Source organism: Saccostrea echinata, unplaced genomic scaffold (genome assembly GCF_033153115.1).
Source record: "Saccostrea echinata isolate AGI-Se365-2 ecotype Australia unplaced genomic scaffold, CSIRO_AGI_Sech_v1 ptg000004l, whole genome shotgun sequence".
Taxonomy (NCBI): Eukaryota; Metazoa; Mollusca; class Bivalvia; order Ostreida; family Ostreidae; genus Saccostrea; species Saccostrea echinata.
The window spans coordinates 5,350,089-5,408,520 of NW_026889753.1; the positions used below are offsets into that span (position 1 = coordinate 5,350,089).

Consider the following 58,432-nt stretch of genomic DNA (forward strand, 5'->3'; position numbering starts at 1 on the left):
ACATAGGTTTATTACTAATAATCTACAGGAATATGTCGAATGGATCTAACCTTAATAAATGTGTAATAATACTAATATATATTGGAAAACACGTCTCAGATCTTGATTATGAGTTTAAAAAATGTACATGCATAAAAATTACATGTATTGTGAATGCTTACAAATACGCCATAAAGCTTAAATTGTTTGTCTAAATGATTTAGAGTGATATTTCGTAATTGCTTAATCTTTGTTTCGTCTCAGCAATAACCTTTCGAGTCCTATCATTGGTACTTCAAATGCTAAGGAAACGAAGAAAGCTATTCCGTAGCTCGCCATCCAAAATCCCATAAAGAGGAAGATCTAGAAGTAAAAAAAAAGTACTAGCTAATGAATATATGACTCAAATATCTTTTATGGGGTCTCTGATGGTTTGAACATGTTTTATTGCATCGACTAAGTGATGTAACAGATTATAGTAGTTGCGACATGTAAGAGATGAATTTAATTTTTGAGAATTCATGAGGACATGAACTACGACGCTTCAGGACGGCATATTTCATGAAGCATGATAAATATGCAGGCGTGAAGCGTTGTAGTTCATGTACCTCATGAATTTAAAAAAATTAAATTCACATCTTATGTTTACATTATTTTTCTGATGACTTTCCACATACTTTTGTCATTCAACGATCATTTTTGAAAAAAAAGGTTTGCACTATTTTTTGACCTCAATCACATCACTATGGAAATATTCTTTCTCATCCCACGATAGTTCACAAGAACATGAACTTTTTCTAATTTGGAAAAAAAGGTTTGCACTATTTTTTGACCTCAATCACACCACAATGGAAATATTCTTTCTCATCCCACGATAGTTCACAAGAACATGAACTTTTTCTAATTTGGAAAGATTCTTAAGGAAAAATATTTGGAAATGTAAATATTTTAAACCTTCTACATTCCTGTCAACCGAAAGTAAGTTCGATCTATCCTACCTATATGCTGGATTCCTAAGCTTTATAAAAATCTTTACATGGAAACATACATTGCCGAGTCCAGCAATGATAGTCCCTATCTTTATTTCTCACAAAAATATTAACTGCTGTAAAGGAGAAACATAAGATGTAATGTGCTACAGCATATTCATAAAGTGGTGTAAATCAAATGAGGATTATCAGAAACTTCGAAGAACTCTTCGAAAATTTAAAATCACAATTTTTTTTCAAAAGTCACTAACATCAAAACGTATAACTTTCCTACACTTTTTTCCTACCATTCCTCACGATAAATTAAAAACTAGGTTTTTTGATATCATAGATAACTGATTCTTTAATAAAAATAGAACTCAGACATTTTCATATGGTTGGCCATCTTTAAAATTACTTGGTAAAAAAAATACTTTGATTCTACACAGAAGTACTCTGAGGTTGATGTTAAAAGGATGCTGAAGTTCCTCAATCATAAACAACATCTATGTAGTCTTTGGTCTTTCAACAATCTGTTGGAATTTCGATGGGCAATAATTGTGCGCCTTGTTAGCCGACCTGTTTTATATTCCTAAGAAGCAGAATTTAAAACTTCCACATGAGAAGAAGAAAACACTCCCTGTGGTCTTCAACTAGACATTCAGATATAACGACGACGTTTTATCATTATAAATTGTAACTCCCATTCATATGTCTACTAGATATATCTCAGTTGACTCAAAATAAAAGACACCACAGAGTCTGCGAAATTTGTTTCATATTCGCATGTTTTATTGACGGTAAGGGCTAACTAACAACTAAACTACTGTATACGACAAACGACATGACTTCAGCTTTTCCGTCGTCAACATTCCTTATTTAGGTAGTATTCTTCCACAATCATCTGCATATGGTGTTAGTGTCTCCCAAATTTAAAAAGCAAGCTCTGGGTATGATCAATTTTAAAACAGAAGCAGGAGAAATAAGCTGACGTTACACGGATTTCACAACCTCATTAAAAATCAGTATTTCGCAAATTTTATGGTCCTGATAATGACCTTGTTAGGAAATACAACTTAACATGGGGTTCTATTTTGACTGACATATTTCATACCAGTTGCTATGCCTTCGCTATTATACTATATTTGATACGGATTACTCCCTGTTCCGGATCAATACACAGGGCTCGCGGTGGGTGTGACCGGTCAAGATGGAAACAAGAAGATGCTTATTCCTTCTAGACACCTGATCCCACCTCTGACATTTTCAGAGGTCCGTGTTTTAATTTATGACCATTTTTTGTATTTTTTTTTTTGGATAGTTCGCCGTAGTCTTTATCTATTTCATTCAGGTACTTAACCAACAGATGTAACTATCATATCAAATAAATATGAAATTAAATAAAATCAATTTTTAATGCCTAGTCGCCTTTTTGTGAAACATGCTAGCAAAATCTAATTGTCAACAGCAGATAAGTAACAGAGGGACACATTTTTAGCAACATCAGTGACGTCGATAATGAAGAATGATCAATTGTCCGAACACAGAAAGTCGAGCTTCTCTAACATTAAATGGAACTTTAGATGAGTAAAGTATGGGCTTCATTTTTACCCTGCATTGGTATTACGCATTCCTGCAAGCACCTTCACCAACTCTTGCATTTATAGGTTTGGAGAAAATAATAATAATGTCAATTATTTTAAAGTCAAATGTGAATTGTTTTTCAAAAGTTTATAAAAAAAACTTTTTCATGAGCTCATTGATTTAAAATTGTAAACATAATTGTTTTGATGCAGTAAAATATGTCGACTTCAACAATGACTTATTTTGTGACTAATAAAAAAAATGATCAAAAGGTTTTGATGATTGTAAGGGAATAAAATATACCCTTCGATATTTTGGTCTTCAATAGTTATTTCGCTAAATCTGTCCTCAAAAGATAATGAACATAAAGCAAAGCTTAACACGAAACATCTTTTTGTTTGAATTTAGTAAAATGTAGCATTTAATGCTTCAATCTTTTCCATGTCAAGAAAAATGTATCATTATTTTCTTGTCCGATTAATTTGTGTTTGGGGTAAATATTGTGAAGGTCCTACCTGAAACATTTCTACCCCCCTCCCCCAAATTACTATGAAATATTGCATCATTTTCCGATTTTGGATTATATTTTAATTAATTAATTATTTAATTTATTCATTAATGTTCCGCCTACCTGATTAATATAAAGGGCTCACGGCGGGTGTGACAAACAGCAGATGCTTACTCCTCCTAGGCCTCTGATCCCACCTATGGAATTTGCGGGGTCCGTGTTTTATGCCCTGTTAACAAATTTTTATTATTTGTTGATTTTTTGAGATTGATCACTGTTCATTATCTTTACCCTTTTCATTCAGCATGTAGATGGTTGTTATGTCTTCTGGGGGATACGGATTTCTTATTACGTGCACATCGTATTAAGGCAATCACATCTTCTCGAACTTTTCCGGCAAGCTCGGAAAAACACCTCCAATGTAATTACATCATCGGATGTAAAAAAAAATATATAAAATGTATTGACGTATTGTCAATTAACAATGGCTATTTCCATTCTTATGTCGATACGATATATCCTTGTGAGCTTGAGATAAAAGATACCACAGAGTCTGACACATCTGTTTCATATTTGGATATTTTACTTGAAAAAGACGTTAATGGTAATCTAACAACCAAGCTTTATGATAAACGTGATGACTTTAACTTTTCAATCGTCAACTTCCTTTACTTATGCAGCAATATACCTTCATCACCTGCATACGGGTATATATCTCTCAGTTGATTCGATACGCAAGAGCATGCTCTACGTATGTACAATTTCTAAAACGAGGTATATTATTGACAAATAAGTTAATGAAACAAGAATATCAGCTGTCTCGTTTAAAGTCATCATTTCGTAAGTTCTATGGTCGATACAATGACCTTGTCAGCAAATACAATTTATCATTGAGTCAAATGCTGACTGACGTTTTTCATACAAATTGTTAGGCCATTATTTACACACTGAATTGTCTACGGATTTTTCCGTTTTTTTCCCGGTCATGCATGACAAGGAGCACACGGCGGGTGTGACCGGTCGGCAGGGGATGCTCACTCCTCCACGGCACCTGATCCCACCTCTGATGTTTGGAGGTCTGTGTTTGCTCTGCTCCTATTTTGTGTTGTTTGATGGACTTTTGAACCTGAATACTGTTCGTTATCTTAATACATTTCATGGAGTCGCTTCTTATTTATTAAGGTATTTGATGGACGGAGTTGGAAGTCCCTTCTGTAGTATATATTTTACGTAATATCTGTTTAAGCTCCATACCCTACAGATAAGTGACCTCTTTACATTTATTTTGAAGTTTAGGAGAAGGGGGATTGTCATGGATGTCTACCGTACGTAACACATTTGAGGTTGTTTTTCAACGATTGGTATTAAAGTACTGAATGCTATATTACTTCATTTTAAGTCTTTTTTTTTAAGTAAATTTTTTGATGTTGTACTTACTTCATATCTCAGAATTTTCATGTTTATGTTGTATTTTGCTTTTATATTTGTCTTTTGCACTTTAGTTTCGTTGTTTGTTGCACTCTGTCATTTTCTTTTTTTTATATTGTATAATGTGGATACATGCTAAGTAATTTGCTCCAGGGTACAATTTATCTTTTTCATTTCTTTCTTTTCTAGTTTACGTTAGAAATTAATATAATTAATTATGAACTACTTATCATTGTTAACTATTACATACTTTCATTAATTCTAAACATTTGTAACCTTGACCTTCCTGGAGAGGACTTATATAGGATATGCCTGATGTCCTATCCAATTATGTAATTTGACTTTATATAATAAAATATTGACTAAATTAATTAATGCTATAAGTTAAAAAAAAGATATTCAGTTAATCTAAATATTCATGCGCGTATAGGCTTAGCTTTCGAAGGAATCTTCTATATTAACAAGTTAGCCTTGCTTCTGACAAACTCTTTTCGAATAACATTTATGTAAAATTTAAGCTACAGTGCAAAAAAGTACTGTAAAAAGCATGTCTGAGCAAACTTACTTTCAAATACAGTGTTGTAATATAGGAAAATTGAGTCTTTATTTCACTTTTTCATACCAGTAAAGGCTAAATCCAGCTTTTTTATGCATTTGTTCACGATGTGGTTGATCTCAAAATACGTGGTTAAATAATTGAACCTTTCTCTCACCATATTTCATTGTTTTAATAATGTTTATAAATACTATATAATACTTACTAAATTCATGACTGAGTTGTAAATAAGATATCTTTGACTTAGATGGTAGACAATTATGATTATAGGACTGACAAGGTAAGCACAGTAGGTCAGGCGAGTCAGGGGGGACCACAGTCTAGCGGACAGGAATGTGTTGACAAAACCTACATACATTAAAAAATAGAGGATAAGCAAGAATTAAACAAAATAAAACCATTAATTGACATCGTATCACAGAACTTATGACTTTTTCGAATATAAACTCATTCAATTAAATGGTTTCCTTTCTACTCAATGATTTTTAAGTTCAATTAAATGGTTTCCTTTCTACTCAATGATTTTTAAGTTCAATTATCTTGTATATTTAAAAAGGGGTCATAGTTGAACATGTACTTTGAGAGAGAGAGAGAGAGAGAGAAAGAATTGTGGAATTTTTAACAACTTGAACACTTTTTTTTCATAACAAATTTGAATATATATTACCTCCATATCCTACATCGCAGATAAAAATGATCCAAGCTAAACCTAGACCCCACGTTGTTTTGCAGAAGGAGTTGTAGAGCGCACTAACAAATTTAGAGGGCTTATGTCCCTCGTAAAATTCATTCGTCCCAAATACCAGAGATGAAATACTACCAAGGGCTAAAATCCATCCCAGGACCACGCACAGCTATTAAAAATTTAAATGAATTAGGTGAAATAATCGAGGAATGCATCTAATGGAAACGTTTAAGCTGCTTTATTATTAATCCTTGTAAATTCTTGCAAAATTCATTAATAGAAGCACATTCAACTTAAACCTTTAATATAGTATGTCTGTCAGCAAGAAATTTGCTATTATTGTCATTGCTCACTTTTGGTATAGTTACGCGTCTCTCTGTTTTCCACATGATATATCCAGTTAGAATTCCGATGACGTATGCACTCACGCTGTTGTACGGTTTGTCGTACACTTGGTTAAGGAAGACATTGGTACTATTTAAGAAAATCAACAATTGGTATTTTTTTTCAAAATAAAGTATGATCAGACTATTTTTTACGGAAGCCCGTTGAGGCCAGTTCAGAGAAAGAAATATTTTTTATTGCGTTTAAACGCAATAATTATTGCGTTTAAACGCAAAACATTGCGTTTAATCGCAATAATTATTGCGTTTAAACGCAAAAGATTGCGATTAATCGCAATGTATATTGCGTTTAAACGCAAAACACTTTGCGTTTAAACGCAAAAGATTGCGATCAAACGCAATCTTTTGCGTTTAAACGCAATACTTTTGCGATTAAACGCAATACTTTTTGCGTTTAAACGCAATAATATTTTTGCGTTTAAACGCAATATTTTTTGCGTTTAAACGCAATAATTTTTGCGTTTAAACGCAATAATTTTTGCGATTAAACGCAATACTTTTGCGATTAAACGCAATACTTTTGCGATTAAACGCAATGGTATTGCGATTAAACGCAATAGTATTGCGATTAAATGCAATAATCTTTGCGTTTAAACGCAATAATCCTTCCTTATAAGGATTTGTTTTGCATTTAAACACAATGATACTGTAGTTTCAAAATCAAACATGAATTAGTCAAAGCTTATAATTACATGTGCTAGGACCCGACACTTCAACTTTAAGAAGATCCGATTTGTTCTGTGTCTTTTTGCAAAATTTTCCAGTTTTTGAAAATTGTAATAAAACAATGGCATCCTAACAACCTGAATGTCTTAAATGTATTAGAACTCAAAACTCTTAATGAAGTCTCTGTTCAATTGCTTACGTGTATCACAACTTATAGAAAAAGTTTCAGTGGTATTAATAGCATGTGTCAATTTGATACATGTAGTGCACATCGATCAATCTGTTTTCATTTGATTTTGATTTTGACCTCATATAAATCCATCACATATGTTCTTGTGTTTACTGTATGCAACCATAGGAAGGGTTATGAATGTACATTGAAGTCTAAATACTTCATCATGTTGTACGTAATTCCAACATTTCCTCAGTCCTTTCCAAAAATCCCTTTATACATGATTTAAACTTGTGACTGCAACGTATGGGGCAGTTTTTTTTAGCAGAACAACTGACCGAAACTTCATTAAAAATGTTGAGAATAAGCTTAAGACATGTCTCGTTCTTAGGATTCCTTTGTTTTTACAACCCGACATTTTTTTTCTCCTCTATAAATTCTTATTAGTAATTTACCTTTCAGAGAGTGTTTGCTCGGAGAAATCTGATTCTATAAAGACAACACACAATTTCCTAATAAGTAAAAAGAGAAAGAAATAAAAGATATAGGTATGCGTGGGTCCATTGTACTCTGCAAGGTTTGATACAAATGACTGCCTTTAAACACAAAGATTATTGCCTTTGAACGCAAAGATTATTGCGTTTAAACGCAAAGATTATTGCGTTTAAACGCAAAAATTATTGCGTTTAATCGCAAAAGTATTGCGTTTAAACGCAAAAATTATTGCGATTAAACGCAAAAGTATTGCGTTTAATCGCAAAAGTATTGCGTTTAATCGCAAAAGTATTGCGTTTAAACGCAAAATTTATTGCGATTAAACGCAAAAGTATTGCGTTTAATCGCAAAAGTATTGCGTTTAATCGCAAAAGTATTGCGTTTAATCGCAAAAGTATTGCGTTTAAACGCAAAATTTATTGCGATTAAACGCAAAAGTATTGCGTTTAAACGCAAAAATATCATTGCGATTAAACGCAAAAATTATTGCGTTTTATTGCAAAAGTATTGCGTTTAAACGCAAAATATTGCGTTTAATCGCAATCTTTTGCGATTAAACGCAAAGTGTTTTGCGTTTAAACGCAATATACATTGCGATTAAACGCAATCTTTTGCGTTTAAACGCAATGATTATTGCAATTAATCGCAATGTTTTGCGATTAAACGCAATAATTATTGCGTTTAAACGCAATAAAAAATATTTCTTTCTCCGAACTGGCCTCAACGGGCTTCCGTAATTTTTAACAAAAGATAAATGATAAAATTAATATCATGGTTACATAAATTTTTCTTATTTTAGATATAGAAAACAACTGAGACTTAATGGCCACCTGGGTATCATGTAATAATTTTGAAATCATTTCACTAAAACACAAATTATTCTTTACATATATGTAAGCTATAGTATATTGTACGTAATAGTGAAGAGAGTGTACATTTTTCTTCCTGTGATGGTTGCAACCTTTAATCCCCGATAAGCAAAGGAATATATTTTATTGATTAAATTAATATTTTATGAATTATTTCCATAAAGTTGGTACGTAAAATATTGTATTTTAGATGAGTAGGTTATATTGATGAAAGAATTTTACATACTAGTAGATACATGAACATAGAGAAAAACACACAAGATCAAGAAACTCATGTACACTGAAATAATAAAAATAATGTACACTTAATAAAAGCATTGTTGTACATGATGTATGCATAGGGAACAAGAGGCCCAAGGGCCTTAATGGTCACCAGAGTATAATACAACACTGTTCCAAAAAACAAACAAACAAACAAAAAAATTGATGAAAATACCCTTGCTTATTGTAACGTGCTGGACACAAGTGATCTCCTTGGGATCATACTAGTACTTGGTTTTTCCAAGTCTTACAGGGATGATAATGAATACAAATTATACAAATACAATGGACACTTGCCTATTGTGTAAGGTATTCAATATATACAGATATATTTTTGTCACTTGCCTAGTGCTACAATTCAGTACACACAGACTTAGGTATACAACGTGGTTATGTCACTAATTACAATAAGTCATCCTGGCTCTCTGTGATTCTTTGTTCACTTTGATAAAGTATAAAACAACTTTATTCAGTCTCTTGCCAACCATGACTCTACCAGTCACAACAACTCATCTACTGTCGAACAGATCACAACAGTGTAAACATACTGGGTACAATTACAGCTTGTGCTAAATATATAAATAATCTTTATGTCAATCTTTTATATTGCTTTCCAGACAAAAATCTGACTTTGAGCCTGCTTTGCTCATTTAAACCGAATATTCATTTTTATTTTGTTTATATATATATATATATATATATATATATATATATATATATATATATATATATATATATATATATATATATATATATATATATATATATATATATATATATATATATATATATATATATATATATATATATATATTAGGGATGTCAAAATATTTATTTTCCTTAGTCGATTATTCAGTTGCATTATTCGAACGATAGTCGAATATTCGGAACATTTTCTGAAAATAAAAGTCTATTTCAAACTTCACTGGTGCATGACGTATTTGTAACTCAAAAAACCTTTTACATAAATCTATTTAAAACGTAACATAAAAATTAATGCAACGTAACGTGTGGATAGCCATGATTATATGAAATAAATTAAGACACCTAATTCTCCAAAATGTACATGTATAATTTCCCCGTCAATCGAATTCATAAATCGATCTATACAGTCGATTTTTGTTATGGTAAGTATTATTTAAAAATTACCAGCCGATATATCTTTTTAAATTTTTTTATTTATTTATTTCAGCTTATTATAAAATAAATAAAAATCAGGTTCTCGTGATATTATTAAACAGATACTACTTATTCAATTGATTGCCCCGGCTATCAAAATGTCCTTAAAATGTAAGCGGATTGTTTTAATAATTATCGAAGTGTCAAAACATGTCACGGCTATGTTGTGTTCCTTGGATTTGAGCAATCCGAAAACAAAAAAAATATAATTGGTACAGGGTATAAGGTCAAGCCCAATTAATAATTTTCCAAACAAAGTCCAGTAATTTGATGGGTAATTTATTACAAAAACAACACAGGCAGTAACTGACATATACTTCCCGCGGTAGTGAAGCACTAACAATTACTTTACTTTCTATAAGCACATGGAAAGTCAATCGTTTTTTTGTTGAGGAAAATTAAAGATGAGAATTCCATCTCGTTAAATCACTCTTTTATTGCATTTATTTAATAATAATAATATTCGAATGTCGTTTCATTATTCGATCGTCGGTCCATTCGACTGATAGTCGAATAGTCGACTATTCGTTGACATCCCTTATATATATATATATATATATATATATATATATATATATATATATATATATATATATATATATATATATATATATATATATATATATATATATATATATATATATATATATATATATATATATATATATATATATAACATTCCTTCTTGTATTCTCATTCAATCAAATAACCTGTTAATTAAATTAAATACAAGGATTTCTTGATAACAACATCTAGCAAAGGGGAGTAACTTTCATTTGCTTCACTTATTACACTTGTGTACTCTGTTTTCCTCCTAGATACACAGGAGCAAAGAAAAGGCACATTTATTTATAATGATATTTAATACATGTACATTGTTGTTATAGCATTTAGTTTGCTTGCTTAGTACTAAAGGACAGAGGAGAAGATTTTCAATACATTAATGCATTTTGCTAAGGAATCAATAGAGCCCCATCCAAGCAGAACAACCCCTGATCCAGGGGCCATGTCATTCACAATTTTGGAAGAGGTACCTTTTCTCATCATAACTATGCATTTAGTTTGCTTGCTTGATACCAAGGGGCAAAGGAGAAGATTTTCAAGGCATTAATTTATTTTCAGTATATAATAAATGAGATCCCCTTCCCCCCACGGAACCCGTGACCCAGGGGTCATGAAGTTCACAGACGCACTCTTCCTTATTATAACTATGTACGTAGTTCATCGACTAAATGCCAAGGAGCAAAGGAGAAGATTTTCAAAGCATTAATTTATATTCAGTATTTAATAAATAAGCCTCCCCCCCCCCCCCTCATGGAACCCCTGACACAGGAACCATGAAATTCATAATTTTGAGTGAGGCACTCTTCCTTATCATAACTACACTGTGTATGTACGTAGTTCATCGGCTAAATGCTCAGGAGCAGAGGAGAAGATTGTCAAAGGATTAATTTATATTCAGTATATAATAAATAAGCCCCCCCCCCCCCACGGAACCCCTGACCCAGGGGCCATGAAATTCACAATTTTCCTCATCATAACTATGTGCTTAGTTCATTGGCTTAATACGCAGGGGCAGAGGAGTATATTTTCAAAGAATTAATGCATTTTCACAATAAAATCCTTAGAGTCCTATCACCAGAACAGGCACTTTTCCTCGTCATAACTATGTATTTGGATTATCCAACATCGGCTTAATACTCGGGAGCAGAGGAGAAGATTTTCAAAGAATTAATGCATTTTCACTATATAATCATTAGAGCTCCGCCCTAACACCAGAACCCCTGACCCAGGGGCCATGAATTTCATAATTTTGGTAGAATTCAATGCTTATTACATTTATGCTAACAGTTTGACTGCTTGATGTCCAGGAGAAAAGAAGATTTTTAAAGATTGCTTTTGATTAAAGATCGTTTTGATGGTTTTAGCCGCACCCCTCAGACCCCATGGGAGCAGGGATCATGATTTTCATAATTTTTCTTCCCCTTCACCCATAGATGCTATTTGCCAAAATTGGTTGAAATTGGTTCAGTGGTTCCAGAGAAGAAGCTAAAAATGTTCAAAAGTTTACGACCGATTGACGACGTACGACGAACTACGACAGACGAAAACAGATAGCAATAGGTCGCATGAGTGATTCAGGTAACCTAATAAAAGCCATTTGATCATGGCATGGAAAAAAAATCAAACTTGATCAAAACATGACAGTTGCATGAACACTAAAACAATATAAAGTGTAAGAGTTCTACATACTTGTACATGAAATATGGCGATAACAGTATTAAAGCTCAAAGTCCATTTAGACAATACAAATCGGGAGCAGAGCAAACACGGACCTCCAAAACATCAGAGGTGGGATCAGGTGCAATGGAGGAGTGAGCATCCCCTGCCGACCCGTCACACCCGCCGTGTGCTTCTTGACAAGATCGGGAAAACGGAAAAAAAATTCGTAGACAATTAAGTGTGTAAATAATGGCCTAACAATTAATATGAAAAACGTCAAACAGCATTTGACTTAATGATAGGTTGTATTTGCTGACAATGCCATTCTATCGACCATAAAACTTGCGAAATGATGACTTCAGACGAGTCTGTTGATATCCTTGTTTCATCAACTTGTTTGACAAGAGCTTGCCTCGTTTTAGAAATTGTTCATACGTAGTGCATGCTCTTGCGTATCGAATCAACTGCAGGTGATAAGGGTATATTGCTACATAAGTAAGGGAAGTTGACGATTGAAAAAATTGAAGTCATCGCTTTTATCATAACGCTTTGTTGTTAATTTACCATTAAGGTCTTTTTCTCGTAAAATATCCAAATATGAAACAGATGTGTCAGACTGTGGGGTATCTTTTATTTCAAGTTCACTGTGATATATCGAGTCGACATAAGAATGGAAGTAACTATTGTTAATTGATAATGCGTCGTCGATATATCTAAATGTCGAGTTAAAGGCCACAGCAAGTGTTTCTTCTCATGTAGAAGTTTTTGAAAAAAAAAATACTTCTTCATATGAATACAAAAATAGGTATTGATCAAGGCTTGTAGACAGTATGTAAACAAGTGAAAACAAAAAAATATTAAGGTATATGGATTGTCCTTTCTCAAACATTTAAATTTGGTATCAAAGAATTTAATGTTAAAACTCTAATCAGCATGTTTTTTTTAGATTTAAATTTACAATTATTTTTCTTATGAAATACTAGTCTCTAAATGACCGAGGAATATGTAACTTTCGACACGTCATTTTTGATGAAGAACAAATTGATGAAGAAATTTTTGTTGCTGAAAATTGTTGGCCATGTAGAAAGAAGCTCGTGTTTATTTCATGACGTGTTTCAAGCAATCATAATAATGTTTCTAGTTTTCAAAGGATGACCAGACAAGAATTTCACCTTTTTTGAGGACACAAAACTGCATCTGCTCCAATTTAGCCGGGTGAATTGTCACATTCCACACAAAGTCATGTGTGTCATACGTACATGTAGGCTAATTTTTATCTCTTTTCTACGAAGTCACTTCCGGTATATTTATTATCTTTCTTATATAATGATTCCGAATTTTTCTTCCAGTCTGAGTATTCTACATTTCGTGTACACGGATATGTTCAAATGATCTTTGGTCATGAATGTGACAAAACCTTGGTTTTCCCAGTTAAGTGCAATTCTAAACTGAAAAGATTCATTTAATTTCATTTTTTAGTTTCATAAAAAAATTCATTTGCATATTTATGAACTAAAAAAGGATTTTTATTATAAAAAGATTTAGAATCAAGTCCAACACTATATCCAAGACCCTTTATACTGAAATATCATGCAATATTGCACTTATACAGTATCGATACATCTTTGATTATAAAACTCATTCAAATATTTTGTTCTCCACATATTCAATCAGTATTGTGCACTTACTTGGGTGAAGAGTTGAAAGATAAGTCCAATTTTACGGACATGACACCTCTGAACACAGCCTGTATGAGAATTATAGCCCCTGCTATAACGTAACCTACCCATGGTTTTCTAAATTGAAAAAAATTAACATTTCTACATGGATATCAAAGTGAGGCTATAAGAGTCATTCATTACTACGAGTGTGGGATAGTGAAATTCCACAAAGGGGACAAGATTCACGGTCTAGAACGAGGCTTTGCCGAGTTCTAGAACAGTGAATCTTGGCCCCGAGGTGGAATTTCACTATCCCACTCGAGTATGTAATGAATGATTATTTTTCTGGCATTATTTTATCCAAAATAACGGTATGTCATCACCATTGAAACAAATTATATTTTTAATCTAGCATCCAATAAAAAATCTGAATACACCATCAAATCGTACCTGAAAATGGTATACACATTTGTGTAAACTCAGAAAATAAATTTCAGTCCACTTAAATCATTCTGAATTATATAAACTGGATTTAAAAAAACGATATCGTAACATTTTAGAAGAATCCTTCCGCGACCTACAAATAGCGCCATTAAGAAAGTGAAAATACGACAATCTTTTGAATGAATATAAGTTTGATTAAATAAATTAAACAACAACATTTTAAGTATATGTGATTTTCTTAAGATATATATATATATATATATATATATATATATATATATATATATATATATATATATATATATATATATATATATATATATATATATATATATATATATATATATATATATATATATATATGTGTGTGTGTGTGTGTGTGTGTGTGTGTGTGTGTGTGTGTGTGAGGGTGTGTGTGTGTGTGTATTAGTGTTGTCGAATCGGACGATTTTTAGTAACCGGTTACTCGCTTACCTTTCCGATCGAGTACCCAGTTAATCGGATGATTTTTCGTTACAGTTACCATATCTATTATTTACCTCATCCTTTACCTATCGGTAGAAATAAAACAAATGTACTGTATATGAACTATATTTACAATTACAAACTCAAACACACACACACACATACAATATCTTCAAAGAATTTTGATTTTAGATGTCACTCGAAACGGTCAGTTTGTTTTTTGTTTAAGAAAACAATTTTATCGACACCCGAAGAAGACAGATATTCGTCAATCACCATTTTTACAATGGCTCTCGTTACGTTTTCCTTTACAGCCCCTGATATATGTCGCGATCAAGGAGAATTAAAGTACCCGTAATGACTGTTTGATTTGTAGAGTGTCCAGTAAATGGTTGATTTCCGTAGCAACCGGGGGGAACGGAGGGGCCGTGCCCCCCACCCCCTTAATTTGCCGATATATAGATTACTATAGAAAACATAGCTACTATATGTTTGTGCCCCCTCAATGAAAACGTCTGATGACCTTTTTTTCTCTCCCCTTTTTTGCTTGCCAAGGAATTTTGGGTAGTTGATTGTGCACCCCAATTAAATATTTATGGCTGTGCTCCCCCCCCCCCAAATAAAAAAAATGAAATTACTTCCTACGGGCCAGTATATATATATTATATATATATATATGTTTTTCTTTTCGAAAGGATAGGATGGGGGGGGGGGGGTAAAAAGAACCCAGATGACTTGATTGCATATCATATTCCATGTACAAATTATTTAATAATCAAGAATTTTGACGCTCTCTGATTGGGCTAGACTTCCTTTCCTGAGGTGTACATCAGAGTGAGTTCACCTCAAAAGATTTACATTCAATGTAATTTACTTTATGAAACCCCTTGGAAACCTACAATATTCAATATCCTATAATACTGTCTTTCACTAATTAACAATTTTCATTTGCCAATAAGTACATGACTAATTTAGTCATGTACTCATTGGCAATTGAAAATTGTTAATCAGTGAAAGACAATACATGCGAAACCTTGTCACTTCGCGGTAGAATACACGATAGGAACCGTATACATTTTCAATACTCTAGGAACACCAGAATTTATATTGTTTAGCTTAGTGTAATTTAAACTAATTACCCTATTAAATTATGTAAAATTGTAACAATTGTAAATTAAAATTTAAAATTGATTTGTTATTTTTCCCCACGCAATATTCATTTGCATTATTTAACTTTCCAACGTCACAAGAGCTCTTACGTCTTTTAAGCAGACACATTCTAAAAGGCGCTAAATTCATAATAAAGATTAACGAAAGAGAGAAAATAAGAGAATGTGAATATAAGAATTGAATTCATGGTTTTCTCTCTTGATCAACCATAGATTTGCTTTTTTTTTCGACCAATCAAATTGCGCATGCATTTGTCAAAGCATGTGTGGTCGTGAATTAGAATGTAACACGGCAGACGCCAGTACCTAAGAGACTGAACTCCTTTATCCCGTATAGTCACAAGTTGATCTCATCAAATGTCATTAATTATTTAGAGTACACTATATAAATTTTCAAAGGATAATCAGAGATATTATCTTATGTCTGAGAGAATCGACGATTTAGCTAATCATTGTTACCCATTTTTATGATATTTGCAAGGTTTTCAGTGAAAATTTGCCATAGAACATTAACATCCATCTTTCGATGGCGTTCACAATGAGCAAAACAATTGTTATTGTCCAAGTTATAGTCTAAAATTTAAGTAATTTAAAGTAAAGTTTTTTCCCTTCTTTATGAACCCTCTGCATCGATTGTTTTTAATACTTTACAAAAGAATCCCTAGACCAAGGCTCACGTGGTAAAATTTTGATTTTTCTATCAAAATCGAAATATGAATGGAATTATTCGAGGACATAAAATACTGTAAAAATAAACCAGCAAGTTTGCTATTGGAAGTAATAGCGCATGTCATCCTGAACTGAACTCAACGCTGTAATACTAGTATTGCAGTTGATAGCAGAGAAAGCAAGTAAGCACAAAATCAGCGTAGTATTTCACAAGACCACTTACAGTGATAATTTTAATACACAATGGTCATAAGATAAGAACTTATCTTAAATCATTTGTTCTTTTCATGGCTACAGGGACAAATCTTGTCGAACAGGTTAAAATTTTTGTGCACAAACCACTTAAACACAATATGAGGTACAAACTTTTTAGGTTTCATAATTGATAGGGTTTCATGCTTGATAATTGCTGAGAAAAATTAAATTGAAAAATTTGCATATTCCGTTTTCTTGGCAACTGTAGCCATTTTGAAAATTTTAAGTGTGAAAAGTAGATTGGTGGTATATTGTTTTAAAACGTCCCATTCGAGAATTTTTCACTCATATAGAGACGTCACCGAATGCAGGTGAAGGGCTTCAAATTTAGACCTATACTCGGCACTCAGAACCATGGAGCAGTGAGGGTTCTTAATCGCGCCAACGCCAACGTGACATGGGACCTCGGTTTTTAAGTTCTCATCCGAAACACCCGTGACTTTCACTTCTAGTGCAGGGCGCTTGGCGAAGGAACAGTCACTACCTATGTTTACGTCTTAAGTTTGACGCAGCGCGGTGAACGAGAATCGAACCCGGGCCTCCCGATCACGAAGCAAGCGCCCTTCCACTAGGCTACCGTCGTGAAAAGTAGAATTGGAGTCAACGATAATAATCTTTCAAGTTTCATTCATCTGCAAGAACATTCGCAGATAAAATTATACATATAACAATATGTTGCCGGACTTCGTTCGGGTGACATCAATAAAACTAATAGCTAACAATAAAACATCAAAAAAGGCTTATTATTGATAAACAACTCTGATATTAACGCTTTCCTATTAATGTTTGGAATTGTTGAAAGTCTTTGAAGAGGCAAAGTTGTACGGGCTTCCGTAGACATTGCACGTTTATGATTACTTGTCACAGCATTCACCATGTTGTGACGATCAACATGTGTTAGCTACAAGTAAGTACTGTATATGAGGACATAAAGAAGGTTAAGACGTTCTCAAGATGACGCTTACCTATATAGAGGATATATCAGCAATGGTGATATCACATAAAACTGCATATCACACGCCACATACCAACCCCATCTTAAACACTGAAAAACATACATGAAATTTGTGCGTCAATGTTTTGAAAACTGACAAATTCACTTCCACGAATTTAATGTACAATAACCAAACAATAATAAATAAATGGATAAATTTAAAAAAACAAAACATAGAAGCCGATAAAAAAAATAAATAAAATAAAGTTAACCTGCATTTTAATTGGAAAGAAGTTCTGTATATACAGCAGGTTTAACCACCAGTAACGGGTACATTGATCGTGATCGGTGGATCTTGAGGGCCAGTAGGGCCCCGAGCCCCAGTATTGAAAGTATGCTGTGTTAACCAATATAACAAGCATCATGGCTGGAGTTAACCTAAAAAAAGAGTAAATAATCTTATGACAGAAGCTAGTTTGAATAATTTTCTTTGAAGCTCTTTTCATTTATAGATGACAAAATGACATTTCCTTTATTACTTTACTTTCAATGCTCTTTAAGAACGAACGGAATTTATATGTCAAGTTATCAAATTATTTGTGATAATTATCGATGAATAATTATATTCTTTAAATGGTCAATATAGTTTATTTATCTTAATATTTGATATAATAACACAGAGCAAAATGTTATAAAAATGACACTAAAACACGTATTAAATCCTCCAGTAGAGTACCTCCAGAATCTATGGAAATAGAACATTGGCCAATTCAGTCTTCCGTCTCTTTTCCGTAACTCTTTGAGAGTTAAATAACTCAATAGCAAACCACTGTAAAAAAAAAAATGAAGAATTATAATGATGAGACAAGTGAAATTTTCCTTTGTCAAATAAGCGTTACTCGAACTTTAGGCATTAAATATAGTTTTATTCTTCTTTACAGCTGTATCTCTACCACATTTAACGTATACATGTATGCTAAGTAGGGATGTCAATGTGAGTATAGCTTTGGTAGAAGAGTGTTCGATTATACCACTGTTTCAATATGTTACTTGTAAATGCATACAATGAATAGTGTAACACTACCACATAATTTATTTGAACACGCAGCAAGGTCTTTACTTCCGAGTATTCCATTCCGAGGTCTCTGGTTTTATCCTTCATTAATAACCCCAACGGGAAGCTTTTGTATCCCATTCAAAGTCTTATTTTGTATCGAGGCAATTTTCGAGGAATAAATGAGTGGTTTACAATAAAGAGTCTCGACCAGAGACGTCTGAAACGATTTAATTGACAAGAAAAAAGTCTTTCGAAGCGAACGATGTCATTTTAAAGTAGGTTAATGATTGATATATTAACAGAATACGAGCTTGAAGCGGGGGTGCCTGAAATTGAGTTAGGTACCTTGTGGTAAAAATAAGTAGGGGTGCCCCGTATACGAAACAAGTGCCCGTGCGCTACACTTGTTATATGTCAGATATTTTTATAACATTGGTTTTCTTAAATGCAAGGGGTATGAAAGTAATGATTTGACAAAGCAAGAGTTAATAAGACTAGCCCGGTGTATACACCTGATTAGCTGCAGAACTGTAGCTCTCTGTCTTAAAAATTCGGACAGATAAAGCAGAGAGCTACAGATTCAAGCGTTGTAAAAACCTTCGATTTACGCCGCCGCTGGTTCGTCTCTCGCTTCAGGCATTATTTCTAGTATTTTATCCTTTCCCCCGCTTTTAGAATGGTATCCGATAATTAACCATACATTTTACTCCTATTCTCGATACTTTATTCACCTTTCGACGGTTCATAACGGCCGTATGTGGTGTTGGAGTATCAGTTTAAAAAGTACATTCCGACGTTCATGTTGGCGTCATCCTGAAATAACACGCCCGAGTTTTATTTATCTCATTTCTTTTTTAGATACACAGTGTCTTTTTTATAGACAATATACATGATATTTGAACCTCCTGAATTTTTTATTTACATTTTCTCGGGAAGTATATGTACTCTAATTTTTTTACGACCCCCAACATGGACGTTGGAATGGGCTGGAATTATTTAAACCGACATTCCAAAACCATAAAGGGCTGTTTGGGACCGTCGAAAGGTGAATAAAGTATCGAGAATAGGAGTAAAATGTATGGTTAATTATCGGATACCATTCTTAAAGCGGGGGAAAGGATAAAATACAAGAAATAATGCCCGAAGCGAGCAACGAAAAAGCGGCGGCATAAATCGAAGGTTTTTACAACGCTCTGATCTGTAGCTCTCTGCTTTATCCGTCCGAATTTTTTCAAGCAGAGAGCTACAGTTCTGCAGCTAATGATGGTCGATTGACTGTTAGACACATAGCTAAGTTAGAAGGCATATCTACGGGGACAGTTCACACTGTTTAGAAGGAACATTTAACACTGTAAAAGCTAAGCGCGCGATATATACCACATACTTTGACATATTAACAAAAACAACGGCATGTAAAAATATGCAAACAATTATTCAAAAATTTCAAAAACTGTAATAATCGAAGTTTGTTTGTCAGAACTTTTAACAGGAGATGAAACCTGGATTCATTACTTTGAATCCTAAAGAAAAATTAAAAACAAAATGTGATTAACGAAAAGGGCAAAGCGCCCAGGGATAGCAAAGAGATGATACAACGTTATTTTCTTTAATATTAGTGGTCTTGTGGCTCAGATTCTTATTAGGAAAGGTCGTTCGATTACTGGAAGAGTCTACAAAGAACCAGATTAATTATTCTAAATGGATTGACAGTATGTACTTTATCATCTTCTATATTTAGAAATATATTGTAACCACAAACATAACAGGACATACTACATAAGCAAGCCTTTAGTTGAAAAATGTTAATTTTCAGACATTTTATCTGTAATTACAGTGGTATTTGTATTTAAAAACATTGCATTTGTTAACAATTGTTGTTAATAAACATATTATTGTATTGTATTTATTGTATCAATAATGTATATGACTTTTTTCTAGAAGTTATTATATTAGGGCTACGGACTATACGGGCCTATATTAATCATTCTTCTATAACTTTTTTTAATGTTAGCGCAAAAGCTATTCATTACTGTTTTTACTTTACTGGTAACTGTGAAAATATTAAACAATGGGAAAACAAATTGCAAACTTTACACTTTATCATATAATCACTATATTTTTCTCATAGTACTTTATTTCTTAAGTAAAATAAAAAAAATTAAACACTTATATTTGCTCTTTTTTGCTAGAAATTATGCATTTATTCCAACACTGATAAATCTTAAATTATATAACAGGTATATCTGCACACATTTATTTATAATTTCCACAATTTTTATCCTTTTTCTTTTCTGTAAAAAATAAACTTAACCAGAATGATTTCTCTATAATAAAGTATATTTATTTTGGAATGTTTCATTCAAAATTTTAATTAACCATTATTTAAAATGTAAAAGATCAAATGCAACAGCATAACGCTTCAAATATTATGAATCTTTAGCTTCATTCTGTTGTTTTTTCAAAATGCAGATACTATATATATGATATTATATACCAATGGAAAGCTCTCATTCTGATCTTTGCAATGCAACAAAAGACATTTAGATTGGATGTAACTAAAAAGAGTTACATCTATATAACATCATTTAATTGGAAATGGGCACCTGATCTTGGCCAAGCCGACCTATTAATTTTACCGAAATTTTTAGTAAATTTATATAATAAATACGTAATACCTTTAATAATAATGTGTTATTATTATAGGTATTACGTATTTTTTTATTTACTAAAAATTTCGGTAAAATTGATAGGTATGCAAACTCCTGTGGTTGGAACGTCTTATGGTTAAACGAATAGCAATTCTGATTTCGAAGAATGCCATACCTAGTATATATATATATATATATATATATATATATATATATATATATATATATATATATATATAAAGTACAAAGAAATTCACTTTTTTATAAGGATACCCACTTCCGCCCCGGCCCGGGGTTGAACTCTCGACCTACGGAATCTGTCTCCTAGCAGTACAGGAACAGCGCGCTAGACCGCTCGGCTATCTAGGCAAGTCAAAAAACTTGCTTTCGATGCCGATGGAATTCTCGCGGCGCTGTCCTACACTACACGGTCATTGAGAATGGAAGTGAGATACAGTTATTTGGACATTAGTTTTATTAGAGGATCGTTACCAATACACGTTGTAATGAAATTATTATTTTATTTATGAAGCACATTTTACAACTCTTAAACTAACATAACTGCCCTAAGTATATATATATATATATATATATATATATATATATATATATATATATATATATATATATATATATATATATATATATATATATATATATATATATATATATATATATATAAAATATTGAAAGTCAGCTTTAAAAGTTCAATAAAAGAAAAGCTCACTTGAGGCAGGTCCTTTATAAGCATGTTATAAAAGTATGAGTTGTAAAGAAACCCTACCTTATCACGAAAAATGAATCCACTGCATAAAATGCATTATGGATAATTTGGAAAGACCAATGCCGTGTCCAAGGTGGAGATATATCTGTATTTTGGATAGAAAAATAAATAAATGTGCACATATTCTCACCACAGTGTGATACATGCAAAACAAAAGTTTATGATTCTTGCTGGAATAATATTTCAATGATATTAATAAGAAAACCTATACAAATATTTTATGTAATTTATTTTATTGAATGAAATATGAAGATAACGAACAGTATTCAATCTCGAAAGTTAATGAAACGATACAAATTTGGAGCAGAGCAAACACGGACCTCAAAATACAGAGGGGGGATCAGGTGCCATGGAGGAGTGAGCATCCCCTTCCGATCGGTCACACCAGCCGTGTGCTCCTTGTAATGATGAAAAAAAAAAAAACCCGGAAAAATCCGTAGACAGTTCAGTGTATAAATTAAAATGGCCTAACAATTAGTATGAAAAACGTCAGTCAGCATTTGACTCAATGATAGGTTGTATATGCTGACAAGGTCATTGTATCGACCGTAAAACTTGCGAATAGATGACTTCAAACGAGATATCCTTGTTTCATCAATTTGTTTGTCAATAGCTTGCCTCGTTTTGGAATCAATTACGGAAATTAAGGTAGTCCGTCCCTCAGTTGTTAAATGATTAGAAATGCTTTTAAAATGTCACTGAATTCACAAAGTGAAGTGTATCTACCATTGCAATTTTTTAAAAGTTCACATTATAATGATATTATGGTACATGTGGAAAGTCACAAAATCTCAAATTTCTTAAAGGGTAATTTTAATTTGAAGAAAAACATCAATTGTGTATTGTTCTCGGTTGAAAATTAATTAACGAACACATTTTAAGTTTAAAAATAACAATAGGTATCCAGACATCTGAAAATTTAAAAAATGTATACTTTTGTTTTTAACTTCTATGACATTTTAGTTTTTATATCAACTTTAATTCCAATATATAATACAGCATGTAATTACATAATATCATAGATCACTTCCAAATTTCAATTTCAAAGATTAGAATAAATTTGATTTCTCTAGAATTGTCAATATTTCATCATATTTTATAGGAATCACATATCAGCTATTTACAGGTCCGTATCAAAGACTTCAAACCACCTTGGATCATGTTTAGAAACATTAAATGACATTGTTGTACAGAAGGCTTTTATTTCAAAGTTCATCCTGAGATTTCTTTAAATAAATAATATATCATTAGTTATAGTTCCCGATTGAGGGATGGGCATACTAAATTTTTGACACTTGACGTTTGTGTTTTAAATTAAAAGACCTGGGAACCAAGAGAGGGTTGCAATTTCATATCACAAGGTGAAATGTTTGATTCATTACCAAATATACATTTACATGCATATCTGTGATATGCTAAAAACAAAAGCGATATCATAAAAAAATACGTGCACACAAAGTGATTGAGTGAATTACTTGAGCTGCCCTTTGTAAGGAAATGGGTGTGGAATAGTAAAATCCAGCTCAGACTAAGGACCTTCACTCCACTGACAGCCTGAATTGTTGACGAAGGCAGAGGGTCTGTGCTGAGAACTCTACTGCCATTAGTGCTTAGTGAAAAAGCCAATAAAAACTGCTGAAGTTTCCCTGGAAAAGAAATGAAATAAAGTCAAGATTAAGTGTTCTGCTTTCAGCTTTTTTTCTCAGACTGTTTCTCATAGCGGTGAAAAAGGTCATGAAAAAGGTCATATCTTCTACCTAATATCTCCTTTTATATAAAGATTACACGTTTGTATATTAAAATTCATTTTGGCATGAGGGCTGTGTATTTATAAAAACTTTCGTTCGATAAGTTTGTTTGTTTGTTTGTGTAATGTCCCTTTCGAGAAATTTTCACGCATATTGAGATGCCACTACTTGCCTGTGGAGGGCTATACTCGGTACTCATGGCCATTGAGCAGTGATCGATCTCAAATATCCTTATCCTTTATACGGTTTCATCCAAATGACCGGTCTCCACTTCCAGCAATGGGATTCGAACCCGCGACGTGAGCATCAACTCTTTACTCCGCGACTCTAGAGAATACACTCTAACCACTATGTCACGTGGGCGACTCGATTGATACATACATAGAATATTACTATTGAGCCCCTTAATAATGATGTTTTAATATTCCTATGAATCAGAATTTATTCAAAAACTTCTGCATGAAAAGAAAAAAAAATCTGGCCTCCAGATGTGGACGAGATCTTATCAATTAAAAAAAAAGTTATTTTCATTCGTATGTCGACCCGATATATCTTACAGAAATAAAACACACCAAAGTCTACCACACCTTTATATAGTGATGTTTTACTGACTTTTGTTACTTATGGCCAACTTACGACTATATGACAAACAGAATAACTTCATCTCAACTTTCCCTATTTATGTAGTAATATCCATATCATCTGCATATGGTGTTTATATCTCCAATCTTATTCGATACGCTAAAACATGTTCTGAGTACAATCATTTTTTTTTTTACACAGAGGCTGGCTAGCGACAAATAAGTTGACGTTATGGAGCTTTTAAATATCTTATTAAAAGTCAGCATATAATTTTTTTTGTTCGTTATAATGAGCTCGTTCGCTAGAACAAACTATCGTTGAGAAATATTTTGACTGAAATGTTTCATACGAACTCCTGTGCCATTGTTTTATACTAATTTTGACTGCTGATAACTCCGTTTACCTAATCAATACAGGGAACTCACCCTAGCGAGACCAGTTGACTAGAAATGATTACCCCTCCTAGGTACCTCTGGTATGTTCCAGAGGTTTGTGTTCTTGCCCTTATTATAATTTGTATTTTTAAAGGATTTTTGAGATCGATCACTGTTCATTATCTCTTCACCTTTTATATATATATATATATATATATATATATATATATATATATAGAGAGAGAGAGAGAGAGAGAGAGAGAGAGAGAGAGAGAGAGAGAGAGAGAGAGAGAGAGAGAGAGAGAGAGAGAGTTTGTTTCTCATTATAAAAAAAAACTTACAGAAATAGAAAAAATTCAAAAGCATTTTGTTCCAAAGACGTTAACTTACTTTTTTTCTGCCCTTGATGTTTGATTGTTTGTTTAGGCACTTGTGAGTCCTTTGACAAAAGATGTATAGTTTCAGAATTGTCCGATTGTGAAGGCATGTTACTGCTTTGCTTTTCTGTCTTCACATCTCTATCCAAATTATGTTTTAGCTGAGAAATACACATGTCATACACAGTTCCAACCAGTAACAGGATGCCAATGATAGAACAGATCACACTGGAAAGAAAATCAACCAATGATAGAACAGATCACACTGGAGAGAAAATCAACCAATGATAGAACAGATCACACTGGAAAGAATCAACCAATGATGGAACAGAGCACACTGAATAGAAACAACCAATGATAGAACAGATCACAGAAAAAAAATCAACCAGCAAACATGAAGAGATCTTTTGGAATAATTCTTGTAAACATCACAGAGCTGGAGGTATCACATTTCTCTGAAAGAATGGCCTTATATTTACTCTTCTTATGGGGAGGCTAATTGGTATACAGTGGCTCTGCATTGAAAGATTTCCATCGTACAGGATATATTTGAATTTTGTCTAGGAGTGAGAGGAACCCCTGTGCCTCTTCCAAAATCGTAAGACAGATTGCTGCCAGGGGGATTAGAACTGACAGATGGAAGTGCATCCTCGCTGAAGGAGGAACCAATGAGCCAAGATGTGACACATCAGGTGTGAAAAAGAAAAATATTGAAAGAAGTTTGTTAAATTAAAAATAAAGTAAAATAAGATGGGAGAAGATATGAAAGAAAAGGAAATGTACAATTTAGCAAAGCACTTAGTCAAGTTCTCTTCGGAATGATCTTCTAAGATTAAAGGGTACCGCCCATAGCTTTTGCAAAAATAAATCAAATCTTCATGCACAATGCATGACGTTTGTCCACTATCTGAAAAATAAGTTACATCATGATTTGTATCAAGTATGATTATAATGAAAGATGAGAGATACCGTTAATATCACTGCAATCCATTTTTGCTTTCTTTTCGAGCATTTTTAGATCGAAAAAAAAAATTCGCATAAAATTCTATTCAATTATGTACTGTGTAATTTACATAGATAACAAGTTAATACGCAGAACAACTCCTTATACGATAGTGTTTAATTCGTGTCAAAGTACGGAGAGATGATACAGTCCTAAGAAAAAGGGAGTAATACTTATCCTATTTTGCAAGCTTAGAAAATGCTTTAAAGAGACACCGTGACGGAAAAAGGGGAAAATTGACAAAAGTAGAATTTTTGCATGACACATGCAAATTTTGTTCAATTCTTGAAGATATAAGGTTCAGAAAATTACAGGTTTCAGAACCTAAAAAAATCTACTTTTATGGAGAAAAATAATAATTTTTGTTTTCCCAAACACAAAAATATTGCTTCACTTCTTCCTCTTTATTGTGTACATGCGCAGAAAAGTTGAAGAATTTACCATGGTGTCAATTCCATAGATATAAATGTCGGATGACCGAGGATTTTGATACAATCTTCAATAAAGATGTTCAGAACTTATTCCTCATTTTTTCTTGCTCCAATTCAATGTTGTTTACAAGTTTCATTGCTAAGAATAAACGTCGCGTGACCTTAATTGACATTGTTGACACTGACGATAACAACTAAGCGATAGATACAACCTTTGCTTTTCCGGCCCTTACATTCTGCAGTTTTTTCTTGCTTTACAGTGAAGTTGAGTAGTCAAAACTTCGCTTGATTCATATTCCACATAAATCTTTTGTTTTATGATACAATTATCTTAAAAGGAACACATGATTTTGACTCATTATGTAACTTTAAATCATGAAAGTGTGTTTCTTATGCAAATCCACAGGAAGAGAAAAATATACTAATACTCTAAAATGAGATATTTCGGTGATGGTGATTAATTGTAAGAAAAAAAGAAACCTTTTGATGATTTAACACTTTGTTATTTGACAAAGAACTTATTGGAATATTTCTACAAAAATAATGGAAGCTGACGATGGAGAAGCTGAAGGCACCTAGTCTTATTTATCTAGTAATATTCCAATTCACGGTCAATTTTTAAATTTCGGCAGACTACTGACAAAATGTGAGAGCACAATTTCTGAAGTCTTTCCTTTAAATGCGTGAGCACAATCTCTGAAGTTTTTCCTTTAAACGTGGGAGCACAATTTCTGAAGTTTTTCCTTTAGCAGTAAATATTTTATAAGGAATAAAGATCTTTGCTTGCTAGAAAATTTACTACACCCTACATTGTATATCCTTGCTTTTAATGAAAAAAAAATCGCATAAAATTCTATTCAATTATGTACGGTGGAATTTACATAGATAACTAGTAAATACGCAGAAAAACCAGTAGCTTCTCTACAAGCACTTTAATTTACCCGATCATACTATTTTATCAATGAAAGTTAGAATTCTAGAAAAGATTTACCATCATACTAATAGTCCATCATTGAGTACACCTTTCCGTAGACAACGAGAAGAATAATGGATTAGGAAACTAGGCCTTTCCATATGGAAGCAATGATAATGTCGATAGTATTGGGAATTTTTCAAGTCCACAGTGTAGCAATGTGAATGTGAAGGGACTTTTTAACAATGCTCAGAGACGTAAGCGTAGTCATAGACATCGGTCATACAATAAACCTATTATACACAATGTTTCTTTTGTTTCACTACTATCTTATGTAAATAAACAATTAGGTCTTCATCACATTCGCACCAAACTTAACTCTGTCCCTTTGAAAGTTCTATATGGTTTATTTGAAAAGGTCAAGGAGAAAGTCCATATTTGGATTCTTCGACACCAGAATACAGGTTTGGATCTGTGATTATGGATATTGCAAATCATAGGCTTTTTAAACCGCCACGTTTTACGGAAGATAACACTGCTCAAACAACCCGTTTGTTCCTTAAGCTTCAATTTGCAAACAAAGGAATCGACGCAGTTAATATTAGTAATATTCTTAATCACAATAGGGTCCAGTCTTGTATTCCACCATATTTCAAGCTGAAGTCCACACCTTGTATTTCTTATAAATATACCACGACTATTGCTTCCAAACTTTTTAATTACAAAAAAACTCTACAGTGCCTAGATTTCGAACATCTGATACATAATCCTCTCAAGTGTTCATGTTCTTCTTCACCCTACAACTATAGTCCTGCCGGGCAAGTCATTACTGGTGATGTAAACATAGTTAATAATGAGGACCTTAAATCCCTGATTTTAAAAGGGCCAAAATTTAGGAAACCCCGTTCTTTCAACTGGCGACATAATTTTATAAATATTATGAATTCTGTGGAAGATTTCGCCAGGCGATGGGCCAAACACGAAAAAGAAGACCTTGATACTTTGTCAGAATGGATTAAGAGCTTCAAATGGATGGTGAAATCTCGTATTAAGCGATTGAGGGGCTGTATGAAAACTATTTATCCTTCTGTCTTTAATAATTCAGAGGTGAAAAAAGAATTAGATAGAATACACGATCAGTATGTACTGGTCCCTTCGCCCGCGTGGCGCAGTGGTTAGAGCGTTCTCTTTAGAGTCGCAGAGTATGGAGTTGATCCTTACGTCCAGGTTCAAATCCCACGGTGGGACGTGGAGACCGGTCCTTCGGATGAGACCGTATAAATCGAGGTCCCGTGTCGCAGTAGGTGCTGGCACGAAAAAGATCCCTCACTTCTCAATGGCACTGAGTGCCGAGTATAGGTCAAAACTTGTAGCTCTCCACCGGCAAGTGGTGGCGTCTCCATATGAGTGAAAAATTCTCGAAAGGGACGTTAAACAATAAACAAACAAACAAAATCAAAATGTACTGGTCCAACCTGACAGAGCAGGTAACAACATAGTCTTTGTTTGTAAAGCTCATTATTTGAATTGCATTTTAGAGGAACTAGGATTTAATTCTACGGGTGAAATCCAACTTACACACATACCTCCCTTTCTAAAGAGGAAATTCTTCAAAATCATATGTCTGTTTTAGATAATTTTAATATTCCCAACAATCAAAATGAATTGAATTACCATACCTTTACTGGATTCCTAAACTTCATAAAAATCCTTACAAACAAAGATACATAGCGGGTTCCACTAACTGTTCTACCAAGCCTCTTTCTTTACTCCTCATTAAAATATTTACTGTAATGAAGGAGAAACTTTAGGAGTACTGTTCAACAGTGTATTCGAGAAGTGGTGTAAATCAGATATGGATACTTAAAAACTGCAAAGAACTTTTGGAAAATTTGAAATCACAAAATTTTACTAAATTCAATAGCATCAAAACGTACGACTTTTCAACACTTTATACAACCATTCTGCACGATAAATTGAAGTCCAGGCTTTTTGACATCATAGACAGCTGCTTTTTCAATAAAAATGGAACTCGTAAATATACTTACCTTGTCATTGGTCATTTACAAAATTATTTTGTTAAAAAGCACTCTAATTGTACACATAAGTACTCTGAAGTTGATATTAAAAAGATGCTTGAGTTTCTGATTGACAATATCTATGTAGTTTTTGGAGATCAGGTCTTCCAACAATCTGTTGGAATTTCCATGGGTACCAATTGCGCCCCCTTATTAGCAGACCTATTTTTGTATTCATAAGAAGCAGAATTTATTCAAAAACTTCTACATGAGAAGAAGAAAACACTTGTTGTGCCCTTCCACTCGACATTTCGATATATCGACGACTTATTATCAATTTAATATAGTTACTTTCATTCATATGTCGACTCGATATACCCCAGTGAGCTTGAAATAAAAGATACCACAGAAATTGACACATCTGTTTCATATTTGGATATTTTACTAGAAAAAGACGTTAATGGTAACCTAATAACAAAGCTTTATGATAAACGTGATGACTTTAACTTTTCAATCGTCAACTTCCCTTACTTATGTAGCAATATACCCTTATCACTTGCATATGGGGTTTATGTCTCTCAGTTGATTCGATACGCAAGAGCAAGCTCTACGTATGAACAATTTCTAAAACGAGGCAAGCTATTGACTAACAAGGATATTAACAATCTCGTTTGAAGTCATCTTTTCCGCAAGTGTTTCGTTGATACAATGACCTTGTCAGGACATACAACCTATCATTGAGTCAAATGCTGACTGAAGTTTTTCATACTAATTGTTAGTCCATGATTTATACACTGAACTCTACGGATTTTTCCGGTTTTTGTTTCCTGATCATGACAAGGAGCACACGGCGGGTGTGCAGGGAATGCTCACTCCTCCATGGCACCTGATCCCACCTCTTAATTTTGAGGTCCGTGTTTGCTCTGCTCCAAATTTGTATCGTTTCATTAGACTTTCGAGATTGAATACTGTTCGTTATCTTCATATTTCATTTTAAGGATTTTCATGAAATTTTGGAATGCAATATTTAGGTATGGTAACTCAAATTCACTACCGTTTGCAGGGTTGTTAAAAGTAATGAAAAAAGAGAAATCAGTCAAATCCAATCTGCAATCTGGTAGTAATATTCATACGTCTACTATTTATGTTGTGTGTACCGCAAGTGACTTAAATTTTCCTATTTTCCCAATAAGTGATCATGTTAACTTTGATAATTTCAATCAATTTGATGACAATTAAATTCCTATAAGTGAAGTAATGATAAGTCTTAAACTATTCAAAATTCACTTTCAATTGCTTAATGAATCTAAATTATATTTTTGAAAAAAAAAACCCAACTCAAAATCAATTACATCTTGAGGTTATAGCTGTCAATCCTGCAAATTGATATTAGAATTAGTTTTGGTCTGTGCTTTTATATTATGTTTTCAAATTCATGCTTTACCCTATTCTGGAGGGATGGACTTGTTCTTTTGATAAATTTGGTTGATTCTCAAAAGGGGAAAACATTGTACAGCCATCTTACCAGGTGAGGAGTCAGTCATTTTTAAAGGAATAAGCCAAGATATCTACAGTGAGCCTCGTAATTTAAATATATATGCAAAATTTTGTTATGTAATATTAACCAAAAAAAAAAAAAAAAAAAAAAAAATTAATAAAATGATTATAGCATGGTTTAAGGTATAAATCGTTTTCTATTATCCTTGTGATTTATCAAGGGTTAATAAATGCTGAAAGGTGGTGGATAAGCTTACAAATTGTTGAGTTGAAAAAAATCAGATTCTCTTTTCTGTAAGAAAAAAAACTGTGTTCGATGTGTTTATAAGACATTTTAACACTAGAAGAATAGATTTAAAGCAATTTTAAAGTAAAGCTTTCTTTGCTATAAAATATTGATTAAAAGGAAACTTTAAAAACATTGGAAGTATATGTGGTAGAGATTTACCTTGCAACAACGAACTCTGGAGTGATTTCAAATTTTGTTTCAGAATCAGTCAAAAAAATTCAAACAGATCTGAATTGTTGAATTCATCTCAGATACTGAAAATAAAATACTTAAAATAGAAATATTTGTAAATATTGAAAATAGAATAATGCGTAAATACTAAGTACATTCGTTGATTTATTTTCAATTTCTTCCTAGTTTAAGAAATGTTTGTATTTTAACATCCAGACCTTCATCAAGTATTTGTTTTACATCTGCCTCTCTACATACAGCAGGTAAGCAGATTCCTGATCTCTGACCCGTTCTTTTAAAGTTCTGCAAGAGTAATTCTTCAGTCATTACATGTATAAATCATAACATAGCGTAAGTATCTCAACCAGAGCATTTAAATATTGTACAAAAGCATTCTATTGGATCTCAACGGCTCTCTTTATGGTGCCATTCAACTGCATACCAAGATCTACAAAGGTTTCCCACCGTAGCCCTTGATTAAGCCAATAAATGTTTGGGGCTAGGGTGGACGGGTATCAAAATTTTAATTTTTTCTCAGAATTTAAGTTTTTATTGATATTCAAAATAAAATAAAAAGACAGGTATAAATACAAATATTCAAAATAAAGTTCTTTTTTATCGTTAATGCTCATCATGAGGTGAATTCAAACTACAATAAACATGTATCAACATCCCATGCAATTTATTGCTTCTTGATCTTGCGTATTTGTCCGCATGGAAATCCTGATCCACCTTTTATGTAATAAACAACAATAAATTTAACATGGTAAATGTTAAAGCCATGTGATATGTGTTTTTAACATTCAGAGACATGTTCATTAAGTAAAGGTTGTAAACATGAATTGAAGTTTTTGAACAATGGCATGAAAGTTAAATTGATTCCATTCCAGGGACTGAAAGGAAGTGACGTCATTTTTTTTTATTGGAGCCCTATCTTTTAATTGCAGCCCGGAGGACCAGGCTGCTCTATACATATAAGTTTAAGTTTTGGTGTATGGGATAGAGGTGGGAGAATTTATTCAGAATTAAAAGTTAACTATACATTAAAAGGATTATACATCAGAATGTTCTTTCCCTTTATAAATTACGAGATATACACAATATATTTCCTTCCATGAAGTACATCTTCAAAAATGTATATGTTTTTCATATGTAATATACAAAGTTGCTTATCATTTACTATCGACAAAACAACAGGTCTTTTTTTTTTTAGAACATTAAATTTTACTTATGGCATGAAAACGTACGATACACAGTTCATATTTTATATTCATTAAGTCAAATATATTTTTGATGATAGGTGATACAGGTGTCTGATTCTAATTTATATTTTATGCAGCCAACAGTTACTTGAGGAAAATATAAAGTTTAAAATGGTATCGTTTTTGTTCGATTTTCATCCGATTAGGAGCTTTCCGTAAATCTTCTCGACTATAGTCCTGATCATTCAGACGCATGCCTTTATCACTCAAATCGAAGCGGTTTGGTGATCAAGACTTATTTCCATTGTTATCGGAAGAATTTTCCCGGGCGGCAGTTGATGGCAACATCAATTTTTTTTTTAAATGGTTAACAAGTCACAGCATACTTTAGATAATTTTTTAAAAGAAAAATGAGGGGAAATCTTTTAAAATCTGTCATAGGAACTGCAGATTCATTAGCAAGTATATCCCCATGAACAATGTTGTATAGACTGAGGCTTGATCAGATCATACTGCCTGCAGTCAAAGAAAAATAAACTGGAAAATCTTAATTAAAAAAACTATCTTCTCAAAAACATAAATGGGGCCAGATTAATATTTAAAAATCCCAATATATTACAGACACTGATGACACCTGGGTAGGATGAAGGCTCGATATAGGTTAAAGATTCTATATGATTAAGAGAAAAATCATTAAAATCTTCTCAAGAACAATAAGGCCACGATTAGTTAAATTGATATGCAATCTTTCCATGCTGCAAAGATGCAAGTCTACTGTTTATATATGAAAGAAAAGGAGGTTGATTTTTTCCTCATCGTAATTAATCACAAAATTAAAGTCATATATGGAGTGTTTTTTATAAGTTCAGACTAACTAAAATTAAAAAGATCATTCTACGAGGGCTGTTCGAAAATTATTGAGACAAATACTTTTACTCCACAAAGGACAGAGATAAATTCATAAAAATTCGTCAACTTTTTTTAAAGAACACATAAAACAAATGTACAAAATTTCTAATTTATAGGATAATTAAATAAGTTCCGGTGAAATTATAAACAAGCATATGTCTATTGACCCGGAGCAGCATCGCTACGTCATTTTAAAGTCAGGTCAGCCGATATATTCTCATTGTGAAATGATCAGGAAGCCTTCAACACACTTTCTCTGTCACTACATATAACATTTCAAAAATCAAACTGTCTCTTATAATTCTTAATCGATTCTTTAAAAAAAATTAAAAAAAATAAAACGTGTGCTGTTGCTATCCCAGTGTAAAATATACACAAAGTGTCAAATACAGGCTGACTTAGCATCATGCAGTACCGAGTTATGCAACGCGGGTCAACGTTATTTAGTCCGTAATAATTGATGGTCGTCCGAAGCGTTTGTTTTTACTCTGGTTGAATTATTTGTAAGAAAATAATATATACCAATGAAAAAATAAACCATTAGACATGTTTTATTGCATTGTTATTGTTTTAGCAGGTCGTTTAGTCTGGACAAGAGTTTTCAATACCGCTACACAAAATTTTAGGTATGATTGCTGCTCCGCCTTGGCGTCAAAATCCGTTTTGTCGTCGTTATCAGATTGCTATACCGCGCGTAAATTTTTTAATGATCTCCGTATTTCTGATCGAAATTCTAACAAACTTGCACAAAATGAAGTCAAAGTTGAATTGAAAAATTATATACATAATTTGAATTATTTTCGTTCTTACTATGGGTCCACTGGGAGTTTTAACGTTGGTGTTACATATTTTCAATATCCGATTTCGTGACTGCGCCTGGTACCCCTACCATTGACACATTAATATATCATTGAAAAGATGAAATAAAATATTTTAAAAATATTTCTTGTTTTTATTCTTGTTCTTTGTTCTTGTTATTACTTATTAGAGTTTGTCAAACGTATATGCAAATTTTCACCGAAAAACGTTCATTAGAAAGAAGAATATACCCAATGTCTCAATAATTTCCGAACAGCCCTCGTATTTGTTTTATTACTTCATATAAAGATAGGACTTTCCTGTAAATTACACAATTTAAATCAATCACGTTTCAAAGATATTAGAAATTTAAAACAATAACCGATTTATTTACCGAATCCGCATTTAATTAACAGACAGTTTAAAATCAATGTACAGTGTAACTATGGAAACATGAGGTTATTCAAGTACAAAATCGGTGAAAATTTTAATTTGAACGTAAATAACATAAATCATGTCTATCTACACTTAATCTCGTATTTTTATTTTTTAGCTCAGATACGCCATATATAGCTTTAATGAAAATCTGATGAGGAACACACTCTTCAATTTATCAAGTTAGTCTGCATGTACCCCTACGTAGACTCCTAGATTGGGAAGAGACACAGTTACAGTTTTATTATGGAATTTTGTTGATTTTTTAATACAGCTTAAGTAATATGCACAAACGTCAATGCTATGTAGATTAACTGTTTTAACCATGTCTCTTAAATTTAGGATCGGTGGTTTTAAGGGTGTAACATTTTAAATTGGAATACATAGGAAACAAGATGTGTTTGTGAAACACTGATGCCCCCGTATGGCAGCTTATAGCGAAGGTTGAAGCTTCTCAAATGCAAGTCAAACTCCAGGTCAAAAGATAAAAAATGCTGGTACTCAAAGAAAGGTCTTGTCTCATGGAATATACCTGTGAAATATGGAAGCCCTGGCACCAACCGTTGAAAAGTTATGGCGAAGGTTTAAGTTTTTTTTTTCAAATGGCAAGGTCAAGGTCAAATGATGCCAAAGGGAAGGTCTTGTCACAAGTGATACACGTGATCCTGAAATGTGAAAGCCCTAGAACCAAACGTTCAAATGTTTTGGCCAAAGTTATTTTTTAAAGGTAGGCCAAACTCCAAGGTCAAGGTCAATGCCAAAATTGTTGGTTTCCAAAGGAAGGTCTTCACACAAGGAATATACATGTGAAGTATGAAAACCCTAACACCAACTGTTCAAAAGTTATGGCCAAGGTTAAAGTTTTTCAAGAGCAAGTCAAACTCCAAGGTCAAGGTCAATTGGTCAAAGTTGTTGGTATCTAAAGTAAGGTCCTGTCACAAGAAATGCAAATGTGAAGTGTGAAAGCCCTAACACCAACTGTTCAAAAGTTTTTGCCAAGGTTAAAGTTTTTCAAAAGTAGGTCAAACTCCAAGGTCAAGGTCAAAGGGTCAAAATTGTTGGTATATAAAGGAAGATCTTGTCAAAAGGAGAGCATATGTGAAGTATGAAAGCCCTAGCACTAATTGCTTAAAAGTTATGGCCAAGGTTAAAGTTTTATCAACAGTAGGCCGAACTCCAAGGTCAAGATCAATGACACAAAAATGTTGGTGTCCAAAGAAAGGTCTTGTCACATGAAATACACATGTGAAGTATGAAAATCCTAGCACTAATTGTTCAAAAGTTATGGCCAAGGTTAAAGTTTTTCAAAATTAAAGTAGGTCAAAATTCAAGGTCAAGGTCAAAAGGTCAAAGTTATTGGTATCCTAAGAAGATCTTGTCACAAGGAATATACATGTGAAATATAAAAGCCCTAGCACAAACTATTTTAAAGTTACGGCCAAGGTTAAAGTTTTTTCAACAGTAGGTCAAACTCCAAGGTCAAAGGGTCAAAATTGTTGGTGTCCAAAGGAAGGTCTTGTCACAAGGAATACACAAGTAAAGTTTGAAAGTCCAAATACCAACTGTTCAAAAGTTACGGCCAATTTTAAAGACTCATACAATTTTGCAAAAGTGGGTCAAACTCCAAGGTCAAAATGTCAAATATGATGGTACCCAAAGATAGGTCATGTCACAAGGAATACACATATGAAATATGAAAGTCATAGCTTCTACCAATCAAAAGTTATGGGCAAGGTTAAAGTTTTTGCGGACAAACAGATAGACAGACAGACAGACAGACAGACGGACGGACAGGGCAAAAACTATATGCCCCCGAATCTTCGATTACGGGGGCATAAAAATTAAACAAAATCTTTCTCCGAGGAGCACACAAAATTTCTATTATAACTTTCCACCATATTCTTGCTCGTTTACATTAAAGTCTGAGCTTGTCATAGACAATTAAAGTACAAGATTTTACACCACAGTATATGGCTATCTACAAAAACGACAATGGAACAGTTTGAAAAAAATCAAACATACGGCAGATTTCTATTGTGAAAGAGTATGCTATAAATTCAGAGAAACTTTAAAGGGTTTCATTTAATAATTATATTTGTTGTCATGAAAAAAGAAATTTGACTCTGAAATTGCAATAGCATATTGTGCTTTATACCTACCTGTAATATAGATGTAACGTTACAAACAGAATCGTTCTTAGATTCCACTCGTGATGGTTTAGCATGCCCCGCCAACTCATGGTATTGAGACATTTTCTCCAGGTCTTGGTGGGTGCGCATACATATTGAATGGTGAAACAATGCCAGTAAAAAGAAATTTTGGAACATCATCTTGACAGGACTATATTTACAACATCTGTATCAAAACAACAACAAAAGGGAAACAGTAATTCTTTTAAAAATGAACCTGAGCATCAAGATATAAAACAGCCGTGGATCTGCTCTTCTTAACTGTCACTTTGTGTAATCAATATTAATAAAAGCTTTAGTGTTTGTAGTTGGCCGTAAAAATAAGTAAACAGTCTCCATTCTGTATTACAAGTACCAAGATCTTTATTCAATGCCTTTTGTAGATTATCAAAGCTTATCCAATTAATATCGTCAGTATGGAAAAAAATCTGTAAATTAAGTATTGTTTAGTACAATAAGTATAATATATATAGGAAAACATCAGTAAATTAAGTATAGTAAAAAATCAGTAAATTAAACATAGTGCAGAAAATTAAGTATACTGTACGAAAATATTAGTGAATTAAGTACATGTATAATATAAAAAAAACATAAGTAATTTAAGTATATTGTCCTTTGCTGAGATAGTCTTTGTTATAAGGATTTTTTGACAATTTCTTCGTCTGTCCTGTGAAATATAACTGAAAGACTTTGATATTCAGGGCAGAAAAGCTGCTACATTTATACAATATTATCTCCCCTGTGTAAGATAGTATAAATAATATCAAAATCTTTAGTGCATAGGGTTTAAGGAGATGACAGGCTAGAGCTAGTATACATGTACTTGTATATTCATTTTCTTTGAGAAAAGTCTGACTGAAATCTATGGCGCCTCTCTATGTTGAAGTGTTAGGAGAGAAAACGGTACAAAGTCATTGGTTCGGGAGGGGTAGATGGCTCCTACTATAAGGAGAATTTACACTTCTTGAAATCAGTGTCAGTCTAAAATTTAATATTCACCTGTGATTATTATATCCTGAACTTTTATTATCTTGTCTTAGCCAGATTTTGTTCTCGCAAAGATGTATGTAAAACACTTTTCACTCAATCTTCAATGTCATGTCAATTATTATTCTGCCTCGATTACCCTCCCTAATTTAAGAAACGACGCTACATGTCTGCTTTCAGATGGAAATAATACAATATGAAATTGTTTATTAAGCATTTTTTGAGAATTGATCTTGCGTTTGATTTCCGAACATTATCTGTGAATTTCACGGTCAGATTAAGAATGAAAAAAATTTCAGAAAATGAAATATTACCTCAATACTTCACAGGAATAGCAATGAGTGAGTCTCGCATTGATCGATCTGTACGTATACAATACTGTTTAATACTCATAACACTTACAATAATATCACTTGTCAAATGCAGTAACAAAGGATTTACTGAAGAGGAAGCCGGACTTCCGAAGAATTAATTTTAATTGTTGTAAAGTGTAGTACACTGTTTCCTCATTTCTCTCTTAATGACACACGACATGTGTCGCGGAATTTACATTCCGGGTATTTTGCATTCCGATCTTTTGTTCAATTTTTAATATATCTTCGATAAGTGTATATCTAACACCAGGTCCGAGTCATACAAGCGCTCTGATAAATATTTTTTCCATCTATGATTGGCAGATACAACGTACAATTAATAAAGGTTTTGAACATCAATGTTTATATATTAGAAATAGGTTAAAAAATAATATAAAATGCTGCTTGTATTTTATATACACCAATTTAAAAGATCTAACATTTAGGGAGCCCAGATCTTCACGAGCAATTAGTATTATGAATTCTGTCAAAAGCTATGCAACAATATCGTCATATTTTAAGAAGACGACCTTGACACTTTGTCAGATAGGATAAAAAGTTTAAGGTGGATTTTGAAAGCTCAGATTGACCTGATTTGTTGCAATCTGTTAACTATCTATTCTTATGCCTTAAGCTATTCAGAAATGACTTAAGATTTAGATAGATTACTGACTATAGACGATAAGGATCAACTAACAACTAAAATGTATGACAATCGAGTTAATTTCAGTTTGTCTATCGTCAACTTTCTTTCTTTTATGTAGTAATATTCCACAATCACCTGCATATGGTGATTATGCCTCCCAACTTATTCGATACTCAAGAGCATGCTCTTTGTAGGATCAATCTTTAAACAGATGCAGGATACTGACAAATAAGTTGATGCTACGGGATTTCAACAACTTCGTTTAATGTCAGCACTTAATTCGTAAATTATATGCTTGTTATTATGAATTTGTTTGCAAATTCAACCTATCATTGGGTCGTATTTTGACCGACATATTTCACACCATTCTTAAGGCCATTGTTTTTAAAACTAAATTTGAGTACTGATTATTCCGTCTACCCGATCAATACATAGGGTTAAGGGCGTTTATGAATGGTCAACAGGGGATGCTTACCTCTCCTAGGCACCTTATCCCAATTCTGAAATTTTTAGGGGTTTGTGTTTTTCTGTTATGTTCACAGATGTTTATTGTTTGTAGGTTTTACGAGATCGATCAGTGTTCCTTATCTACTCAATTGTCAATACATAATCAATATGTACTAGTTCCAGCTGACAAAACATGTAACAACATGGTACTGGTTAAGTGGTAATCCAGCTTCTACTCACAGTTCCCTTTCTCAGAAAATTTCTTCAATATCATATATCAGTTTAAATATTTTTAATTTTCCCAACAACAAATTAAATTTAAATAACTATAACTGTTTTTTTTTGGCATTCAAAATGGAACTTGTAAATTTACATACTAGCACCTTGTCATTTGTCATCTGCAAAATTATTTTGTTAAAAAAACACACTGATTCTACATACACGTACTCTGAATTTGACATTAAAAGATGATGGAGTTTTTTTTATTGAGAATATTTATGCAGTTTTTGGAATCCAAGTCTTTCAACAATCTGTGGAATTCCCATTGGTACTTATTATGCCCCGTTATTTGCAGACCTGTTTTTGCATTCATATGAAGCAGAATTTATTCAAAAACCGACATTTAGATATATCGACGACGTTTTGTCAATTCACAATATTCATTTTTATTCCTAATTTGGATCAATATTTCCCGTTGAACTCGAAATGAAAGACAACACATTGTCTGACATATCTGTTTCGTATTTAGATATTTTTACTAGAGAAGGGCATTAACGACAAACTAACAACTAAACTGTATGGTAAACGTGATGAACTTTTCTTTCATCAACTTCCCTTATTTATAAGCAATATACCATTATCACCTGTAAAATGGAGTTAATGTTTTCCAGTTGATTCGATACACAGGAGCATGTTCTACATACGAAAAATTTCTAAAATGTGACAAGCTGTTGACAAATAAGTTGATGATACAAGGGTATCAAAAGTCTAGTTTAAAGTCAGCATTTTGCAAATTCTATGGTCGATACAATGACCTTGTTAGCAAATACAATTTATCATAATGTCGAATATTGACTGGCATTTTTATACAAATCGTTAGGCCCTTATTTTCACACTGAATTGTCCACGGAATTTTCCGATTACCCGATCATTACAATGAGCACACGGCGGGTGTGACCGGTCGGCAGGGAATGTTTCATGTAACTCCTCTATGGCACCTGATCCCACCTCTGATGTTTTTAGAGGTCCGCGTTTGCTCTGCTCCCAATTTGTATTGTTCTTATGGAAATTTCAATTTTAGACTCATTATTACACTTTCAGTTTAGAGGACTTGGAATAAATTCTAAAAGTGCTAGTGAAACTTTGACTCAAAATTCCTTTTTCAAAGGCAGAGATTTTTCAAAATTTTGTTAGTTTTAAATATTTTCAATACATATATTCCCAACAAACAAATTGAATTTTTATTACCCATCTTAAAGGTGCTTGGACACAGATTTGAAGTTAATATTTTCTCAAATTTTCTGTATAATTTCATGACTTATGTGTTGCTATAGCATTTCATACTAAAATATAATAAAAATCTTATTTCATCTCGAAGTTATTAAAACTTCGAATTTCTGGACGCGTTGGATTGACACATCCTTGCGCTTTCACATATTTTATTCTTAATACTTAAGAAAAGTGGCAATTTTGTTGTGTATTAATGAAAAATATTAAAACTATAACCCAGAAAATTCGGAGTAGAAATGTTCGAAAGCAAATCCCACTCACAGTATTATAAGTCCGTGCTCAGTGGCGTGTGCTGAGTTTAACAATTGAACACACCCGGTGAATCGTAAACATTAACAATAACAGAGCTCGTGCCCTGTTTACAAAACAGTTTACATTTCACGGGTGTGTTCAATTTGTTAAACTCTGTACACATCACAGAACACGGACTAACAATACTGGTGAGTTGGTTTTGATTTCGAACATTTCTACTCTGAATTTTCTGGATTATAGATGTAATATTTTTCATTAATACATAACAAAATCGCTTCTTTTCTTAAATATTAAGGATAAAGTTAAAATTTGTGTAAGTGCAAAGATGTGTTAATCAAACGCGTCCCGGAATTCGTAGTTCCAATAATTTCCAGATAAAAAAAGTTTTCAATTATATTTTCGTGTGAAATGCTATTGCAATATATTAGTCGTGATATTATACAGAAAATTTGAGAAAATATTAAGTTCAAATCTGTGTCTAAGCACCTTTAACTGGATCCAAAGCCTTAAAAATCCTTACAAACAAAGATACATGGCGGGATTTAAAATGGTTTACCAAGCTTCCTTTTTTACTCTTCACAAAAATATGAACAGCAGTGAAGGAGAAACTTCAGCATTACTGTGCAACTGTTTGCTAGTATTCGTTGCATGTATTATTGAAATGTGGATATTAAAAACTCCAATTTTTTTTTTTTTTTTTGGAAAATCTGAAATAATGAAATATTTGCTTAAATCAATAGCATCAAACATATGACGTTTCACCATTTTTTACAACCATTCTCCACGATCAAATATAGATGGGGCTTTTTGATAGACTGCTTTTTCAATAAACATTTTCATATCTCGTAATTGGTCATCTACTAACTAACTTTGTTAAAAATCATTCTGAAACAAGTACTAACTAACTTTGTTAAAAATCATTCTGAAACAAGTACTCTGAGGCTTATTGACAACATTTATTTTGTCTTTGGAAAACAGATTTTTCAACAGTCTGCTTGAATTTCCGTGAGTATAATTGTGCCCCTTTAATTAAGAGACCTGTTTTTCCTATTCTATTGAAGCAAATTTTCAAAATTTGTTCAAAAACGTCTCTATGAAAAGAACATTCCGATATTTTTTATACGTTTAACAATTCTCAATTTTCATTTCCGTTCATACTTTGATATGGTATATTTCAATAAACTCGAAATAAAAGAAAACACGGAGTCCGTCACATCGGTCTCATATTTGGATGTTTTACTAGAGAGAAACAGATTTCAAATTTACACCGTAACTTAACGAGAAACGTGAAGACTTGAACTTTTCTTATCGTCAGCTTCCCTTATACATTTATACATGTAGAAATATACCATTTTCACCTACATATTGCGTTTATGTCTTCCAGTTGATCGAATATGTTAAAACATATACTTACCAACAATCTATGAATCGAGCAAGGCTGAGGACACTCATTTAAAGTCAGTATTTTGCAGTTTCTATGATGGATACAATGACCTTGTTTACAAAATACATTTTTTGTTAGGTTAAATGTTAACTGACATTTTTAATACAAATTGTTCGGTCATTATTTTCATCTATAATTATCAACAGATTACTCCACTTATTCAATCAAGACAAAGGGCGGGTGTGACCTGTCTGCAGGGGATGCTTACTCCTCCATGGCAGTTGGTCCCACTTCTGATGTTTTTAGGGGTCCGTGTATGCATTGATATCAATTTGTATTGATGAATTCAACATTTGAACACAATAATTGTTCTTTAAATTCATCCCACATGTAATGTGCATCATAAAGAAAATATAATCTTCTTGAAAACGTGTAAATGCCTTCTTGTGTATCTTTTTCAATATTTACAAGAAACGTGACATATACATCACCATCCCTTAAAAAATGCAAAAGTGTAAAATTTCAGGATGTAAACATGAATAATCTCAGACAAACACAAATTTAGTTAAGAACATTAGTGTCATTAAGATGTGTGGCTATACTAATTAATTATTTGAATTGATATTGATACTTTAACTATTTACCGTTCAGTTAAGGACCTTAATTATTAATAAATTTACAAAATTCAAGCGGGATAATCCTTGAATGCATGTTTTAAAAAAGTAATTGTTAATGTGCTCTTACCTGGTACACGTTTGTACAGTTCGTTGTCAGACAAGCCATTCTAACATCATTTCTTATGGAAGACTTAATTATTGGGTGTGTATTGAACGAACTTAGATCCTCAGCTGATCATTTTAGGTATGTTGATGACTAGGAAAATCTTTTCACGTTGAAAGAACTGAAATCAGGGAAGAAATGTCATGTAATACTGCATGACTTTTTGTCCAAATGTATGTATTTCCATGTACTTATTTTAATTGTCTACATATTTATTTTTTACTGACTTTTAGAGTAGAATGGTAAAGAAGTCTGCCTCTCAAGGTTTTTGAAAAGAAGTACAGTGATTCTACAACAATGAAATTTTACAGAATGTGCATTAAACATGTTGAATAATATTTAGCAATGTTTTATTGAAATAATGATTTTGGCACAAAATAAAAGAAACAATAAATAGTGTCAAACAGTTAATTTGAAAGTAGAAGATATTTGATTAAGAAAAAAGACTGAAAATTACATGAAAAGCATTTCTAAGAATGTCACTTTTACACAACATGATTATGGTTATATAGAGGCATTCTGAGTTTTAAATGTGTTTTTAATCATTCCTAAATTTGAATTCAATACGAAAAAATGGGAGAGCAGAAATATTATTTCCTTTCATATTTGTATTTACTTTTATATACCGTTTAATAACTTGTACTTTCATCAAATTTCAACACATTGAGAGCACGTTTTGGGATGATTATTCCCTGCTTTTAATTCTATATCGATATCAAGAAATACACATATGAATCAGCTCACCAAAATGAAATTAATAAAATCATTTTAAAGTGGAAAAAATAAATTCATATAGTGTGATTTAAAATGTCAACATAAATATCAAATATGTAATTTTTATTAAAACCAATGGTTTATTCTTAGGAGAAACAATACGCTGTGGTAGACTATATTTGTTATACTTTGATTGTTTCGAGATAAACAATACATTAAAGGACCGCTTACAATACTGTCAATATTACCTATTTTTGTAAATAATTAATAGATATAAAAGATATATTGTACATTCTTTTGATATTTGTCATTTAGCAATGACTCAGATGTCAGTTCTGTCTTTTTTATTATCAGGATGCAAGCTATTCAAACACAAATGCAGTACATACATGTACATGCATACATTAACATAAGTTCATGATATTGCAGTATTTATTGTTTACAGATTTAAGGTATTAAAAAACCATATATTGTACTGTTACAGGTATATCTCATATATGCACAGAGAACATACAATCATCGTGTAACTGTTGATGTTTCTATTTTACATAGAAAGGTTAATATATAGAAGGTATGGACAGATTTCCAAATAAGAGATTAATGATGAGAATGCAATAAGAAGGGCATGGATTAATGCTTCAGTACAAGGTGGTATGGATTATGAATCATACGTGATAGATCCAAAGAACAAACCTGTATCAGGAGAATATATCACCCTATTTTTCTGTGATGTATACGTGTCACGTGTCATGTTGATTAAAACAAATATTTTGCCGTTCATGGGGTCATTAAGAACTGTCTCATCTGACAAGTATGCTGTAGGTTCGATACAAGGTGATAGCATGCATGCATTTTTCGTGATTTCAATAGTGGCTTATAAATCTTTCTTAAAAGCTCCTATAACTCCTTCTGTTGGATAGAAGATATTTACTGAGAATAATTTATACACTAATCCATAGAGATTACAGTATAAGTATAAGCAAACATAAAAATTTACAAAGGCATTGATATGTATTTAACGAAAACAATTCCAATATTATCCAGAAAATGGCTTCCACAGATATGGAGTAAAAAAAACGTTTTTTTTTTATTTTCAATTTTGACTGTGGTTAGATTAATGAATTAATTTTATTAATATCGGAGTTCAGTAAGTGTCACACATTTTTGACAGATCTACAAAATCAAACTCATCAATCACTTATAAATGAAGATTAATGTAATCAACAATCTGTTAATTAATCATTAACTTAGTTTATCAATTGATCATTGATATATTACTTATGAACAAAAATAACATGATTTGAACTATTTTAAAAATGTACATTGTGTGCAAACAATTGTACGAATAAACAACCATATAATTTCTTCTGTAATTTGTAATTTTGACCTTGAGACATAAAATAGATATTGAACCAACCTTATTCTACTTTTTAGTGGGGAAAATGCTAATTAATTTCATAACCTACTAATTTTACATATACAACAATAGTTCAATAAATCTGATATTCCATAGATGTGTTTATGAAAGTGAAAATAACAAATTCGCGGGAAAAAACTCCTTCTCTTCAGAAAGAATGTTAAAGAAAGTACTAAAAATGTCAAAGGTGAATAAATTATCCTGATACTAAAACTGCCAAAATTTCTCAAAATTATTAACATGTTTACAATTTACAGTTTCACAACTGCTCATCTATTACATCAAAGCCTAAGGTAAAGAAACAAATAAATAAAACATATACAATATCAACATTTTTGTATTAAGCACTTTAGTTGAAAAATAATAATAAAAAAAAAGTCATGTTTAGATCATGTAGGAACTTCCATAAATACGAGTTGGCATAGATTAGTTTATGTTTCAAGAGCATGATATAATAATAAGGATAATAATAATAACTAGAAACTCATTACTAGTAATGAGAAGGTCTTCCGTTCTACTACTTCCTGTTTGCATCAATATGTCTTTTCCAACGTCGGTATTAGCCTATAATTTATGTAGAAACAAAATAACTTAAAAAATCACTTTTTTGCTTCGTTTCCTGTCACGACCGGAAATAATGACGACACACGATCTTTATACGATGCAAATGAACTGATGACTGACTATAAGTCCTGAAAGTTTTAGACTTCAGTCTATTATTGTTGCCGAACAAATGTGAGAACAAATTCTAATTTTGAGGACAGGAAAACACACGACCGGAAGTGAACTGAATAAAAATCTCTGAATTTTCTCTTGACTTTTGCAGTATCTACAACATATGTAAAAAAAACATTTCAAATACTTATATATAAGTGATATTTATGAGAAAGTTAAACCACGAAATAACGTAGTTTATCTCTTAAGACCGGAAGTTTAAAGTTTTTGTTTCCGATAGAATCTAACATATTTTAAAACAGCGAAAGAGAAGATATAAAGTGATGCAAGGTTTAATTTTAAAAAGAAAAGTTGAAATTTTTGATTTCTTTTATCACTTCCTGTGACGACCGGAAGTGACGGCTTACGCGTTTAACGCTATATGTTTTGCCTACTCACCAAGGTTTATTACTCCTATAAGTTAAGTGTCTTAATCTCATGTCGTTTCCGAGATCTTTTTGAAATAAATTTTCATTTTGAGGACAAGAAAACAGGCGACCGGAAGTGAATTTTACTAAGATATTTCACGTCACTCTAGACATCTGCAGTCTCAATAACATATATAAAAATCATTTAAAGAATTCTATCTATAGGCGATATGTTTGGGAAAATTAAATACCCTTTTATGTAGTTTTTCTCTTATAACCGGAAGTTGTCGTTTTTTGTTTCCGGTGGGACCAACACATATCGTAACTATGAAAAAGATACAATTATATGATGCAAGTCTTATTCCAAAAGAGAAAAGTTGAAAATTTTGATTTCTTTGATCACTTCCTGTGACGACCGGAAGTGACGACTGACGCTCTTAACCCAAATGGTTTTGTCTACTCCTCAAGGTCTAATACTCCTATAAGTTTGGTGTCTAAATCTCTTACCGTTTTTGAGATATCACTGGGACAAGTTCTCAATTTGCGGACATTTAAACGCGCGACCGGAAGTGAATTTTACAAAGATATTTGACGTTACTCCAGATATTTGCAGTCTTGATAACGTATTCAAAAATCAGTTCAAATACATTATCTATAAAAAATATTTATGGGAAAGTAAAATACTCAAATTATGCAGTTTTTCGCTTATAATCGGAAGTTGACGTTTTTGTTTCCGGTGGGACCAACATATTTCGAAACTACAAATAAGATGCAATAATGTGATGCAAAAAAAGATTCAATAAACAAAAAATGAAAATTTTGATTTCTTTGATCACTTCCTGTGACGACCGGAAGTGACGGCTGACGCTCTTAACCCAAATGGTTTTGCCTACTCGTTAAGGTCTATCACTCACGTAAGTTTGGTGTCTTAATCTCTTACAGTTTCTGAGATCTCACTGGGACAAAATATTTTTGAAAGTAACGAAAATCGGACATATCTGACGACCGGAAGTGAATTTAGAAAAAATGAAAAAAACGTCTAGGGGTATTTTCATTCTTTATCATCCCTGAAAATTTCATGAAAATCCATGAAGCCATCTCTGAGAAATCGAGGGGGTCAAGAAAAGGGGGAAAAAAATAATAATAATAATAAACAGTACAATCACTATAAGGTCTTCCGTCTGAAACGGAAGACCTTAATAAATTCAAAATTATTATAGGAGTTAATTTAAAAAAAAAGAGTATCTCCGGCCAGTATCTCTGACGACACAGATGAATACTGTAAGTATACTAACTAAGTGGTCAAGGATATAATATCACAAAGGTCAAGATCATATACACTGTCTATGTATATATGTTGGCTTACAAACTTTTCTCCGGCAGATAATTGAAAGCCACAATTGACTTTAAAAATATCCCAATTTTTCTGAGGCAGTACATGTGTTTGATTTGTGGTCATATCTTAAGCATTGTAGCAGTTGTGACATTTTATCAGATCATACTCATTTACGCTAGAAAATGAAATGACTTGATATTCGTAAAAAATAGTTTATGTTCAAAATTATGCTTTGTAAATTCTATTTTTTTTGTTGTTGTAATTTTCCTTGGTATATATAAACAATTTTTTGGACAGATAGAATTTTTTTTACCTATCTCATTCTTATTTATCATAATAAATTGGCGAAAAATTTATTTTCTTCTTATTTTCAGAGCAAAACCTGAATAAATGGTAATTCAGACACGAACTCGTGTTTAAGGTTAAATATATACTCATAGTATTCTATCACTTTTCACTTGAGGAATCTAACAAGAGTGACCTTTCTGTATATTCTGATAGTTATACATCTACACTACCTAGTGACCTATTAACTTTCCAACGGAACTTTAAAACTATCACATATTTAATCAACCTGAAATTGTTTAATTGATACGACATTGAATTCTTGTAGTATCTCCTACTTCCTGAACACACCAATACCTGTGTATTACAGGGCCAAGACATTTAACTTTTAGATGAATGTGTTAAGGTCAAATGATTTATGACGAAATGAATATTCTGGAATGCATCAAATGCCGGAAGCATGTGGTCTTCCATCATCCAACGGAACATGAGACAGTACAGCCTCTCATGGAGACCTTACAAGCTTCCACCAATTTCATGAAAATGAGATTGTACTTAAAAAAGAATAATTATCTATAAAATGTTCAATCTTCATCTGATTCATTATGTAATTTAGGTTGTAAAACTGCTACTATTAAGTTACAACTTACTAGTCATGCAATGATAAAAACGAATGAATAAACGTTATCACAATATTTATAAGTATGTGTAAATATCATCAATTTAAAACATCCCCGTAACATGAGACTTACGTTTGATAAGCAGAGGAAATCTAGTATGAAAACTTAAAAAGAGTAGGTTTTGGCTTAACAAAAGAAGAAAAATAGTTTGATTATTCTTTTAAAAAGAATGTGAATTAATCTAATTCTTAGTATATCATGCTAGAATGTGGACACTTTATTTTTTCTTAACTAGAAACTTTACAAACCATGAGTGCCATTGTTATACTTACATGTATATTGATGGATCCAACATTTTCCCAGTTTGCAGTTAAATGTAAATATGGTTTTCAAAACACCTAGTAAGAAACCGATTATATATAACGGGCTTCTACCAAAATTCATATACTCGATGTGTGCTGACATGGGAGAAGTGATATTTTTCACAAGATACTGTCATATTATTGTAAATGTTTTCATACACATGTACGTATATATTCTACAAGAATCAAATCATTTTGAATACATTATAATCATAAAGTATTCCCACAAATTCATGACGTACAATAAATTGTGAACTAATTTTTTTTGGTCAAAAAGGTTGTAAATTTTTTTTGTCCATTGCAAAATTAGAAATGAGGAACATAAACAGCTACACCCAACTTACTGGCGTCTCCTGTGTAAAGGCCTCAGATCGATTGTTAACCTATATGTCAAATTGGTTGTGATTTTCTCGCAATAGGCGAGAAAATTTTCGGAAACTAATAAAAATCATAATTTTTAATTGATATTTCCCTCGGCCTTGAAATTGATTTGAAAAATTAAAGTTCATGAATAATGATCCATGGCATTGGTCTTTTTTGTACACTGATAGATTGAAAACATGCCAGTTGAAGGTACACTTTGCTTGCATAAAGCATTTAAAGAAAGGGGGCGTTTGCACTCTTAGGAGAATTTGACGTATATTGAAAGCAGTTTAAAGCTAATCACTCTCTAAAATGCCCATACTATTAAACCGGAAGATACATGTGTAAAAGAACAATATTTATAATTATATGCAGAATTACGGGCTCACACAGCAGTTTAAAAATTACATGAACAAGTATCAAGGAAATAAAAACACAAGTCATGCTTTTAATGGTATATTCTTAAGACCAAAAAATTAAAAATATCTTCCATAAACAGCTTTGAAGAGCCCTATATTACGTGTAGAGGTTATCTTAAATTACAAGAAAGTAAGAATATATAGTTTCAAGGCCAATAGAGTGAAGTTTTGCACAGATGATCGGAGAAATATGCGCAGTATTCATGACTTATCTCTCAAGGCTAAGAAAACAGCATCAACATATTTTCTTACACCAAATCAAATCCCAGACACGATCGTTTAACATTTTTAAATATTTATTGAAGACGACCTCTGCGTACTTAAACACGTTTTTCAATGCACAAGGTACTTTGAAAAAGTAACAAACACATTTTTATGATACAAGGTCAAGGACCTTAACCTTACAAAAGAAATGCATAGATAGCAAATCTTCCAGTTAAGGAATTTCAAGGACTTCAATGTCGTCATCTTTACTCCTATAATCCTTTTTGGTGCGTTGTAGATAAACATGTACTCACGTATATTGCACATAAAATCTTACCTCGGAATTTCAATGTTAATATTTAAGATGAGAATTTTGCAACTCTCTAATACATGAAATATATGAGCATAACGAACAGTATTTAAGCTCAAAAAGCCATTTAAACAATACAAATCAGGAGCAGAGCAAACACGGACCTCTAAACTATATACAGTAGTATATACTATAGCAGTATATTTCACCTAATACATGTAGTACATGTATATTCACACACAGTAAATTCATTTTTAAAATAAAAGTACACATTTTAAAAAATCTTTCATGATTTGATTTCGGAAATAATACTTAAATAAATAAAGAAGAGATGAATAAATGAACAAAAATAGCTTCAATTGTATTAATTTATTTTGGCAAACAAATAAAGTATTGAAAATTGAACTTGCTTCAATAGTTCCACATTCATATTCTCGATTTATCGTAAATTGTACATATACATAAGTATAAAATTACTTAGACATTATGAGTTCTTTTCTTTCAGACATCCAAGTTCAATTGTCTCCTTAGATCCTATTGTGCAATAATGTTTGTCAGAATAATCACCAACACTCCGAACTTTTTTTTTCTAAAGTTACCCACATCTAATTCAGGATTGGTGATAACACAATATTAGACATGTCATTCTTTCAACCACGTGTATCTTCTGTAGAACCAAGGAACATTTTAAAGAACTCCACTTCAAGCCCAGGACTTTGATGTTGAACCAAATAAGCGTTTGGTTTTCATTTTGAAAAGTTCCAGTTTGGAAAGGAACACTCAATTTCATCGTGAAATGTCAGTCAGAATTTTCTGCACACATCTGTCACGATTCTGAATTACATCTAATGGTCCCATGGATGATATTGTATTCTTTCTTGGACAAAACGCAACAGCCAGTGTTGCTGCTTCCATGCTATCCTCTTGTTGACTGCTTCCAAAAAAATCGAAGTTTCGTGGTAGTACAATGGCCATATTGAAGAAGCAGGACTTCAGTCTATGTATAGGGCAATTTTGTAAGCTTATCTCCTCAAAAAGTGTGGATGTAGTATTTTCTAGAGCCTGTAAATCCTATTTAAATTATATTCTGCCGTCAAGAGGCGTGGCTTCTTAGACAACTATCCAATAGATACACGAATAAAATTTTCCGGTCGCGTGCCGATTTTTCGAAGAATGGGCTGTGTCGCAACACATGAAATCTTCAGATTACATTGACACGGGCAATTTATATGCACTTTAGTTTTTAAAAGTTTTCTTCTTCCTGGAGTCATATCATATTCCTTTTATGAAATGCAATATATTAGAAGTGTGTTTTAGTAAAAGAGCTATAAACCTATGGGGGTAAATTTTACATGACAAATGTATGTCCCCGTGTGGTTGCAATCGCAATGTTTCCCGAGCTGTGTGGGACGCATTTAGCCTTGTCTACTATATATTACATATCTAATCGGTGAACAAAAATGGTGAATTTGATTACAGGTTTGCAGCATTTTAAATGCCCCTTAAGATGGAGACACAATATTTGAGAGAAAAATCTTACCAATGTTCGTTTTATTATAAACTGTAAATAACAATCTGGCAATTATCTGTAAAATTGCTGATTAAAAGGTCTGCGCATACCCGTATAAAGAAAAATATCTAAAGTATTTTGATAATAGTTTACACCAAAAAAAAAATTCCCTTCAGTTTCAAAGGTGTAGTCTATTAGCTGCACCACTGTTTAACACCTGTCAAATCGTGTAACGTTAATCAGTCCTTGCAATCCAAATTCCTCCTCTTAAAGTACAATTCTCATTCAGGAAATCTAGCGAAGAGATTTCTCATTACGATAAATGGCTGGAATTTTAATACTGTGGATTGTTTCATTGCCATTTGTGAGATAAAATGTAAACCTGCCTTTCTGATGTTTTTCGGTGTAAATAACTGAGTTCCAAAAAACAGCAGTAGCATTCCCTTTTTTGTTAAGTGCATTTGGGAAATAAGCTTTTAAGGACTTTTAAAAAATGCAGAATTTGCAATGTCATATTTTCACTTAAGAAGACCCCTCAAAAATCGTAAAATTTGTATTTTACAAAATTTACAAAAAAAAAAAAAAAAAAAAAAAAAAAAAAAAAAAAAAAAAAAATTCCCTTGAAATGTGAACGATAATGATCATAGAATAGTGCTAATATTGTCTGAATATTTGTCTGAATAAAGATGCTTTTTAAATTGCTTGACATATTTATTGCCTAGCGATTTGTGCAAGAATTGGCATATTTTAAACGAAGAATTATCTTCATAATGTGTGTTTCTTGTGTGTGAAGGCAAATTTAATTGGTGGTTTAAAATATTGCAAAAATAAAAGGAAACATATTGTCTTTTTATTATCGGTATTGCATTACATTACAAGAAATATACATAACATTATTTATTTCATAATAAATGTACTCCATTACTCTGATATGTCCGAATTCCTTTAATTTGCTCAACCTTTTTACAATTGTTATCGGTCAAAACGTTAACATCTTTTAAAGTGGACTTAAGATGACGTTTGAACCAAAATAAATAAATAAATAAAAAAATTTAAAAAATAATAATTAAATAAAAAAAGTTAAAAATCACCAGCTATTATTGGCTGACGACGTGATCATAAATGAGGTGTTAGGTCATGAAATTGAAATGTCATTTTCAATTAAAAATAGTACTAGTCAATTAGATCCTAAAATACATATGTCACAGAGTGTAGGAAATGGTCGAACACTGTTAAAGTTTGATTGACTAACCTGCAAGAACATCCTTAATGTTATGTCACGTAAAGTTGATGGTCTTCCTGAAAGTTGTTAAATTGAATGGATGAATCCAAAAACGGATTTCATGAGAAAAAGGCATGCAAGTCTTAAAAATTGAAAAAAAAAAAAATCGAGTCAATAATTTAAATGATATGGACAGCAATTTCGGAAATGATATTATTTGTATTATATTTTTTCTGAAATGTGATTGACTTGGTAAAGATTTCTGGAATAAAAAAAGCAACTTTCGAAGAATATGTATATATATATTTTGAAGAATATGTATAATTATAAGTATGTGTTTCACATTTAGCATCCATTTGAATATTATTTTCATTACATTAAATATTTAATGTTACAATCTTTGTTTGTACACTGATATTATTTTAAAAAATCCCCTCCTTTGTATGCGGGTTAATTTCATGGAGCACAAAGTCTAAAACTCTGATCTATCTATAATACTTTTCACGCTTTTCCGTAAGGTCTTTTTTTTTAAATATACAAAGACAGTAAAAAGGTTTTTTTCGACGATTAAACAGCATTTATATTTATTTGCATCAATTATAGACATGAAACTATATTACTCGCAGGTAATACATGTGGTATCTAATGAGCCCATCAATGTCTCCCAGTAATATGGTTCTCAGTATAGAGCTCTACCTGTCGCCTTCTTGACATTTACATACATCTTGAATCACACTTGCTGTCAATAAAATTTTGATGTGTTACATGCAGTAAAAAATATGATAAACCTACGCAATGATCATTTCACAAAATGTTTTCTGAAATTGGTTTAAAAACCATTAAAATGAATTCAAACTTTTAGATGACTGGCGATTCCTTTTAGAGCATTTTTTTTGTTTTCAGTTGGTCCTCAATTATTTCTTTTGACATTAATTTTATATGTTTACAAAACTTTGCAGCAATATGTAACAAATGTATCTTTACTTATGATGAGTTCAATTAATAAGAAATAGAAAGTTAAAAAGCGAGTAAGGTCTATCAAAATGACTTCAAATAAAATACTGCTTTATCAACGTAGTGTTAATTTATTGAAGACCAAGATAAATCTATTTTGACGCAGATGCCATGATTTTGCAGAATTCTCGATACCTTCTATTATAGATGTTTTCATCAAATTTAATGTATATCTTCAATAAAAGCTTCAATAAAATATACATAAACAATCATAACAGCACCAACATTGAAAACAACAGACATGTAATTCAAATTTTTTTATTGCACCGCGGGAGTTCATAAGATATATATTTGCACAATTTTAAAAAGTAATGTGATATCTTTGAACTACATTATCTGCGATTTTGTATCGTTCGGTACTAGCTTGAAGTAGTAAGTTCAAACAAAGGGTACAGACAAGCGAAAAGTAATTGTTTACTGAACTTTATAAACAATTTGGCTACGTGTGGTGTCGTCTGCATGCGTGAAACAGCGACGGTCCCAGGCGAGACGTGGACCCCCTGTCCGGAAAAAATTTCAATTACTGCTTTTAATAGCACCTAATCTATTTTCAATTGCTATTGTTTACTGAAAACAGCATTCGCTTTTGACCCATAAATTGTTGACTGTTGGATAGTGTTCTTTGCTTTACAAACAGAAAGTGCAAAGTTGGCAAACAAATACTTACAACTGTACTAAAGCAACAAAAAAGTTTTAACTTTCTACTGCCATGTTGATTGTCCTCGGATCTGTAAACAAGGTATAAGGAAATGTTTGGGTCAGATTTTTTATTATGCTTTAAGAAAAATTAGAAAAATCACAGAGGGATCAGTCACAACTTTAAGTCAATCCAATTTCAAATGTTGGTGATGGACTTACTTATCTAAAATTTTTCTTTGGGAACGGCAGAAGTACGTAGTATAGGGGGTGTTCTCTAGGTTTAAAGCAATTCTTTTCTATTGGCTCATTTTGTAGATAGAAAATGATTTTATAGATAAAAAATGTAATTTAGTTCCAAAGGCGTAAAAAGAAGTCAAATATCGATGAAGATATACTCGTAATTCTCTTAATGAAGTTCATTTCTTTTTTTAAAACTAAACACATTCTCCAATAAAATTTTAGATTGAAGATTTTGAACAATTCCATTAATTTAATCTCCAATGAATGCTCTCTCTTGGAAATTGAGTTACCACATGTAAATATCCATAAGTCATTATGCCAGAAAATGTTGCAATCAGCCAAGTTACCTATCAAGCATGCTTAAATAGAATGCAGTAAGACGAATACTTATCCCGAATACTAGTTTTTGTTAGAAAATTAGAATGAAGTGAAGATAATTGGGTTTGGATGAATAAAAAACTAGCATAGATACTATTTAATATTAAGTTGACGAATGTAACGATTTGCAGTATGTTAACTGAGTCAATTCAAGCGTTCAATTCAATAGTAGTACAGGTCTCTTAATTTGATGTGTTCCCATTTCGCCTCAACTGTGAAATACAGGTAAAAAAGAGGCAAAAAGGTACTAAGGCGAATTTGGATTTTCTCACTTATACTATTGTAAAAACAAACCTTGAAAATTGAAAGATGTTTTAATAATGATTAGTTAATAGCACAATTAAAATGCAGTATTTTGGATATAAAATGAAAAATTAAGAAAAAATAAGAAACATTTTAATATTATTATAAGATAATATGTAAATATTATTAAAAAAAAAAGAATAAAAAAAAAAACAAATGCATTTTAAAATGGGAATTAATTTACTAATACAGTGAGTGAAATGTATATATTATTATTATTATTATTATTATAATTATATATATATATATATATATATATATATATATATATATATATATATATATATATATATATATATATATATATATATATATATATATATATATATATATATATATATATATATATTATATATATATAATGCAAATTATCTTAAATATATTTTTTCAAATTAATTGCCAATTTTGTAATAATTATTATAAATTGTGGAGTTTTTAGTTAATTGGTTAGTAAATATCATTGATAATGTATGTTTAATACCCCCCTCATTTTTCCATCATCATTTCTTAAAAATTAATTGTTAAATAAGTTAATTGATAGTTTAAAGCAACGATTTTATCTATGAGCCTGTTTATAGCTTTTATACTGATTTATAAATATAACTAATTAAGTAATTTGAGAAAGTAACAGTTCAAAATATCAAAAATGGTATAAACACTCATCTCTTAGCAATGAAAATCATATTAGTTTACTAAAGAATTGCTGGAATACTACTACATGTTGACTTCATAGAGACTAGCAGAGGAAGCAGACACCTTGTTTGGAATAGCTTTACTTATAGGCAGAACAATAAAATAGAAATGTGGACATCTTGGAAATGTTCTCAAGGAAAGTGCAAAACTACAATTTGTACCAGAGATGGTACACAAACCAAGATCGGTCAACCATCTACCTGACCGTCCAGCGGTAGATGGAAGGCGCATACTCTGCAGCATACAAATGGAGCCCAAGACAACTCATTCTCTACCCTCAATTTACGACGAGGATATTACCAAACTCAGGGACGCACCATTGGATGCCCAGAGCAGAGAGATTTCAACACAAAGTTCCAAATATTTGACACAGCAAAGTCCTAACTGTACAGATCCAGACGGTTCCAACTACCAGACCCAACATTCAGTTAGAGATGAAATTTCACCAGATCACCAGTGAAGAGCCTTTCATACAAGCTGAAGATGGAGACCTCAACAAGATGCTCATCTTCTCTACTTCAGAACACATCCACCACGTGTGCAATGCATTCGGATTCTAGTGTGATGGAACATTCTACATGACACCACACGTTTTTCAGTATCTTTACCATATATGCCTTCGTCGAATCAGCAATGTTCCCACAAGTCTTCACACTCCTACCGAAGAGAGACAAAGACACCTACACCAGATTCTTAACTCTTTTTCAAGAGATATTCCGGTGTTACAACCAGATCTCTCACCAACTTCAGTCAGCTTGGACTTCGAGTGTGCATCACGCAATGCCATAATAGAGACTTTTCCAGCAGCAGAACTAAAAGGGTGCCTGTTCCACTAATCTAAAGCTACATGGAAGAAGACCCAAAAGAACGGCCTACAGAGAGACTACAAAGACCTGCCAGATGTCAACACACTTGCAGCAGCTCTACCACGTCTACAGCTTGACAAAGTTAAGGACTCACAGACTACGTAACAGAAATACAGATAAAAGGCAGATTTGCATCCCCTACCTAAAATCACTACCAGACCTAGGGACCCAGAGCCAACAACCATTTCGAGGGCTGGCACAGCAAACTAAAAAAGAGAGTGAAGATTGTACATCCTTCAATCTATGTGATCATCAAAAAATTCAAGAAAGGGCAGGCAGCAAACAAACCAAGATGATATAGTATGCAGCTGATGGCAAGAGGAGAAAGAAAAACAGTAAATAAAATTAATATCGCGAGGTAGAAGAAATACTCCAGCGCCTGAAAACACAACTCACATCTGGGGAGAAGAACTTTATCCAGTATGGTGATTCAGCATCCTATAAATATTGAAGCTGGACTAATGAACTAACATTTATGATAGTGCTTATGAACTCTTCAGTGCTTGTGGAAACTTCAATGCTTATGATATCTTCTTTGATAATGGACTCTGTAAATGTGCTCTTAATCAATGTGCCCCTTGACTTTTATTTTACATTTTATTGTAAAATGTATATCTTTGTTTATCAGAGTCAGCATTTTATGTTAACAAATAATGAATAATAATTCACCCGAGAGCTTACATAGGCGAAAGGGGATTACCAAATTTTACAGTTAAGGTGAAATGGGAACAAAACCATTTTTGTTTAAATTTGACTTCTTTCTTGACGTGAAAAAAGATGTTTATTCCCATTTCGCCTTCCCTGTAACTCATCTCAAGAAAGAAGTCAAATATGTCCCAGGTAAGGCGATGTAATGTAAATGCAGATTGGTTATGAAATAATGAACCGTGCGTTTGAGATCAAAGTTTAATTTTAATACAAGACCTTGAGGCAAAAAATATTGTGACATTGACATTAGAAATCTCCTTATATAAAACATACATTGTCGAAAAAGACAGTTCCTATATGCATACGTACGTATTATTAGTTCGAATTCTGTTCTGCTTATTGTTTCCCCGGAATATTCTCTTCAATAATGTGTTCCAGTACTGATTAAGA

At 32.3% G+C, this 58,432-nt stretch overlaps 1 protein-coding gene across 1 annotated transcript; it reads right to left on the reverse strand.

Moving 5' to 3' along the window:
- Positions 1-222: 222 nt before the first annotated feature.
- On the reverse strand, positions 223-37,062 carry LOC133179271 (nose resistant to fluoxetine protein 6-like). The gene is made up of 12 exons (XM_061314059.1): positions 36,970-37,062; positions 25,158-25,305; positions 23,539-23,709; positions 22,064-22,148; positions 18,311-18,403; positions 17,847-18,012; positions 17,606-17,685; positions 13,666-13,773; positions 6,062-6,182; positions 5,691-5,877; positions 5,229-5,371; positions 223-342 (listed from the first exon to the last, which is right to left on the reverse strand). The coding sequence occupies exons 1-12, from the start codon at positions 37,060-37,062 to the stop codon at positions 223-225; spliced, it is 1,515 nt and encodes a 504-aa protein (XP_061170043.1).
- Positions 37,063-58,432: the final 21,370 nt, after the last annotated feature.

Coding starts and splice junctions, on each gene's coding strand:
- LOC133179271 (XM_061314059.1), bottom strand. CDS start 37,062: ATGTCTCAATACCATGAGTTGGCGGGGCATGCTAAACCATCACGAGTG. Junction 23,710..25,157: donor ACATCAAGGGCAGAAAAAAA/GTAAGTTAACGT, acceptor TTTCTTTTCCAG/GGAAACTTCAGCAGTTTTTA. Junction 5,372..5,690: donor CTGCGATGTAGGATATGGAG/GTAATATATATT, acceptor TAATGTATGTAG/GTTTTGTCAACACATTCCTG.